The sequence below is a fragment of the Diospyros lotus genome, chromosome 12 (assembly GCF_014633365.1).
Source record: "Diospyros lotus cultivar Yz01 chromosome 12, ASM1463336v1, whole genome shotgun sequence".
Taxonomy (NCBI): domain Eukaryota; kingdom Viridiplantae; phylum Streptophyta; class Magnoliopsida; order Ericales; family Ebenaceae; genus Diospyros; species Diospyros lotus.
Genome location: NC_068349.1, coordinates 21,728,947 through 21,800,619, shown reverse-complemented (window position 1 = coordinate 21,800,619; position 71,673 = coordinate 21,728,947). Strand labels below are relative to the sequence as shown.

Below are 71,673 nucleotides of genomic sequence, written 5' to 3'. Positions count from 1 at the left end.
AATCCACTAAAAACCTCATATCTCTCAAAATAATCCCTCTAGCAATAAGTTAGAAAATACAAGAATTTTATAATAATAGAGAATCTAAGAGATGAATCTCTTAATTATAAGCTCTCAAAATGACAAGGCTTGAAACAAATAAATACAAATGAAAATCAAAGCATTTAAGAGAAAATTATGAAAGCAAAAATACAATTGAGAAGTATGAAATAATTTGTAAGTTCACTTCACTTCATTTCTATCCATTAGTCTTTTTAAATTCATCATTGATTTGTATTTATAGACATCCCAAGAGTTTTAAGAGAAAACTAGCCGTTTTGATCCGTTGAAATTTGAAAAACTAATTGTTTGAAGCTTTTTGTGAATTACTCGATCGACAGATGATTTAAATTGGTCAACAAATGCAATACAAGTATTCTGCCTGTCGACAAAAAGAAAAAAATCGATCAACAGTTGGAGAACAATCGATCGACAGATTACTATATATATTAGTTTGCGCACATAAAAAAAACAAGGGAAGGTGTAGGAGGACTAGCATAGCATGCACCTTTAGGTGTTGTGTTTGCTATTGGCCAGGGTTTGATTCCTTAGGGCTGTAGTGTTGGGATTAAAAATTTTTTGCTCTTTGAAAATATTTTTAATACAATATTTTTAACCAAATAAAAATATAATCTTTCAAATATCATCAAGAAATTTATCATAAGATTTTTGGTATTAGATTGCTGAAACTAATTTTCACTCAAAAATTTTAATTAATTAAAAACATAATATTCTAAATGCCATAAGAAATTTTTCACAAGATATTTTGACATTGGATTTAATTTTCATTCAACAATTTTGATCAAATAGAAATATAATATTTCAAATGTCATCAAGAAATCTATAACAAGATTTTTGATATTTAATTGTATGATGAAATTAATTATTTTTATTTTGATATTTAATAAATTATATAAAAGAATTAGAGCACCAAGTAAATAAAAATTAATAAAATAATTCCACCATTAAATACAATTGAATTTCATCATTTAAATCATATCAAAGACAAAAACATTAATCTATAAAGAGCATGCATGGATTTTTGCTTTCGAAAATATTTTGTTTCATTTATCTAATGGTTCAAAATCAATTTATAAAAATCATTCGGGAAAGTCTTTTAAATTTTAATATTTATTTTTATAAATCTTCTTACATATAATTCATTTTATTTTTATTTTTTCAAAGATACTTAAAATTGATTTTTTTTTAAAAAAAATCTAAAAATTATATATTTAACTTAAGATATAAATTATTTATTTTTCATCATCAAAAATAAAATGTCAACTAATACAATATTTTAATTTATTTATATATTATAATTAACCCTAACTTTTATGCAACACTACTTCAGGAGTATGAACAAATATATATATATATATATAATTGATTTAGAATTGAGAAGGAATCAAACCCAATTAGTTGTGGAATTATAAAAGTGTTAAATAAAGAACAATTATTGAGATTCATCTATAATATGGAAAAATAGTGATTGACAAAGACGTTTTTGAGAGGGTGAAAGAGAGAGCGATGTAAAGGGGAAAGAGAAGCTTTATACAGGGACAAGGGACAAAATGATCACTTTAAAATACGGATCAAACGGTCAATTTATTTCTAAATTGATGGGCCCCTAAATTGACAGAATTTTTAGACCTGAGACAACCGCCTCTTGGGCTCACTGTAGGGCCAGGCCTGAGTAGAAGACTTATTGGATGACTTTTATATTATCTTTTTTCAGTTCCCAACTCCCAGTTTCATCCCCTTGAGACCGATATCACTTATCCCTCCTTCTCTCTTTACAACTATCTTCTAACTCTTCATTTTGTGTTTGAGGTGCCTTTTTAAGTTTTCATTCAAACGCCTCCGCTCTTTTTAATTGATTAGTAACTTAACAACACTCATGCATGTTCTTAGTATTTGTTTATCAACTTAAACAATAGAGGATATTTCAAAGTCTGTCAGTCAGTCAGTCAGGAGAAATCTTAAAGGTACTGTTTTACAAGCGCAAGTCATATCAAATTCAAGAACTTATATAAAGAACAATCCATAACTATAAATTCACGTTCTAACAATTGTCCAAAGTCACACAAATTCAATTGGTTCTTTGCAGCAGCATAATTAGAAACGGATTAGTTGCTCAATTGATTTGATGAAGGAATTGGTAGTTTTTAAAAAAGAAAAAGAATATGAATACTAAAGCATTATTTTAGTAGTGTTTCTTTTTCTATATGATGCTAAAAATTATATTCACCATTTTAGAATTAAAAACAATTGATAACCAACCCACCATATATATCCTAACACATCATGACGGATTATATTACACAAGGCCGACTTAAGAGTTGGCTAGGCCCTTGGCAATAGACAATCGACGATAAGCAATAGCAACATAAATGATCGTAGCTTGCTCTCTCTCTCTTCCTCTCTCTCTCGTCGTTTTACATTAACACTGAGTAACATTGTTGTCGCTTGATCAGCAACCACACACATTTACCATCTTTTGCTCTTGATCTCAACCACGTCACCTAATCTCTCAACTCCCATCGGCGTCTGTTGTCTCCTTCCGTAAACCATCTCCTTCAGTTAGCATTCGTAGTTTCCTTTCTCTGACATCTCTCCCAACCTCCACCGTCTCCTCCCTTTAGTATCTTTTTCGATGTCTCTCAACCTTCTATTCCATTTTTTTTTAGGCCCCTCTTTCGGGCGCTAGGCATAAGCCGGTCCTGATATTACATTACTAGAACATGGTAGTAATTTTGAACATTTTCTTGAAAAAGTAGAGCATTTGGAGAAGGAATTAAAATTGACAAGTGGCAGTGTTTCTTTTCTTTTATTTTTTATTTAGGTCAAGGTGTAATGAATAAATGAAGGGGAAGGTTGGCTTAGATTCCAAATCATCCAAAGGAAGAACAAAGAACAAACATAAATCGCCCAAACGAAGAAGAAGAAGAAGAAGAAAGCGTTAAAATTGCTTAGATTTCAAGTATTGGATTGACGTGAATCCAGCAGTTGGCTTCTTGAAATGTCTAACATTTTTAAAATTCTAGTAAGAATCCTTAATCTCTTCCGTCGATCGGCTCGGATGGGATAATGACAAGGCGATCGATAAACATCCAACAAAGTAAACAACGCCGCTTGCACTGGGAAGATGAACTCAAAGCGCTTGGATTGGATTGGATGGATGGCCCCTAGGGCTCGATACCGTACGAATCAAAAAATACAGCAATTAGAGATGAGGAAAATAGACCGAGAGTCATATGGTTACAAAAACGATCGACATAGATACAAAAATCCAAGAGAAGAAACAGAAAGTCGCAAGAAAAGCCAAAATCAAATCAAATCAAATCTGCTGATGATTACGGAGAAGAGAAGGGGAGATTACGGAGTATGAGGAAGCGAACGCGGCGAGGGAAGGGCAGCGGTACCTCGTGGAACAGGTGAGCCAGCACCCTCGCCACCAACGCCGTGTACTCCTCCAGCATCTCCGCCACCGTCGCCACCAATATCATCTTCGAGCTCCTAGGCTTTGTACGTTTCCGGCAATAGGAACGGAATTGTCGCTCGCTCTCTCGCTGGCTGATCGGTGCAACGCTGAGGTTGAGATGGATGGATGGATGGATTGGGGACTTGGCTCTCACTCTTTCTTGGAATTGATTAATATGAGCGGCAGAGTAGTTTTCTCTCGGGGTGGGCTGTGGATTGAAACCCGGGGGCGAGCTGTTGATGGTTCCAGAATGCTGCTGCGTCCACGCGGCTGCGGCCGCCTTTTGCCATGTCACGACAGTTTAACACACTCTCTTCCAATCTTCTCCCATTTGGATCAATTTGATATGGATAATGGTTTTTGATCCGAAATTATTTTCCATTAGTGGGGCAAATCAAATTCTCGGTTCAATTTTCGGGTCTAAATTTAGAATTTGTCACTCGATACGTAATTAAATTTGAAAAAAAAAAAATATTTCTCATCCACGTTTTAAATTATTGTAGAGTTGATATAAGTTAAAAGTTAAAATATAAAGTTAATAAGTGTTACTAGTATTTTTCGAATTACTTCTTATGGATTGGGCTTGACCTACTAGACCGGCCCAATCACCTAAAGTCCAGTAGGCCCAATCGAGCTCGTCAGGGCAAGTTTATACATCGCTAAAATTCGAGCTCAGATCGCGGAACCAAGCGAGCTTCCAATGAGCTCTCAACAACATATCCAATAAGCTGCAAACAATGCTTCAAGCTCGCTGGCCTAACCAGCCAGCTCGTCAGTCAAATTATTCAATTTGCACAACAATATTGCTGTTGAATAACCGGAGACAAGGACCCATCTACTTTATCTGATGCAAACTAGATCTCTGGTAATACGAAGTGCCACTCCCGATTTTATGGAGATGATAAAAGCATCTGTCCCTCATGATATTATCTCTATATTTTTGTATTTTATATAATTGTAAACACCCCTCACTATAAATAGGGGTCAAGAACACTATTGAAAATAAGAGAACAACAAGAGTAATTATATACTGTTACTCTACTAGAATATCCAGAGAACAGTTATGGAGTAGGCATCGGTTTGCCCGAATCACGTAAAATTCTCTTATCTTTGTTTCTACTTAGTTCTTTCTCTTTATATTTCGGTTCATTTTTTCATTACGGACTTATGAATCATGGTCAGCTGATTTTGAACCTCGATAATAAATTTAGTAATAATTTCTATTAATTAACCCTAAAAATAAATAAATATATAATAGATTATTTATTCATAATGAAGAACATCTTATCGCATTTAAGATAGATCCGATGATGATTTGATATTTAATGATTTATGTGAAACAATAATCTAATAAAGTTTTATGTTGGATGTAATATAGTTTTTATATATATTAAAAAGTTTTGTAAGATAGTAATTATTGAGAATGATTAATATAATATTTAATTACATAATAATTAATATTGTGAAATCAATGCAAACATGAGTAATGAAGTTACTAATAATATAAAATTATAATAATTAGTTTTGTTTTTACGACATTGCAGTGAGAATATTCGGAGCGCGTCATTTTCACATAAAAAGAGCGATATTTTGATATCGTGTCTGTACGTCAGTCAGGGGGCAGTGGGAGGAGAGTGGGTTCCAGAGACTGCTGGCGGGTTCTGGTTCCTCTCCCTCTCTCTCTCATCCTTATCCACTTCCGTCTGCCCCCTTTATTTGCATTTATTTAAGAGTAGGAAATTATTAAAACTGAATTATCAAAAGAGTTATTAATTACTTGTTTTTGTCACTGACAAGGACTAGCCCATCATCACACCGTAGTCGCCCGCACCCAGATTTTGCTTTTGCATAAATTATTATATATTTAAAAACATATCAAAGTTAGAATCTGGTAAATCACGCTAAAGATTATTCAACTTTACTCAATTTTAGTGTTTTTTTTTTTAATTTACTTACTCAATTTTAATTTTTTATTTTATAATCACAAAAATTGAAATATGTTACTGTCGATGTTCAGAATTAGTCGACCGTGATTCATTGGTCTGCACTAATATAATGAATCCGAGAAGAAAAAAAAGAAGGTTATATGGTCTGATCTATTGATTTGTCGGCCAATCCCTGCAAAAATACTCCGATGCTCAAGTAAATAAACGAGTTCGAAAATGCAGAGTATCAATAAGTTGGCAAAAAAAGCATACCATGGCTCTAAGGAGAACTGGCCGAAATATAGGAAGAGGATATGTCCTCTTGCATGTGTTGTACGTCTGCAGGTGATGAGACATAATATTCGGTGCCCGCAAAAGCGCCCATGCAGTGGCAAGGTGCCGACGGGACCCTTATTAATGTGGATGTGATCCGTCATTAATAAGAATGAGATCTAAAGCGGGCATACAGAAATCTAGAAATGACCGTAATAAAGTTGTTGCTAAGGGCCAGGATGGGACCGACATAGGCCGATCAAATGAGCTGAGATGATGGGGTCAGGTTGGCCTAGCTGGGATGGCTCCTAGCCCATTTAACATTCTCTGGCATTTGACATTCTCGTTATGCGAGTTGATCGATTAGGTTAGCGAGTAGTAAGAGTCGTTGGAAGTTCGCTCGAAGCGTAGTTGGGAGTTTTCTTGTATAAAGCCTACTTGGTCCCGTGATCTGAGCTCGGGCTCTAGTAATGTGTGAGCTAGTTTAGACAAACTCAGTTCAGGGTCTACTAAGCTTCAGGCGATTGGGCCGGCTTACTGGGTTGAGCCCAGCCCATAAAGGGTAGAGCGAGAAATACCTATAACATTAAGGCCCCCCCATCTCGTAGTGCTATCTTCGAACTAGGAGTTGATGCGTACCAGTTATTCTAGCTATCAATCCATCTTTCAGCTTTCTACCCAATCTCTTCAAATCACGCCGTTTCTAGCAACATGTCTTGTCTGCGGCACATTTATTGTGCACGTTTCCCCAATATTGTTGCGCATAATTGTGCCTGTGGGAACCATAGGCTATCGTGCAGCCGACGGATGCAGAGCACTCCATAAGTCGCAATGATCAGATAGCAGAGATTGATCGAGCCAAGAGATATAAATGATAGGGAAACCCTTACTATTTCCCTCTTCACGCTATTTTGAATTTTCTCGCTTTTGCTCTCACTTTGCGTGTCTTCCTTCTGCTCTCGAGATATTAACGGTGACTAGGTCTTCCATTTGCAACTGTTCAGGTGCCGACCATTTCTACCTAAGGCTTGCATCAAGTCCACGCCGGCGTGAGACTCGGCGATTGGTAAGTTTCTCGTGACTCTCGTCTCATTCTTTTGTTTAGTCCTTCTGGTTCTTCTGATTCTGTCGGTGTCGCTTCCATTTTCTGGGGGATCAATTTGAATCGGTTGGTTAGGCGTTTATCGAGCTCGTAGTTGCAGCCCCTCTGCCTTAGGTGACACCCTGTTGCAAAGTGCATGGCCTATGAAATAGGGGAAACTTTTATAGCTTTCCCAGTCCCTTGGGGTCTAGTTCGCAACCTGTGACTTGAATGTCATTTCTTTCTCTTTGTAGATGTTCGATTATGTCCGAGAGAACTCAGGTCAAAAGCACTGCAACCATATCATAGGGGAAGACGATACCTCGACCTCCGAAGATTGCCTTGTGATGGAGACGCAAAACTTAGAGGGGACGAGCTCACAATCTAGGGAGGTTGTTGATGTGACTTCTTTCGAAGCCGACCTGGAGATCCATGAGCAGGTCGCTGAAGAAAGAATGGGGCACAAGGTTTTTAAAAGACTTCCCTCTAAAGCCAAGTTTCCTGAGAAGGGGACTTGTGCTCGGGAGTTTCGTTTTCCGGTGAACTATCGTGTGTACATCCCCGCCTCAACCTCTCATGCAGCCTATCCACCATCTGGCTACATAGCCATTAGCCCCTAGCACCTCGAGTCTGGTTTTAGGTTTCCTATAGCTCCATACCTTCTTGACCTTTTGAACGATGTTAAACTCGCACCCTTTCAATTGACACCAAATTCGTATACCCAATTTACTTCCCTGACTATCTTACTTTTTAGGAATAAACTCCCCTATTCGTCACCAAAATTGATTAGATTCCTCTTTTCTTTTAAGAATGCCAAGGACGGGCTGTACTACTTGGCAGCTCGCCCTTCTCAATGCAAAGCCGCTCTTCCCCAAGGTAAGGCAAAAGGAAAATCCAACGTGGGCGATTACAAGTCCAGTTGGTTCTTCGTCTCCTGCCCCTCGCTTTTGTCACTCAAGAACTCCTGCTTTGTGCTCACTCCAGGTAAACGTACACTTGCTGGCTTAGATCGCTTCATTTTGCCTTATGTTTCTAACATTTTCTTTTGGTCATGCAGACCTTGGGGGCGAAAAATCGAGCTTATCGGCCGAAAAGATCGAGATTTTGGACAAGCTTGTTGCTGCGGGGTTAGGCTCGGAAGAATTTGAAGTAATTGATGAGCTACTCAGGGAACACGAGCTCGCACCTCCTCTTAACTCTGAGATTATCAAGGGAAATCACATCGGGGTCCTAGGCTTAAAAGTCCTCTCGTCCACCTTCCAAGTCCTTGAGTCGAGTAGCAACAGAGGGGAAGACAGCCAAGCCGAAGATATGGTGGATCTTGACCTCGTCGTTTTGAAAAGATCTGGGACCAAATCGGGTGCTACCTCGTCTGTAGCTCCGAGGTCTAGCTCGAGGGGCGAGAGGTCGAAGCAGCTGCAACTGCGGTTGCATTCTCAACAGCAACAACAACCACCTCAGCAGCCAAAGCATCACCATCAGCAGCAAGAACAAAGACAACGACCCACTCTCAGCAAACACATTAACAACAATGCACCCATCGGCAAACAGGATAGCGAGCTCCTACTTCTCATGATCGCAAGGGAAGCTTCTAACGTTCTCGTTGTCGGGTCAAAAAGAAGACCGGACCAGCAGCGGGAGAATGACAAAGGAAAAAAGGCCAGAGTCCCCGAAGAAGAGGCGACCCAAGGGTTCATCTAAGAGTCGATGCTAGGATCAGTCTACTTTCACGCCTTCCTAGATGGGATGCCCGAAATCCTAGGTACGTCTTCCAGGACCCTGGACTAGGATAAGGTGACGAGGATCGCTCTATATCGCTACATATCTCGCCACGACTTTCTGGTAAGTTCTTCTTCTTTTTTTTTTTTTTGTTTGTGTGTGTGTGTGTGTGTGTGTGTCAAGTTAACCCTGTGTGTCATGCAGACATCTCTTGCTGCCATGAAGGCCAAGAAGATGGAGCAAGATTTCGAGGGGCGGCTCCAGGCAGCATCCGCCTCCTTCAAGGGCGAGATGGAAAAGCTTGAGAAGGAAATGGGGTCCCGCACCGTCGAACTACTGGAGGCCTAGAAGATGATCGATGGCCTCAACTTGAAGCTGAGAGAGGTGCATCAGAACAAGACAGACCTTGTAACGCCCCACTTTTCTGAGCTCGTTATAAATTGGGACAATTTCGGGACAATAAATTTTTTTTTTTCTTTCAAACACTAAAGCTAAACCACATCATTCCTCGGTCCCAGAATTCCCATACATTAATCTCGAAAGAGAATCACTATACACATCAAATGCGGAAGCAATGATCGAAACCTGATATCTTATATTAAATAAATTCTTACATCTTCAACATTACTCAAAACGTTCAGAATCTAAAGTAGCAGAACTTAAATACAGGGGCTACGTTACATACATTTCATTTCTCATGCACTCTGTTAAGTGCCATTTCATGCCTCATTTATCCTCGTATCTGCCACAATCTCCACCTGGAATGTTTGAATATTCCAGGGGCAAAGCACAAGTTAGATGGTGAATCATCTAAGTAAGGGTACAAAAAACATATTTCATACATGAATGCAATGTCTTTCATCGTAGGTGTCAACTACACCCCTTATGCTACCTACCATTTTTGCGGCCCCCTCTTTCGAAATCGAGGTGTATGGGTGCACCCTTGGTAAAGCAGCGGTGCCAGTTCGTACTCCCTACAGCCTCAAATGCGAGTGATCAATGATATCAACGTGTATTTATGCATTTCATAGTCATGTCATGTATGTAGTCTACGTGATGGATTCATATCAGGGCATGTCAATATGATGAAAACATTTTCGAGAAACATAAACCACTTACTAACCAAGTATTTTCCATAAAATTAACTTTAATTGGGGAGTATCACTTACCTTCTAGAGCTTATCGGGCTACCTCGATAACCGTGCTTTGCCTCGTGTATCGCCTCGATTTGCGTGCCATCCTCAAAATTTGCACAAGTCACTTCAACTTAAACCTCAAAGCATCCTAATCACCACATTTATTTAAATAAATATTAAAACCTATTTTTCCATAATTTATGGGATTTTCTTTAATTTTCTTTCTATTTCTTCCTAATTTCCTCAATAAATCCAAACTAAATATTCCTAAAATATTTTCTCAAATATTTTACTACAAAAATTCATAAAATAATATTTCTAAATTTCTAGAATTTTCTAGAAAATTTTACTTACCTTAGCCTAGCTTCTTCAGCTTCCTCGATATGCGTGCCAAAATCTTGAAACGCGTGCCCGAACAATTTTTCTTTGCCAAAATCTCTGGAATAATAATAAATCACCAAATCCTATTTTTTGGGATTTTCCCTAGAATTTTTTTCATATTTTTTCTTCTTTTTCTTTCTTTTTCTTTTTCTTTTTTCTTTTCTTTTCTTTTCATCTTTTTCTTTTTCTCTTTCTCTTCTTCCCCACTTCATCTTCTTCGCGCCTCTGCTTCTTCTCCAGCAACCATGCCACCATTTCTTCTTTATTTCTTTTTCTTCTCTTTTTTCTTCTTCTCCTTTCTTCCTTCCTTTCTTCTTCTTCTTCTTCTTCTTCTTCTTCTTTCTCTGCAACTTCCGCCCCTGCCATGTGCGCACAGTGCACCTCCTACGCACAGCTGCCTCGCGGCCAACACCGCCTACCGGCCTCGCCGCCGTGCACCGTGATCGGTGCTGTCAAACAACGATAGATTAGATGAAATATAGATTCGGATTTGCAATAAGAGTGCAACCCAAAGTCATCTCCCAACAAACCTCAAATGGATCTGTCAAAACAAGACTAAACAAGGGGGGTTGTGGTGAAAACTGAAATATAAACGTTCAAGAATGAAACAACGATGAAGTAAAATGTAACCCGCTACAAATCCTACCTCCTTACCACAGTAATCCTCGTCTCATTTATGAAAACAATCTGTTTTGGTTTGATTTTCTTTTGATTTGAAAAACTCTTCTACAACCGTAAAAGATTAAATCCAATCGAGCAATCGCTCATACAAATATACCGTTTCTTTCTAATCAAAGCCTCAACCGAGTACGTCAATTAAAACCATCCAAAGATCATGCATGCATTCACACAATCGCATAAAAGAAACATACATAAACTTAGAGAAGGAAAAGAAACAGAATCATCAATTAAAACATGAAAATCGAGTTCCAAACCGGATTCAACAATATGACCGAGACTCAAACCGGGCAAGGGGTACGAGAATGTAGCGAATCACAAGCCAATTATCCTTCCATCTTCTTGGTTGAAATTGTGAGAATTCTCCCAAAATCGGCCACTTAATGTGCTTAAATAGAGCTTAGGGAGGAAACCCTAGATTACCGCAAATTCACAACCGATTTCTAATAGGATAAAGTGCTCTCTAGGCTTCGTCCCCTTCATAAAAATTGTATATCAGGAAGATTAGATGAATTTGGGATTTTAAATCACTTGATTTGGATATCGGACGCCCAAGTTATGGCTTTTTAAAGATTCAGCATCTGTGCAGCTTTCCTAATTTGACCCAACTTTCTGGTCCCGACTTTGAAGCGCTGTTTGGAGGCCCAAACGAACTTGGATTTGGACAAACTATACCATTCCAGAAATCCCAAGAAATCCTATACAATATCTCTGAAGACATCATTCACGTTCTGGGATTGTAACTTGGCCAAAAACTTGAAAGAAGCATAGAAGGTCAAATCTGATAGCACATTGGTTGCTTCTTTGTCTCCAATCTCCTTGTTTCCCTTCTTGCCATCAAAATTTCTCATGACCCAGGAAGCCCTAATCTGTCCAAAATAAGATAAAATAGTGTGAAGCCCAATTCCTATAAAATAAAATCAAGATGAATAAAATGATACAACTAACGTGCAAAAAGACTAAATATGAGGGCTAAATAATATGAAAATATGCGCTCTATCAAATTCCCCCACACTTAGACTTTTTCACTCCTGGGCAAAACACTAGACACTAACACTCAATAGCAAAATGGATGTGAAAAATGCAAAATGAGAGGCATGGCAAGTTTTATAGGAATTCAACACTCAAAGATCATCTTTCTTACACTTCCCAGACAAACAAGTAGCATGGCAATTTTACTTGGCAAGACAAGTCAAAATAAGCAGACCCTCATAGAATAAGAATATGCTCTCAAGTTCCTCAAATGCTATGCCTCACTCCACTCAATCACAATTCCACTACCAGATATGCTCATCTTCTAAATCTCCACTCTCAATGCTTTTTGCATGCAAATTGAAAGGACTTTTATTCATGGCTCTGAAAAGGATAAGAAGATAACAATGAAAAGTAAAGTAAACCTTAGGAAGAAAACATTCAAGACAACCTAAGATCAATGAAGAACTATTAAGCAAGCAGAAAATAGACACAATTTTTTTTTTTTTTGAAAGGTGGGTGCGTTTTACGCTCCATCCCAACCTTTGTGAGTGCGTTTTACGCTCTATCTCACATTGGCGAGTGCGTTTTACGCTCCATCTCACCTTGGCCTTTGGCCTTTCTATCTATTTTTTTTTTTTATTCCAAAGGACTTGCTTAATATGTTGCCATAATCAAAGGATGCAATGAATGTTCTTCAACCTAAAGAAGGGGAAAGATTTTTTTTTTTTTTGTTTTTGTTTTGTAAAATGAAAGAGTGCCTTAATCATCTTTTCACATGCACGAGCACTGATAGCTTCAATAAAGATTCAAAACAAGCTCTGGAGTGATACCCATAATTAGTGAATGCACGCATATCATAAGAAAGAACAAGCACAAATATCCTCACAAAGACTACCTCAATCAACCCACTAAGCCAAACTCATTGCCAATTTACTTGAGAGCCCAAAAAGATAAGATCAACTTTCTAATCATGCCAAATTCTTTCAAACTCAATTTGCCCCATTTTGTCAAAAATCTTTTTTTTTTGAAAAGAAACTTCTATTCTAAAACTCCCCCCCACACTCAAACATTACATTGTCCTCAATGTAAGCATGCAGCAAGAATCAGGTATAGGATAAGTAAGAAAAGTAAGGAGAGAGAAACAGCCTGATTTTGTCAATTGTAGGCGGCGTTGAGGAGATGCAGCTCCTCCACAGTATGCTCCTGAAAGCTCTCATAGAATGACTTAAGCCGCTGCCCGTTCACTGTGAATTTCGTCGTAGTCGACCCGTCCATGATCTCAACTGCGCCATAGGGAAAAACATGAGTAACCACGAAAGGACCAACCCATCTAGAATGCAACTTACCAGGCATCAGCTTTAGGCGTGAATTGTAGAGGAGGACTTTATTGCCAACGTTGAACTCCTTCTTGGCAATCAATTTGTCGTGTGCAGCTTTGGCCTTTTCCTTGTAGATCCTAGAGTTCTCATATGCCTCTAACCTCAATTCCTCAAGTTCTTGCAATTGAAGCTTCCGCTGGGAACCAGCTTTTTTCATGTCCATGTTGTATTGCTTCACCGCCAAATAGGCCTTATGCTCGATCTCTACCGGCAGATGACATACTTTTCCAAAGACCAGTCGATATGGGGACATGCCGATCGGGGTCTTGTAGGCCGTGCGGTAGGCCCAAAGTACATCTTCCAACCTTTGGCTCCAGTCTTTCCTGTTGGGATGGACTGTCTTCTCTAGAATCTGCCACAAGGAAAAATCACATAAACACACCAAGAAAACACAAAATGGCCCAAAAAATGATCTAAACGTTGGATTTTGGCCAAAATACGCCCTCCACATTGAATAATAGTGACTATTTCTCCCCCACACCCCCATTCCTTTAAACACCAAAAATCAGGGCATTCCGAGATAGTCGTCGGCAGTGAACAGTGTTGTTTATGGCAAAAAAAAAAAAACAGAAAACAAGCAAACCGAAAAGAAAAACACAAAGAATGAACAAAGAAAACACAAAGAATGAACAAAGAAAACACAAAGAATCAACAAGGAAATAAAAGAAAAGAGAAACCAAAGAGCAAGATACGAAGAGGCAACAAAAGAAAGCAACAAAGAATGAAAGAGAACTAAAAAGAAAAAGAAAGACAGAAAACAAATCTTGTTATGGCAGAACAGTTTAACGGTTCCCCGGCAATGGCGCTAAAATCTGATCGGTGCTGTCGAACAACGATAGATTAGATGAAATATAGATTCGGATTTGAAATAAGGGTGCAACCCAAAGTCGTCTCCCAACGAACCTCAAATGGATCTGTCAAAACAAGACTAAACGATGGGGGTTGTGGTGAAAACTGAAATATAAACGTTCAAGAATGAAACAACGATGAAGTAAAATGTAACCCGCTACAAACCCTACCTCCTTACCACAGTAATCCTCGTCTCATTTATGAAAACAATCTGTTTTGGTTTGATTTTCTTTTGATTTGAAAAACTCTTCTACAACCGTAAAAGATTAAATCCAATCGAGCAATCGCTCATACAAATATACCGTTTCTTTCTAATCAAAGCCTCAACTGAGTATGTCAATTAAAACCATCCAAAGATCATGCATGCATTCACACAATCGCATAAAAGAAACATACATAAACTTAGAGAAGGAAAAGAAACAAAATCATCAATTAAAACATGAAAATCGAGTTCCAAACCGGATTCAACAATATGACCGAGACTCAAACCGGGCAAGGGGTACGAGAATGTAGCGAATCACAAGCGAATTAGCCTTCCATCTTCTTGGTTGAAATTTTGAGAATTCTCCCAAAATCGGCCACTTAATGTGCTTAAATAGAGCTTAGGAAGGAAACCCTAGGTTACCGCAACTTCATAGCCGATTTAAAATAGGATAAAGTGCGTTTTGGGCTTCGGCCCCTTCATCAAAATTGTATATCAGGAAGATTAGATGAATTTGAGCTTTTAAATTACTTGATTTGGATATCGGACGCCCAAGTTATGGCTTTTTAAAGATTCAGCATCTCTGCAGCTTTCCTAATTTGACCCAACTTTTTGGTCCCGACTTTGAAGCGCTGTTTGGAGGCCCAAACGAACTTGGATTTGGAAAAACCCTACCATTCCAGAAATCCCAAGAAGTCCTCTACAATATCCCTGAAGACATCATTCATGTTCTGGGATTATAACTTGGCCAAAAACTTGAAAGAAACATAGAAGGTCAAATCTGTTAGCACATTGGTTGCTTCTTTGTCTCCAATCTCCTTGTTTCCCTTCTTGCCATCAAAATTTCTCATGACGCAGGAAGCCCTAATCTGTCCAAAATAAGATAAAATAGTGTGAAGCCGAATTCTTATAAAATAAAATAAAACAAAATCAAGATGAATAAAATGATACAACTAACGTGCAAAAAGACTAAATATGAGGGCTAAATAATATGAAAATATGCGCTCTATCACACCGCCGTCTCCACCGCGCACCCACCGTTGCCCAGCTCCACCGCGCACAGGTACCCCGTGAGCCGTTGGCCGTGGCTGGTTGCTCCTTGCTGGTTGCGGCCATGGCTGCCATGGCCGCACCCGCTTTCCTCGATTGCCTCCCAGGCCTCCCATGACCGTACCGACCTCGCTGGAAGATGCCTTGGCTACTGCTGACCCCCCTTTTGCTGACCAGTGGTTGGAGCTTACGCTGCCCAGCTCGATGCCGCGACTGCCATGGCCGCGGCCCACCTTCTTTCCAGCTTTCTCTCTCTCTCTCTCTCTCAGATTGCTCGGCCCAAGCTCGATCTCTCCCTCTCAATCTCCCTCCTTCTCCTTCTCTCTCTCGGCCAAGCCCGAGATCCCTGCCCTTTCACTCTCATTCTGGCTGTTATTTATAAGCTCCCCACCGCTCTCACTGCCATCGCGTCTGACACTCAACTTGCTGCCACAATCTGCTCTTTCTAGCGTAAATCTCGGCTAATTTTGTAGAAGCATGGCTGGAATGTATGGGTTGCAGGGTGTGGGATGATTTGGTAGGGCCTCACGCGCACTGATATGCGCACACATCACTCATACATATATATAATTATATACTACATATATATATAGAAAATTGCATAATTAATTTAAAAATTACACATTAAACCCCAAATTTTATCCCTATTACACTAGTGCAATTCCCTAATTGCAACTACCGCCTTAAACCTCAAATTAATTTACATTACAATACCGAAAATCCCTGATTAATAATTCAAATCTTAGTTGTAAAGGACGATTTCGCGCCAGTGTCCTCACCGGGCTATTGTTTCCTCCCAAAACCACTGAAGGGTTGCTCGATACGCAAAACCAGAACCCCCTAGGGTTCCGTTAATTTTTTGAGAGCCTCCTACAACGATTCGGTTTTTCAGCCTAAATGGCAGGTGTATTTTAGCTATACCGAAAACTGTTCCCGATCCGATTTCTTTCGATACCATAAATCCTATCTCGATATGCTCGTCGAGACCATATAAGTTTCCTTAGACAATTTCACTCTGAGGTATTCCCTACAGTTGATTCGATACGTATAACTGCTATCAAGCTAAATTTTTCGGTATTCTAAACTTATTAAAATTATGTGGCAACCTTATCTAAACATGGGGTATTACAGACCTTGACGATGAGCTCCACCGGGCAAAGAATATGTGGGAAACTGCCAACTCTAAACTTACTAGCGAACTGAATAAGGCCAGGGAGGAGCTGTAGAGGACCCAAGACAGGCTGAAATTGGCTGAGACGAAGCTGCAAACGGCTAAGGACAAGCGAAAGAAAGCCGATGACCGAGCTGACCAGTGCGATCAGATCGCAAAAAGGACCATTGATGACATTAGGGTAGAAGTGGGAGCTCGGATGGACTCAGTACGAAGGAAACCAGGTCTGACACCTGCTCGGCGTTCCTGTACACCCTCAGGCTGAACCATCTTGAGATGGATTTCTCATTCTTCAGTGTGCAGGCCATCGAGGAGGTGAAATGGTACGCAGCCAAAGTTGCTGAGGACGTCGAAGCTACTGAGGACACCGAAGCTACCACTCTGCTAGTTTCATTAGAGGTCGCCATGCCATCTGCTTGCGACGAGGTCGAGCCATTCAGGGCTGTCGAGGTTCAGCCTGCTGAAACAGCCAAGGCCCCTCCTGTGGAAGCTATCGAGGTCCAGCCTGCAGAAGCTGCCGAGGCCCAACCTGCCGAGGCTACTGCCCCTCCTAGCTAGGCTTCTTTTTAGTTTTCTCTCTTCATTTCTTTCTTTTGTAACACAAGCACCTTTTCCAGGCTCTATAATACAAATACTCGTTCAATGAAAAGCAACATTTTCTGAACATGTGCCTTTTTCTTTGAGTTTCTTCATGAGCTCAAGTGTAGTGACCCGTGTCAGGGCTTAAAATATTTTAATAAATTATTTATTTTAAGACTTGGAGTTTTGGGAGCTAAAGTAATTTTATCTATTTATTTATTCAATTATTTATTTTGACCAAGGAAATTATTTCATGTGAATTATGATTCAAATGAGACTATTATTAGTATTATTCAGAATTATATGAAAGAGGCAAATAAGGAAAACAATAAGGATAGGCGTTGATTTAAAAAGAAAATTTGGGAAAATCTGATTTAGGCTAAGTTTAAGGGGTTTAAGCTTATATATATATATATGCTACAGTGCCTTACGGAGCTGCGCTGAGTTGCATTCTGGGTAAGTTAGGAGGCAGAGAGAAGAGAGGAAAGGCATAGGCGCATATCATTGAGGTAACTCTTGGTTTCTATTCCTTCTTTTCATTTCAGAGATCTCTAACCCATTAAGAGTAAAGCCTTGAACTGGTCACGTTGGTTTCATTCACATATAGGCTTGCATTATATATAACAAAGGCGAGTGTAGAGACTTGGGATTTCAGTTCATAGCATTAAGGCAAGTGCTTCTTCTTCTTGATTTTTGTTGGATATTCAAGTTCCAGCCATAAGATAACCTTTCAAACAATTTTTAGTAATATTTTAGTTTCCCTATTCGTTCGTATGTATATATATATACGCTCATATATAATGTATTATAGTGAGTTATTTTTTGTGATCTATCTTTGATTTTCCAAGTTTAATTCCATTTCAATGGGAATTTGATCTTCCCATGCTTTCTTGCAGAATGGTTTAGCCTTAGGATGATTTGATTGGGTTATCTATCTATCTATCTATCTATATATATATATAGTTAAGTTGCAGAGAGTATATATATATATACGTATATCACGTTGCAGAGGATGGAGGGACCTTGAATTCGAGTTCTTAATTCAATTTGATCCCTTTTTAGTTGAGATGTATCATGTTTCCAATGATTCTTCTTTGAATCAACTAGTTTAAGAGTTGATTTCTTAATTAAATTGCATAAGCATTGCAAAGGCTCTCGTAAGTATCAGATTATAAGCAGGAAGATTACTGTAGCAATGCACTATAGCGATTTACTATAGTGATTTTACTGTAGCAAATGCACTGTAGAGTCGAATTTGATTTCAACTAATTTATTTTATTTTTTTTAGTTTAATTATTCCTTCTTAGTAAGTTTTAAAAATTAGATTTAAAATTTTTATTAATGAAGTTTAATGAGTTTTAATGAACACTTATACCTCATAAATCATTCTTAAGCATGTTTTATACATCTAGCTTAGCCTTAATGTCATAAGACTTGAGATGTATTATTTATCATTGAGTTTTAATTAAAATAAATATTATTGTATCCATTACTCCATATTAATTCTTAAGAGATTTAATATTGGTTGCCTCAACATAACTTATCAAACATTCAAAGTTTTAATGTTCTAAAATCCTTAAGACTTTTAATTGGAGTTTAATAATGATTTCCAAGTTCAATGAGTGCTAAGCTAATTACCTTGGTTGAAGAGTAGCAATTAAATTGAGTTAAGAGTTAGAGACTCAATATTCTTATAATCATTCCAAGGTATCAAGTCTCTAATACATTGAAAATTAAGACACATGCATTGCATGAGATTATATGAGTTTATGTGCATTCATGATTGACTGAGCATTGAGCATGAGATTACTTAGAGCACTTCATATTGTGTGCTAGCACGTACTTGATGCATCATGCATTGATAGGCGGCTTAGTCCGTAATGGGATCCCTTGAGCTTGTTTTTGAGATTATCAACTACCGGTAGTTAGGGGCACGTACGGCCCTAACGAGTTATTTTATTTTTGCTCCCAGCTTATGGAGCCGGGGTTTCGACCCTAGTGTATTTATATGTTCTTATTATTTATTGTTGTAGGTTCCAGCCACAGGTAGGTATGAGATTTGTTTCTCAGCCTTGTGCCATGAGATGTGTTGCATTGAGCTATGTGGGCCTTAGTGCCAATATTTGCATTCCTGCATGAGTTATATGTTTAATTAAACCTGCATGTCAATCAAGGAATTGAGCTTATTTCAATATGTCCCTCAATTAAGTATTTATATCATTCGGTCCACAACCAACCAACCTCTATATTGAGTGAGTCAGTTATTCCTCATTTTGAGATGAGTCGGTCGAGTCAAGTTCAAGACTTTCCTCGATTCCGTATTAATGTTTCTTCATTGCTTATTACTTGTTGAGTCTTGCGACTCACCTTGTATTCCTCACCATTCCAGGTACTAGAGATAAAGCACCTGAGGTTGGTCCTAGTAGTAGCAGTGCCTGCTCACACCGTGAGATTCTAGGGTTTTGGTTTTTAGTTTGTAGTTGACTTTCTTTCTTTATGTTGAGGGATATGTTATTCAGTTGCCAGTATTGGCCAAGTTGTTATGTTGAGCTTATAGACTCAGGGAGACTCACTATAAGAAAAAGGGGTATTGTAGAAGAACTTTTCCCGGGGGTTTAAAGAACTGTCGGGAATACACCAAAATCCCTGACGATTTTGACAACCGTCGAGTATGGCATAAACATCCTCGGCTGTTTTGACAATCGCCGGGTATGGCATATACATCCCTGGCAGTTTTTATAAAACCGCTGGCTATAAATACAGATCCCCGGCAATTTTTATAAATCGTCGGCTATAAATACACATCACCGACGATTTCTATAAATTGGCGGTGATGTTGGCCCATCCCCGGCGGTTTCAAAAACCGTCGGGGATATGATTTAATATAACAAGAACCCCCCCCCCTCGCGCCCCCGCCCAAATTTTCTATTATATGATTTAATATAACAGAAAATCCCCCCTGCAAACCCTAGCACCCTCCCTCGCTCGCTCACTCTCCCTCGCTCTCGCTCGCTCACAAGTCGCCCTCGCTTTTCGGCTGCCCACACAGATTTACTGGCTAGATTTTGGAGTTTATCGGATATGATTTGGATAGCCCGACACTAATCTGCGATTGGAATCGTAATTTGGGGAGATTTGTGGAGTCGATCGACGATGCTGGAGCACAGGAGAGACATGGTAGGGTATGTCCATAAGGTCGTTAGGAAGAAGAAGTTCAAGCGAAAGACGAAGCGCCGGACGCCGGATGGTTCGGTGACGCTGCAACGGTTGTACATGTCGTGCCGAGAGGTGTTTAAAGGCCCCGGCACTATTCCTTCCCCCGCTGATGTGCAGAAGCTGTGCCACATTCTTGGTAATTAAGTCTTCAAGATTTGCATTTCTAATGTTTCCTTTCTAGTTCCTTATCATTCTCTGCAAATTTATAAGATCTAAATTTATGCACCACACCAAGGCTTTGGTCGGGTACATGAATTCTAGGGAGAAACCAAAGTTTCCTTGTCCCTTAGTGAAGTGGAATTTGATGTTTGAATCTTACTTAGCAAAATAAAAAAAGTGTAATATTCTGCCAGAAGATTTCAGGCTAAGCAGGGATTTGTAGTTCTTCCAGACCAAAGCTGCTGTGAAAGGGCCTCCAAGAGTCGCAGAAGCAACCATATACTCTTGCAAGAACTTTTAGGTAAGATTCAACTGTTCATATCACTCCCAGTTTTATTGTAATATTCTGACCAGTTAGTGAATGCTGAAGCTGAACATCTTATTTCAAGCTTCTTGCTCTCCCTCATTATGCATTCCACTGAATTTGAGCAACGCCGTTTGTTATTTAACATGTTGAATTCGCTGTTATTCCTCTTCTCATGCATATTTGATTTATACTCAGAATTAGGGTAAAGATAATTAAGGTCGATTCAGTTTTATAGGTAGCTTCCATGATCAAGGCATGTACGGTTGCTTGCTTCAAATTTTATTTTCTGACAGTGTGCTCAAACTTAAGAATGTAAATGGCTGAGTTTCATCAATCTTGTGATTAGGAGAGGCTGTCAGGGTCCCTTCTTGGATATTAAAAAAACATGCAACTTGTATTCTTTTCTTTCTTCTGTTTTTTAATCTTTTTTCTACTACTGTTATGCCTTAGCTATTCACTCTTCTAATATGATATGCTAAATTGTTCTTTGCTTGTTGGTTGTCATAGTTTAACTATTGTTGGGTCTCATTGGCATCTTTCTAACTTTGGCATTTGACATGACACAGGTGGACAGACAAGTATTAGGTACATTTATATCACCTTTAACTTCTTACCTTAACATCAATTAGTTTCCTTGACGTCTTTTTGTCTTCAGAATGGATGGATATTGAGTATCCACTTCTTTTATCGCTCCTTTCTTAGCATAGATGTGTATAAACCTTGTGCATGCTCCTTGATAAACCATCCCTGGCTTCTTTTACCTTAATTTTTTCAATTCCTGTGCATGAGCATTTGGGTTGGTGGGAATATTTTATATTTACTGTTTAGCTATGTGATATGTATAGTCTCTTTGCCTTACACACCACGTTTGAAAGATTACTCTATGTGCTCTTCTTCTGTATTTGTATTGACTTGAAAAGAACTTTCCAATGTTAAGTTGAAGACATAATAATAGAGTGTTGCAATGCTGGGACTGTTACTAGTGATAGATTATTTATATATAGCTGATCTTTCCAGGATGGTTGGTTGCTTTTGATAAATGGCCTAAGCTCATGATGGTTCTTTCGATTACTGCAGGCTATATTGGAGATGCTATTTTCCTAATACTCAAGCTGTAATCTATGTTATTGATTCAAGTGATACTGACAGGCTTGCAATTGCTAAAAAAGAATTTCAAGAGATCTTGGAGGTATCTTGCGGCGCAGTTTCATGTGATACTGATAGGTTTGGTCTTTTGATTGGCTAGAAGCTCAGCAATATTATTGCTTTAATTCTGTTTTGGGACATTTGCCCCCTGTTTGTGTTCTGTTTTGGGGCTGGTCTTGTTCCTTGTTTCTTGTTGGCTCCAAAATTGCTCCATCTCTCTCTCTCTCTCTCTCTCTCTCTCTCTCTCTCTCTGAACTGGTGTCTCTCATGCTAATATTGTAATTGTGAATATTATTAAAGCCATTACCGGCGGTTTTGAATCGCCGGTAATAATATCATTACTGGCGGTTTAAAACTGCCGGTAATGATGTTTTACTGGCGGTTTAAAACCGCCGACAAAGGAAAAACTTTGCCGGCGGAATTCAGTAACCACCGAAAATTTCAAAACCGCCGGGAATTCTTATTTTTACCGACGGTTCAACAAAACCGTCAGTAAATTTTTTTTCCCGGCGGTTAAAAACCGCCAGTAATATTTTCCGACGGAGGTATTTCCGGCAGATAAAATTACCGCCGGTAAAAATTTTACCGGCAGTTTTTTTACTTTTTCCGGCAGTTTTTTAACCGCCGGAAAAAATCAAACCTCTTGTAGTGACTTATGTTATTTCTCAGTTATGAGAGTTTATTTCTAATTCTTCAGTTTTATTATTTGTTTTAGTTTCTAATTCAGTTGATGGTGTGGCACTTTCCCCTCAGTTTTTGTGAGAGTGGGGGCAATGCAGCATTTTAATTTCATCAACGTAGCATCTTTTCCTTGGCTATAAGGGAGGGTGCTACATCAAGTTAGTCAAACTTGAAACCCAAATGAAACTTCAAGAGATAACACTCGAACCACTCTCTAAAACGAGTTCTGGGAAGCTTTTGTATACCATGATTAACTCAAGAGTATAACTTTAAAAGGTCTTTAAGAATATTACTTGAAACTGATAAATCCAGATAGATCCAAAGAATTCCCAGTTCGCAGATTTTGCGAACTTAAAAATAGGTCATCGACGATAGACGTAATAACCATCAACGCGTGTCTAGTAAGGTGTGGTCTTCCATACTTTAGGCAAATCAGGACAGCGTTTAGATGACATTTTCCAACGAAATACTATACAAGTCATAGTGAAAAGCTTGCCAACATATATGTCCAGGTAGACCGTCATGCGACTTCGGCTGACATATCATGGCTCGTTATAAGTTTAAAAAGCTAAGAGGGAACACCCAGGAAAGTCGCAGACCGTGACTTGAGTTAAGATGAAAGGACCCTAGCTAATGAACCCTCAGCTTAAATAATGGAAGTAGTTGCTCAGTAGATACCAAACCATGACTTTAAGTCAAGAGGAATGATTCTCATCTCACAACTTTAGAGATATTCAATCGAACATCAATAAAAATAATGTATTCGAGAGGGAACACCCAGGTAGGTCACAGACCATAACTTGGGTCAAGATGAAAGGACCCCAGCTAGTGAACTCTTGACTTGAAATAATTTAATGCAGGTGAATGCTTGGTAAATTCCAAACTATGACAATAGGCCAAGATGAATGGATTCTATTTTTTCAAAGCTTGGTCTAAGGTGAGGACTATGGTGAATGCCCAGGTGATCCTCAAACCATGGCGCGTAAGCCAAGCTGAATGGGACCCAGCTCATAGACCATAGCCCCTATACCCCAGACTATTTTTTTATTCTTATTTTTAACAACCAAAATGTGGATGCAATAAGATTTGGTAGAAAGAGACACATCAATATCGTATAAATCGAACGCTTAATTCATCAAAGCAATATTAGCGAAAATGAGATGTCAATTGATAGCTAATACTATGAGAAAGAGAAATGTTTGCTTATCGAAAATATTGCCTTAGATGCTCTGCATTCCAAGCCCGTGGGAGAACGGCTCCATCCATGTCGGCCAAATGATACGCTCCATTACTGAGGTTTTCTTTTATAATATAGGGGCCTTCCCAGTTTGGGGCTAACACCTCATCGCTGCTCTTGCGAGCTTTGAGGAGAACAAGGCATAGCACGAGGTCGCCGACATTGTAGTATTGGACTCAAACCTTCTGATTATAGTATCTTGCCACGCGCTGTTGCTAAGCTGTTACTCTCATGCGACCTAGCACCCTTGCTTCTTCAAGCAAATCTAGATTCGTAGCCAGTAGTTGGTCGTTGTTCTCTGTATTGAAGGTGGCTTTACATTGATTGATCATTTCATTTTCCACCGGGATCATCGCCTGAGACCCATATACCATAGAGAGGGGAGTTTCTTTCATGGTGGTGCGAGCTATGGTTCGGTAGGCCCAAAGCACTGTTTGCAGCTCGTCCACCCAGGCTCCTTTTCTGGCTTCCAACTTGGTCTTTAATGTCTGCTTTATTATTTTGTTGATAGATTCGACTTGTCCGTTGGCTTATGGGTGGTCCACAACCGTGAATCTCTTCTCGATCCCTAGTGCTTCGCAAAATTGGATGAACTACTTGCTAGTAAACTGGGTTCCATTGTCCATAACTATTTGTTGAGGAACTCTGAATTCTGCAAATGATATTGTTCCATACAAACTTTTCTACTTTTGTAGTGGATATCTATGCGAGCTCCTTCGCTTCTGACCACTTAGTGAAGTAATCAACTGCCACAATAGCATGCTTGCATCCACCGCGAGCTGTCGGAAGTGGCCCGGTCAGGTCGATGCCCCATATGGTGAAGGGTCATGGGCTACTCATTTGTTGCAGGTAGGTGAGGGGAGCTCGCGGTATCTTTGCAAACCTCTGGCATGTGTCACACTTCTTCACCAGGTTTATAGCATCTTACTTCATGGTAGGCCAGTAGAAACCCTAGCGAAGTGCCTTTTGAGCCAAAGATACTCCCCCAGCATGATTGTCGCAGTAACCGGCATGGATCTCTGTGAGAATTAACTGGCAATCAGGCTCATCGATGCATCTTAGTAACGGGGCTGAAACTCTCATTTTGTACAGCATATCATTGTGAATATAATATCTGGCTACCCAAGCTCGCGTACACCATGCTTTTAACTTGTCACTTGGCAACTTTTCTTCTTGCAAATATTCAATGATGGGCCTCATCCATGAATCTGGCCTCAGCTCGATCGCTAACGTCTCTTTTTGTCCTTCCGTGCTCGGTGTTACTAGGAACTCCATGGGAATGGCCCCCAATGAGTCCGTGTCTCCTACTGATGCCAAGTGAGCGAGGGCATCAGTGTGAGAGTTTTGGCTCCTTGGCACTTGATTTAACTTGTACTCCTTGAAGAGGCAAATTAGTTCCTGAACTTTCTAGAGGTATGCTATCATCTTTGGGCCTTTTGCTTGATACTCTCCTTGTATTTGGCAGACTATGAGCTGGCAGTCATTGAAAATTGCTAACCGCTCTGCCTTGACTTCTCTTGCCAAGCATAGACATGCCAGCAGCGCTTCGTACTTGGCTTCATTGTTGGTAGATCTGAACCCAAACCTCAACGCATAGGGAATCTTGTGTCCCTCCAGGTTTATCAAGAGCACACCAGCTCCGAATCCATGCTCGCTGGAAGAACCATCCACAAGCAGCTCCCAGATAGGAAATACTGAAGAGATAGGATCCTCCACTGGGCCTGTGAATTCTGCAACGAAGTCTACCAGCACCTTCCCTTTGATGGCCGACCTTAGTTTATATTCTATGTTGAATTGGGTGAGCTCAATGGCCCACTTGAGTAGACATCTGGATAAGTCAAGCTTTTGTGGAATCTGCTTCAGTGGGTGTTTGGTCAATACGCTAATCTGATGGGCTTGAAAATAGGGACATAGCTTCCTTGGTGCGACCACTAAGGAATAGACGAGTTTCTCCATAGGGTTTCAGCATCAAGTAGTATGTGGCTCACATAATACACCGGGTACTGCACCTGGTCTTCTTCTCGTACTAGTGTTGCGCTGATAGAATATTTGGACACCCCCAAGTAGATGATGAACTCTTCTCCATCCTTCGGTTTTGGCATTAAGGGAGCCTGTCCCATATATTCCTTCAATTACTGGAAAGCGTTTTCACACTACTTTGTCCACACGAAGCTCTTTGCTTACTTTAAGATATTAAAGAATGGAATGGACTTATCAAATGCTTTAAAGACAAACCTGCCGAGGGTAGCGATTTGGCCATTAAGGCTTTGCACTTCTTTCATCTTGGTTGGTGATCGCATGTCAAGCAGAGCTTGAATTTTCTCGAGGTTGGACTCGATCCCTCTTTCGTTCACCATGAATCCCAAAAATTTTCCAGAAGCCACACCGAATGAGCATTTGAGCGGATTCAATTTCATCTAGTACTTACTTAGAACCTGGAATGCTTCTTCTAGGTCACTGATGTGGTTAGCGACCTGCCTGGACTTTACCAGCATGTCATCAACATATACCTTCAATATTTTTCCGATCATATCTCCGAACATCATGTTAACTAGCCGCTGGTATGTAGCTCCTGCATTCCTTAGTCCAAAAGGCATTACCTTATAGTAGTATAGCCCCCAATTCGTGACAAATGATGTATGCTCCTCCTCGTCAAGGTTCATAGGAATCTGGTTATACCCTGAATAGGCATCCATAAAGCTGAGAAGTTGGTGGCCAGCTGTTGCATCCACAAGCTGGTCAATTCTAGGTAGAGAAAAACTGTCTTTCGGGCAGACTTTGTTTAGATTCGTGAAGTTAACGTAGGTTCGCCACTTTCCATTCTTTTTCTTCACTAGGACCGGGTTCGCCACCCAGGTCAAGTAATGGGCCTCCCTGATAAATTTGTTGGCCAAGAGTTTATCTACCTCTTCTTTCAAGGCCGCGTAACGCTCAACCATCATGGGTCTCCTCTTCTGGCGAACTAGCTTATGGTTGGGATCGATATTGAGTCGATGTAGCATCACGCTCGAGTTTATTCCTACCATATCTTCATGGTTCCATGCGAATACATCCAAATTTGCTTTAAGGAAATCAGTCAGTTGGGACTTTACCTTGAAGGAGAGGCCTTTGCCCCCTTTGAGGCACCTTTTAGCATTGAGGTCGTTGACCACAATATCTTTTAGTTCGTCTGCTGGACTGGTAGCTTGGTTGCAATCCACCTCGCGAGGGTCCAGATCGTAGTTGACTCCTTTGCTACTGATGACTCGCGCTTCCCCTCCAAAGACCATATTGACCTTTTTTCCTTTAAGCCCTATTTTCAGTGCTTCCTAGTAGCAGAATCTCACCGAATACTGCTCGCCTTTTATGCATTTGGTCCCATTTGGAGTCGGGAACTTGATTGCCAGGGCTTTGGTTGAGATAACTAGATTCAGGTCATTCATGACAGGCCTCCCTATGACGACGTTATACGTAGAGGGGCTATCGATGACAAGGAAATTTGCCATTACTGTGGCTTAAAGGTCTGATTCCCCAACCGTGAGCGGGAGTCTTATGCGTCATTTTGAAATTACTGCGTCACCGGTGAACCCATATAGAGGTTCTAGGAATGCTATCAGTTGGTCTGACCCTAGTCCCATCTGGTCAAAGCACCATCTATACATGACATTTATCGAACTGCCCGTATCTACCATGATCCTTCACACTTCCATATTGCCAATTTGGGCTCGGACCACAAGGGCATCGTTAAGCGATATCGTTTGAAGCCATTCTAGCTTTCTTGAAGGGCCCTTCTTGGCTGCTATTCCCAACAAGTAAAAGGTGACTAGCTTCCCGAACATACTGTTCCTGGGATCTGTTAGAAGTCCCAGTAATATGAGGCCCTCTATGAATGGTAAAAATGGTTCTTATTGTAGGTGTTTAGTCAAGCTCCAGAGCTTAACGAGGACTTGGTTGGGCTGGTTGTTGGGACTGTTGATCTCTTGGGCACACCACATAATCACGCAGGGGACCCCTCTTGATTAACTCTTCAATCGCATCCTTTAGTGCCCAACATTTGGAGGTGATGTTTCCTGCCTCATTGTGATAGGCACAAAACTTGTTTTTGTTTCTATATTTGTCAGGAGTCCTTACGGGGTTAGGCCTTCCAAAGTCTTCCTTGTTACGTTTTGTGGAAAAGATCCTGTCTCGAGAGTCAGACAGGGTATTGTAACTTTCATACCGACCTCGGCGTGGAGGTCGTTCCTGAAGGATCATAAACGAGGAAACAAAGCATGCAACGGAAGCGTTTTAAAATCAAAATCGTTCCTCGTATTGAATAGAATCTAAGAGACTTACTTTTGCGGCGGATTACCGGACGGAATGGAGCGATCAGAGCTTTTTCGCGTGGTGGAGACGACGGCTGTCCTGCTAGCCTTCGGCTCCGTCGCATTAGAACTCAAACGCACTCTTTCGATCTTCCAGAGTATGACTCGAACTCGTGGCCTCTCTTCGGTGAAGAAGAATGAAAACGACTTGGATGAAAAAACAACCAAAGAGAGATATATATAGGGAGAACCCTAGGGTTAAAACCCTAGTGGGCCAAACCCTAATGGGCCAAGATCATTTAATTAATATCTAATTGGGTTAGCCCAATTAATTAATTAAAAAACCCTAATGAACTATTATTTTATTCTAGCCCAATTAATTATGGACCATTCTGAATAAAATAATTCTCTCTCAATGTAATTCATCCAACAAGCCAAATGTATTAAAAAATACATGAGTTACATCGAGCTACCCCGGGGACCAAAAGACAAATTATTCACGGCTACTAAAATGACCAAAATATCCCTGCTACCTAGTAGCTATATTTTGTCATTCTAAGTGTTCCAACTATCACCATATGGTAACACTGACCCCACGAATAATTTTGCATATGCCATGTCTTTGACCTACTAGTGTAATGACGAAAATACCCCTCTGCGTAACACCCATCATTTAGAAAGGAATAATGTACTAACACCTTTCTAAATGACTTCTACCATCCTTAGATCACTAGTCCAATAATCCGTGACTACTCGAATGTACTTGCTTATCACTAGGAGCTACCCAGAAGCACACACTCTTAAGTCACGTTCCCAGGGCCCTGGATTATTCGATTATTCTTGGACAATCACAAGGGGGTGAATCACAGAAACTATCTTGTATTAGTCTGTCTTAGCTAATTAGAAACCATACTCCCAACTCAAAAGGATATTGATCTTTGATAGACCTCACCTACAATGAATCTAAGAATATAGCTCTAGGTTCACTAGACCACCAACTAATACTCAAGTATTAGAGTACTCGTCCACGTAGTAGCAGTGATAGACTAGCTCCATGATAATTAGTACTTTGTCATTAGCTTCTATCACAGGTCCACTCTACGCATTCCAAATGCGCTTGTACAATTAGAGTAAACGAACTGTTTACTAGCTAAGGCAAGCCATCCTCCATTAGGATCTATTGCACAATGATCTTATCATGATAGAATGCCCAGTTCTATCAAAAGATCAAGAGTAATATTTTCTTGCTTATTAAGTACCCATGATTCATGCCTAATTGTGAAGAACGACCCATCACATGAATCACTTACTTAATAGCATGGACACCTTTCCAACAATTAAATGCAAATAATATATGTGCCATAAACTGAATAAAAGAAACATCATTACCATAAATTAAACAAAACGTGTCTTTAGGGCATACATTTCCAACAATCTCCCACTTGCACTCAAAGACTATGAAAATCCATAAGTTCAAAATCCATAAGTTCCCACCCCTATGACATCTAAGTGTCTTCGAAAGACCTTCTTTGCCAAAGGCTTGGTGAAAGGATCCGCTAGATTGTTTGATGTAGATATCTGGTCCACCACTATCTCATTCTTCTGGATGAACTCCCGAATGAGGTGGTACCTCCTCTCAATATGCTTGCCCTTTCTGTGGTTCCTTGGTTCTTTGCATTGTGACACTGCTCCGGTGTTGTCACAATAGAGTATAATAGGCTTTTCCACATGTGGTACAACTCCTAGTTCCATAAGGAACTTTCGGAGCCAAACTGCTTCCTTGGACGCCTCTGATGCTGCTACATACTCAGCTTCCATGGTGGAATCAGCAATACAAGATTGCTTGATACTCCGCCATGAAATAGCTCCTCCAGACAAGGTGAAAACATATCCACTAGTGGATTTTCTTTCATCCTTATCAGCCTAGAAATCTGAGTCTGTGTAGCCTACTGGAACTAAGTCATCAGCTCTGTAGACTAGCATATAATCCTTAGTAGCCTTAAGGTACTTGAGTATATGCTTTACAGCCTGCCAATGTGCTTCCCCTGGATTTGACTGAAATCTGCTTATCATGCCTACAGCAAAGCAAATATCTGGCCTGGTACACAGCATGGCATACATGAGACTTCCTACAGCTGAAGCATAAGGAATCCTACTCATGCGCGCCTTTTCTTCCTCTGTCTTGGGACAGTCCCTGGAAGATAAGCCCAATCCATGTCTAAAAGGAATTAATGCCCCTTTACACTGATCCATACTAAACTTGACCAATATCTTGTCAATATAAGAAGACTGGGATAAACCTAACATTCTCTGCTTCCTATCTCTAAGAAGCTTTATACCGAGAATGTAACTAGCTTCTCCCATATCTTTCATGCTAAATTGACTTGATAGCCAAATCTTTATTGATGACAACATCCCTACATCATTTCCTATGATGAGAATGTCATCAACATATAACACCAGAAAAGACACCTTTTCACCATTTGTTTTCTTATACACGCATGGTTCATCTACGTTTGGAATAAATCCATAAGATTTTATAGACTCATCAAAACGTTTGTTCCATGCCCTTGATGCCTGCTTAAGTCCATAAATGGACTTCTTAAGCTTGCAGACCATGTGATCTTGGCCTTTCACAACATAGCCTTCTGGTTGGGACATATAGATGTCTTCACTAAGATGGCCATTAAGAAAGGCCGTCTTAGCATCCATTTTCCATATCTCATAGTCATAATGACATGCTATGGCAAGGAGTATGCGAATGGATTTAAGCATGGCTACCGGTGAAAAGGTTTCCTCATAGTCGATCCCTTCTTTCTGATTAAATCCTTTTGCAACCAACCTTGCTTTAAAGGTTTGCACCTTTCCATCCGCTCCCCTTTTCCTCTTGTATACCCACTTACACCCTATGGGTTTTACCCCTTCAGGTGTAGCTACAAGATCCCAAACCTGATTGAGATGCATAGACTCAATCTCGGCATCCATTGCAAGGTGCCACTTGTCTACATCGACATCAAGGACAGCCTCCTCGTATCTAGTAGGATCTTGTTCCTGATTGTCAGAGACTAGCTCGAAAGCTTCTCCTGTCCATCTATCAAGAACTTTAGTTTCCCTCCCACTACGACGAGGCTCCATGTGTATAGAAACACTTGGTTGTGTCTCTTTTGGTTCCTCAATTGGGACACTAGATGTACCTGAAGTTTGTTCAAAAGACAACTTCTCATCTAGTTCTACTCTGCTTGAACCCTTAGTGGACATACTCTGATCATCCTCCAAGTATCTAGCATGAGTACTAATTAGTACTTTCTGCTCCTTAGGATAATAGAAATATCCACCACGAGTGCCTTTTGGATATCCTATGAAGTAGCATAATTCTGACCTTGGTTCCAACTTACTCCCCTTAGTCAATACATAAGCTGGACAACCCCATATCTTGAGATGGTTTAGACTGGGCTTTCGTCCCGTCCACATCTCATAGGGTGTCCTAGGTACAGACTTGGAAGGTACCAAGTTCAGAATGTATGCCGTCGTTTCTAAGGCATATCCCCAAAAGGAAATAGGAAGAGATGCATGGCTCATCATGCTTCTGACCATCTCCATTAGAGTCCTATTCCTTCTCTCACTGACTCCGTTCTGCTGGGGGGTCCCAGGCGCAGTCAATTGAGAAACTATACCGTGATGTACTAAGTAGTCCTTAAACTCTCCAAGAAGGTACTCTCCACCACGGTCTGACCTCAAAATTTTGATCAATTTACCTGTTTGACGCTCCACTTCGGCCTTAAACTCTTTGAATTTATCAAAAGAATCAGACTTACGCCTCATCAGATAAATATAACCAAAACGAGTGTGGTCATCCGTAAATGTGATGAAGTACTCGTAACCTCCTCTAGCAGGTGTAGTCATTGGACCACAAACATCACTATGAACTAACTCTAATATGTCTTTGGCTCTACCTGCCTTCTGAGTAAATGGCCTTTTGGTCATTTTGCCCATTAGGCATGATTCACACTGAGGCCATTCTTCCAATCTCAATGAGCCCAAGGGCCCATCATGGATTAGCCTCTGAATCCGATTAGGATTGATGTGCCCTAATCTTAAGTGCCATAGATAAGAGTCATTAGATGATAATGTTCTCTTCTTATTAACTGGTTCAGTCTCAGAGTTGTTTATTTGACTTTTAATAGGATTAATATAATAAAGATTCCCAAATACGTTGCCTGAACAAATAACCTGTCCATTTCTACTGATAGTGACACCAGAATGGAACGAAACAGAATAACCATAAGAAATCAATTTAGAAACTGAAATTAAATTCTGTCTCAAAGCAGGAACGTATAAAACATCTTTCAAAATTAAAATCCTATTAGAATCAAAAAACAAATGCAAAACTCCCACTGCTTCAGCCCATACTCGAGCTCCACTAGCTACCAGCATTCCATGCTCTCCTTCAAGTAGAGTCCTTGTCTTTCTGAACCCCTGCAAAGAGTTACAGAAATGATCAGTGGATCCTGAATCAACTATCCAAGAGGATGAAGATCCTACCAAACTGATGGATTCTAAGTAAAGAGCAATACCTGGTGCTTTCACCTTGAGGGCAGGATAATCCTTTTTCCAGTGTCCTTTCTGCCCACATTTGAAGCACTTGCCTTTGGGCTTGGCATCGGCCTGACTAGCTCCGGGCGGTTTGGGCTTGCCCTCTGCTTTGTTCCGACCCTTCTTCTTCTTGCAGTTCTTGGCTTTAGGGCCAACTCTAGGAGAAGATGCAGAATGAATAGCTAGAGCCTTTGAGGTAGGCTTCATGATCTTTTCTGCCGCCTGAAACTCTTTCATAAGCTCCACTAGATTCATCTCTAATTTATTCATGTTATAGTTCAATTTGAACTGCGAGTATGAATCTGGAAAAGTCTCCAAGACCATGTCTACCTGACTCTCAGCATCTATCGTCGCTCCCAAGACCTCAGCTTCCTCGAAGTAAGCAATCATCTTGAGCATGTGCTCTCGAACTGATGCCCCCTCAGCCATCCTGGTAGTCATGATCGCCTTAAGAGCTTCCTGCCTTGCGGGCCGGCTCTTATCAGCGAACATGGTGCGCAATGACAGATCAATATCATAAGCAGTGGGCGTATGCTCATGCTTCGATTGAAGCACATCGGACATGGAAGCCAACATGAAGCATCGTGCCATCTCGTCGGCATTCTTCCATTCCGCCTCTGCCTGGCGCTCCTCGTCAGTGGAGTTTCTCCCAATTACAGGACAGGGGTCAGTCAGAACATACTTGTACCCCTCAGCTGTGAGTACTATGTTCAACTTCCTCTTCCAGTCAACATAATTACCCCCATCCAGCTTAGAATCCTTGAGGATCATAGCAAGGGGACTGAAAGAACCTCCACCAGACATTCCTGTACAATTTATGGAAAAATAAGACGTTTAGACAAGGCACATATAAAACAAATATTTTTTGCACATAAGCTCATATTATGTCTTGAAAATAGATTTCCCTTAAACTATTATCAATAATATGTCATTTGGCTCTTAGAAGAACTAACAGAGCTCCGATAGGGAGGTTGATAATTCTCTAAGTTAAGTGTATAACCACCACAAACTAAACTTCCTGAATAGGAAATGATCTAGAGAATAGTTCCGTCGATAGGGCGGCCACTATCTCACATTCCCTACGGATAATCTTGCATTATTACCTCCAACGATAGGCCGACCGATAACAACACATATCCTAGGTTTTAGTTATACCTTTACCATTAGATCTAGATCCTTATGGAATACCCATCCTATAGGGGGTCATGCTCAGAATGACACGAGGGCATCCACGATCTCTAATTAAAGGTGTGGAGGAAGCCATGGGGTCGTTGGAACCCCTCTCCCACTTAATCTTTTAAAATAAGGGTTTTGATCTTTTAAAATAAGGGTTCCAATGACCCCATGGCTTCCTCCACACCTTTAATTAGAGATCGTGGATGCCCTCGTGTCATTCTGAGCATGACCCCCTATAGGATGGGTATTCCATAAGGATCTAGATCTAATGGTAAAGGTATAACTAAAACCTAGGATATGTGTTGTTATCGGCCGGCCTATCGTTGGAGGTAATAATGCAAGATTATCCGTAGGGAATGTGAGATAGTGGCCGCCCTATCGACGAAACTATTCTCTAGATCATTTCCTATTCAGGAAGTTTAGTTTGTGGTGGTTATACACTTAACTTAGAGAATTATCAACCTCCCTATCGGAGCTCTGTTAGTTCTTCTAAGAGCCAAATGACATATTATTGATAATAGTTTAAGGGAAATCTATTTTCAAGACATAATATGAGCTTATGTGCAAAAAATATTTGTTTTATATGTGCCTTGTCTAAACGTCTTATTTTTCCATAAATTGAATAGGAATGTCTGGTGGAGGTTCTTTCAGTCCCCTTGCTATGATCCTCAAGGATTCTAAGCTGGATGGGGGTAATTATGTTGACTGGAAGAGGAAGTTGAACATAGTACTCACAGCTGAGGGGTACAAGTATGTTCTGACTGACCCCTGTCCTGTAATTGGGAGAAACTCCACTGACGAGGAGCGCCAGGCAGAGGCGGAATGGAAGAATGCCGACGAGATGGCACGATGCTACATGTTGGCTTCCATGTTCGATGTGCTTCAATCGAAGCATGAGCATACGCCCACTGCTTATGATATTGATCTGTCATTGCGCACCATGTTCGCTGATAAGAGCCGGCCCGCAAGGCAGGAAGCTCTTAAGGCGATCATGACTACCAGGATGGCTGAGGGGGCATCAGTTCGAGAGCACATGCTCAAGATGATTGCTTACTTCGAGGAAGCTGAGGTCTTGGGAGCGACGATAGATGCTGAGAGTCAGGTAGACATGGTCTTGGAGACTTTGCCAGATTCATACTCGCAGTTTAAATTGAACTATAACATGAATAAATTAGAGATGAATCTAGTGGAGCTTATGAAAGAGCTCCAGGCGGCAGAGAAGATCATGAAGCCTACCTCAAAGGCTCTAGCTATTCATTCTGCATCTTCTCCTAGAGTTGGCCCTAAAGCCAAGAACTTCAAGAAGAAGAAGGGTCAGAACAAAGCAGGGGGCAAGCCCAAACCGCCCGGAGCTAGTCAGGCCGATGCCAAGCCCAAAGGCAAGTGCTTCAAATGTGGGCAGAAAGGACACTGGAAAAAGGATTGTCCTGCCCTCAAGGTGAAAGCACCAGGTATTGCTCTTTACTTAGAATCCATCAGTTTGGTAGGATCTTCATCCTCTTGGATAGTTGATTCAGGATCCACTGATCATGTCTGTAACTCTTTGCAGGGGTTCAGAAAGACAAGGACTCTACTTGAAGGAGAGCATGGAATGCTGGTAGCTAGTGGAGCTCGAGTATGGGCTGAAGCAGTGGGAGTTTTGCATTTGTTTTTTGATTCTAATAGGATTTTAATTTTGAAAGATGTTTTATACGTTCCTGCTTTGAGACAGAATTTAATTTCAGTTTCTAAATTGATTTCTTATGGTTATTCTGTTTCGTTCCATTCTGGTGTCACTATCAGTAGAAATGGACAGGTTATTTGTTCAGGCAACGTATTTGGGAATCTTTATTATATTAATCCTATTAAAAGTCAAATAAACAACTCTGAGACTGAACCAGTTAATAAGAAGAGAACATTATCATCTAATGACTCTTATCTATGGCACTTAAGATTAGGGCACATCAATCCTAATCGGATTCAGAGGCTAATCCATGATGGGCCCTTGGGCTCATTGAGATTGGAAGAATGGCCTCAGTGTGAATCATGCCTAATGGGCAAAATGACCAAAAGGCCATTTACTCAGAAGGCAGGTAGAGCCAAAGACATATTAGAGTTAGTTCATAGTGATGTTTGTGGTCCAATGACTACACCTGCTAGAGGAGGTTACGAGTACTTCATCACATTTACGGATGACCACACTCGTTTTGGTTATATTTATCTGATGAGGCGCAAGTCTGATTCTTTTGATAAATTCAAAGAGTTTAAGGCCGAAGTGGAGCGTCAAACAGGTAAATTGATCAAAATTTTGAGGTCAGACCGTGGTGGAGAGTACCTTCTTGGAGAGTTTAAGGACTACTTAGTACATCACGGTATAGTTTCTCAATTGACTGCGCCTGGGACCCCCCAGCAGAACGGAGTCAGTGAGAGAAGGAACAGGACTCTAATGGAGATGGTCAGAAGCATGATGAGCCATGCATCTCTTCCTATTTCCTTTTGGGGATATGCCTTAGAAACGGCGGCATACATTCTGAACTTGGTACCTTCCAAGTCTGTACCTAGGACACCCTATGAGATGTGGACGGGACGAAAGCCCAGTCTAAACCATCTCAAGATATGGGGTTGTCCAGCTTATGTATTGACTAAGGGGAGTAAGTTGGAACCAAGGTCAGAATTATGCTACTTCATAGGATATCCAAAAGGCACTCGTGGTGGATATTTCTATTATCCTAAGGAGCAGAAAGTACTAATTAGTACTCATGCTAGATATTCCAACAGTTCCACTCCTTACTCATACCTTGCCTTTTTGGCAGTCTGATCACTAGTACTCCGCCCTTGGTCTTCTTTTCGAGTGTCACCATCACCTCTCTTCTTGTTTTGGTTGGAGCCGTCTCCTCCTTTTTTCTGATCGCTTGGTTTTTTCAAGCCAAAAGCTTCCTCCCATCAGAACTCCTTTGCAGCTCGCTCATAGAATTCGCCTAGGTCTCTTACAGGGGACTTGTAGATGCTTTCTTAAAGCTTCCCATCCTTTCTAAGTCCGGGAAAGATTGCAGTCAAGATACTCTCGTCCGAGGGGCTTTCCACATTATTCACCTTGCGCCTAAACCTCTTTATATAATCTTTCAAAGATTTGTCGGATTGTTGGAACATCGTAGCAAGGTGACATGTCAGGGCGAGCTGCCTTCAGAGCAACCTGTACTGGTCAATAAATTTATCTAGCACTCCTCCCAACTGTAGATACTGTGAGGATGAAGCCTTTTTAACCATGTCCAAGGTATGTCTCCCAAGGTTGTAGGGAAAGCTCGGCATTTTGCTAATGGGTTGGAAGTCTGCATGTCCATTTGAACATTGAAAGCATCTAGGTGGTCATATAAGTCGTTATCCCCATTATACTGAGGGATACTGGGGACCTTGAATTTGCGGGGGAGAGGCTCCATCTCGATTTTCCTGGAGAATGGGGTCATCTTTTCATGGCCTTCCCTTCAGTTATATGCCCCATGTCTTTCCTCCAGCTGTTGGATCCTCAGCAGTAGTTCCCCTACTACGGGGTCCTGATTTGCAGATCGCCCCATGAGAGGTTGCTTTTCCTACGTGGGGTCTTGCTCTGGGGAATGACGATCCCGTGGAAGAAGTCGCCTCCTCAGTTCACGATCAGGGGAGTTGCAAGTAGGGTTGACTCCGACTGAGCTATCCCCCTAGAGTGGATCTCCACGTCGTTAACTTCCTTCATAAGCGTTTTCACGGCGATCTCTGCAAGGACTCACACCTGCCCTTCGTTTAGTGGGATGCACCTCTGGTTCATCATCATGGCGTCGCCGTTCTTCTGTCCTTCAAGAGTGCAAGTTTGAGGAATGGACTTATCCAGCTCACTGCAAGTCTCTTCTGGCTTCTCTTTCATCTAGATAAAGCCTCTTTCTTGGAAGTTAAGGGGTTCCCACAGGCAGCATGACCTCCGCCTGCATCTGTGTTGTCTGGACCTACGTTTGGGCCAGCGCCCTAACCGTGTCAGCGAGATGCATGACGGTATTATTCAATGCTTCTTGAGGCTGTTGTCAGGCATGTGTCGCCTCTATCCTAGAGGTAGGGGCTACAGGCGGGCAGGGACACCATTTGGGGACGCCAGGGATGGATCCAGCCAGATGAGGCATAAAAGCGGATGCAACCGTGCCCCCAACTCGTGGAATTTCTAGCAACTGGTTAGCATGATTTGTAGGTTGGTTGGTCATCACTTTGGAACCTCTTGTATTTCTCGTTTTCAACATTGATATTAACCAGAGTGGGCCCTTCTTCTAGCACCAAAATGTTGACATTCGAAATTGGAGGGAAAAAATGGAGGTTATATGGTTTGATTTGTTGATCCACCAGCCGGTCCTTACAAAAATACTCTGATGCTCAAGTAATTAAGTGAGTTCGAAAATGCAGAGTATCAGCAAGTTGGCAAAAAAAGCATATCATGGCTCTGAGGAGAGCTAGCCGATATATAGGAGGATGAGATGTCCTCCTGCATGTGTTGTACGTCTGCAGGTGATGGGACATAATATCCGACATCGGCGGAGGCGCCCATGCAGTGGCAAGGTGCAGATGGGACCCTCATTAATGTGGATGGGATCCATCATTAATGAGGATGAGATCTAAGGTGGGCGTGCAAAAATCCAGAAGTGGTAGTACTGATGTTGTTGCTAGGGGCCAGGATGGGACCGACATGGGCCGATCAAATGGGACGAGAGGATGGGGCCAGGTTGGCCCAACTAGGACGACTCCTAGCCCATTTAACATTCTCTGGAATTTGACCTTCTTGTTATGAGAGCTGATCGGTTAGGTTAGCAAGCTGTAAGAGTCACTAGAAGCTCGCTCGAAGAGTAGTTGGGAGTTCGCTTGTAAAAAGCCCACTTAGTCCCGCAATCTAAGCTCGGGCTCTAGCAATGTGCGAGCTAGTTTAGATGAACTCAGTTCGGGGTCTATTGGGCTTTAGATGATTGGGCCGGCCTGTTGGGTTGAGCCCAGCCCATAAGGGGTAGAGTGGGAAATACCCATAACAGTTACAATGTGATCACTCATCAAATTTTTCAACAAGCCCCTCATTGAATTGAATAATATGGCGATGATGTGACACTAATATGTTAAAAAAATAATAATGATATGTTGATTGTGTAATAAATTTCAATCAAAACATGTCATGTGTCATAACCTAAAACCCATTCTCCTTTCCTCTCTCCCTTTCTCCTCTTTCTCTCTAACTTGGGCCCTCACTGTTGGAGCCGTCGTCGGAAGACTCAATGCAATGGCCGCCACCTCTATCAACCTGTTCTCCTTCCCCCTCTCTCCTCATTCTCGTTTATGCCTGTACCCTCACCGTTGCAACCTTCGCTGTTGTAACCACCGCTGGTAACCTCGACACAGTCGTTGTCACTTCCATCTACCATTCCTCCTTCCCCTCTCTTTCCCCTTCTCTTCGTTCTCACCCGCCCCTGTGCCCGTACCGTTGCTGCAATCATTTGCCTCCGTTACCTCTGACTTCTTCACCACCTGATTCTTCGCCGTCACCTTCGCCTCCAATCACCTGTTGTTTCACCACTGCCACCTCCGACTAGTTCACATTTGGTCTCCCATGCTACAAACAAATAGGTACATTTTTTGGATCTGTTAATTTTTTGTTTAGGATTAATTGTTATTTTTTGTTATGTAAAATATTATTGTTGGTATCAATTTGTGGTTTTATTTAATCAAACCCAAAAGCTAGGGTTTATTAGGGGTGTTCAAAAAAATCGGTGGACAGCGAAAATCGCCTGCACCGAACTGGATTGCACCGAACCACGTGATTTTTTTAAAGAGGCGATTCGGTGTGGTTTGAAAAACCTTCAAACCGCGATTTCTGCGGTTTGAAGGTTGGCGGTTTGGTTTGAAACCGAACTGCCTAATTATATTTTAATTATATTAAAAATATATATATATAATATAAAATATAAAATGAAAAATGGAAACGCGACCACGAGGAGGGGTGTTTAACCCACTAACCCTAAATCCCCAAATAACTTCTCTCTCCCCCTCTTTGTCTGTTGGCGTCGGCGACGCACCCCCCGTTGCACCAGGTCTCTCACTGATAGAGCCATGCCCCCACCGGCCGCCGCTGCCACGCACCTGGCTCTGACTCACCCACTGCGCCCAGACACCTACCGAGGCAAGAGCGCTGAAGCTTACGATGAACCGACCCATCCCCCTGCCAGCTGTCGTTGCCACGCAAATGGACTTAACCCACCCGTCGCACCCAGACACCAATTGAAGCGAGAGCGATGAAGCTTACGACGAACTGACCCATCCCCCCGCCAGTTGTTGTTGCCACGCACATGGACCTAACCCACCTGTTGCACCCAAACACTGATCGAAGCGAGAGCGACAAAGCTTGTGATGAATCGACCCCCACCGCCCGCCTCACCAAACCGGCTCATGATGCCATTTCAATCAAGGTATTGCAATATCCGAACTAAAATAAGATGGGTTCGAAGATTTTATTATTCAGAGTAAATCTTAGTCGATGAGTGTGTGTGGAAGCTTGGTGATGGTGAACTAGATTGAGAGTTGTTGCATTTCCAACAAACTGCAGAAACTAAACCACATGCGGTGCAGTTCGGTGCATTTTCTCCTCACCAAGTCAGACCAGTCGGTTTGCTTATAGGTGCAAATCGCATGTGTGGTTCGGTGAATTTTCTGGCCCAAAATCAGGCAGACCGAATTGTGTATACCCCTAGGGTTTATATTGAAACAAATTGCGAATCAAAATAGGGTCTAGAAGAAAGCGGATACTGCAACATTAGGCATGGATTTGGTACGTAGAGATTCAGATAGAGTGGAACCAAAATATGGTAAGCTTAAATTTTTGTTTCCTTCTTCATGGTTTGAAGCTATTTTATATACATGAAATTGTTTGTTGAGTGGTTGGTGTAATACACATGATAAATGAGGGAAGGTAGTAAGTAGAAAGTGTATAAAGTGATTAAATATGCTATTCAATCAAACTAATGACATTGTTAGTTTTATAATTTGAGTGAAATTTGACATATTTGATTATTTTATATCGTAGATACATACTGAGAGTACTTCAAAATTATCATGCATCATGGTGGAAAGCATTGCACCATGGGGTTTTGAGGGAGTCGGGGAAGTTGATTATTTTGACTTTTATTGTGCTGATAAACTATCAATATTAGAAATTGAAAGAATGGTTAAGGATAATGGTATCAATGGGGAAGTAGAAACTTTTTGGCAAATGCCAAACAACATATATAGTGAGGGTTTGTGTAAATTAGTCATTTAAGTAAATGCAAATATCCTATAAATCCTTTAAATAAATCCTTTTTATATAAATACATCATTCTCCTCCTTTCCATTTCTCATATAATATCCCACAAACATACCTTACATAGTCGTGGGTCCCATTTTCATCAAAGTAAAATCCTTGACTTTTCCACCATTTTACCTTGTGTGCCAAACCGACTTACAATATCACATATAATCCTTTAAAAATAATGGCTCAAACGAAGCAAATATTTTATTCCCACAATTAACACCGGAATCCACTAACGGGTTGTTACATTGATGGTTCCAGATTACTCTTTCAAAATAACAATTTGAAATTAGGAAGGATAACTACTCAGACATAAGGTATGACGACTGGATATTGTAGTGTTTCTTAATCTCGCAACCATGATAGAGTGATGCCCCAAAATTTATTCTTCTGAAATGGCCTCTCAGTACTCTTTAAGTCACAATAGAAATCCAAGCAATTAAAGGCTCCTAAATGCATGAGGTCAATGTTGAGTTTTATGTTATGAATATTTTAATGATGACTGCTGTTGTTGCCAAAATACAACAATCTATTTTTAATTGAGGAGAGACGCAAGAGTCTTGGGAGTCGTGCCTTCACTGACGAGAATCTTGACGAGTAACTGGATCTGGTAGAGGTCCAGATCTAGTGATCTTACAGAGTTGAGGGTCTGATAGATTTGATGGTCTGGTGGATCTGGTAGATCTGGTGGGCTGATGATCAGGTGGCCCAAGATGAACGAGTGACCTGAGGATGACGAGTGGCCTCGGATGAACGAGTGACCTGAGGATGACGAGTGGCCTCGGATGACGAGTGGCCTGAGGGTGACGAGTGGCCGTGACCGAGTGACCTGAGGATGACGAGTGGCCTCGGATGAACGAGTGACCTGAGGATGACGAGTGGCCTTGGATGACGAGTGACCTGAGGGTGACGAGTGGCCGTGACCGAGTGACCTGAGGGCGACGAGTGGCCGTGACCGAGTGACCTGAGGGCGACGAGTGCCCTTGATGACCGAGTGGCCTACAAAACGAGAGCACCGTTAGGACGCGAGTGGGGGTCCTCGCGGAAACCCTTCGATGCTTAAGTCAGAATCTCGAGAGAAAATGAGAAAAGTATACTTTGATTACTTAAAATTGCGTACCTCGGAGTGAATGTGGGGTCTCATATTTATAGTGGAGGAGAGAGAGAGAGGCTTCGCGATTTTCTTGATGGAAATCTCGCGGCCCATTACGGAAATTTCGTAATGCTGATCGTCTGGCGAGAGAGGGGGGATTCGGCTGGATTGACAATCCCGAAGGGTCACTCGGTCATGCCGGGTGACTTCCACTCGGTTAGGCCGAGTTTGGGGAGGAATCACTCGGTATGACCGAGTGACCCTCTCCACTCGGTCATACCGAGTGGGCCCCCACTCGGTTGGGCCGAGTGAGGGGGAAACCACTCGGCAACCGAGTGGGCTCCCACTCGGCCTGGCCGAGCGGGTCTTCCTTGGCCATTGACTTTGATTTATCTCTTATTGGGGCCCACACTTGATCATAGATCCATTTCGCCCTCCCGGGTACATTAATTGCTCCCTGCTTTTTTAGCCGAGGAGTCGGGTAAAAGAGCATACGATCCTGGGAAATATTGGCGTCGCTTTTGCCGCATTTGCTTATCTCTCAGGAGATCATTTTTGCGCATTTGCTCTTCATTTTCTGTATTTTCTCCACAGTTTTCGACTTTTTTGCCTTTTGAGCTCCTATAAATAGGGCTTTCGCTCTTCATTTAATTCTCTCAAGGATCAGCCGAGGTGCTCCAAAACTCAAATTCTCTCAAGTCTCGGCGCATTTTCTGGGTCACGTCTTCATTTTTAGCATTTGGGGGAGCTCCCACTGGGCCACTCGGTTATGACCGAGTGGTCATGACGTGTGACTAGTGCCACTCGGTTATGACTGAGTGGCCATGATTTTGGCTAAGGCCACTCGGTCATGACCGAGTGGTCCTGGTGCCCTTAAACGGCTTAAAATGCTTATCTCGGCCTTCGGTTGCTCCTTCTTTGCCTTGTACTGATTTTCTTTGTGTTTATGTGCAGGTACTTTGCTCGTTGTGATCGTCCGCTTTTCCTAACGTAACAAGGTAACGGCGTTGAACCTTTTAACATGTCGAGGAGAAGACTGGCATCACCTCCCGGCCCCGCGCACATTCCTACCACTTCGAGCTCCCGGCTTCGATACGGGGCCTTTGAGCAAGTTTATGATGCCACGCCTTCTGGATTTATGGTGAGGTACCCTCACCTCGATGAGCCGGACCCCTCTCGGGTAGACGAGGGCTCCCTTGGTCTTCACTTTGCTTCATTTGAGGTGGGACTCCGCTTTCCTCTTCCGCCCTTTTCCATGGCGTGGTTGCGTCACTACAAGATCGTTCCCGCTCAACTTCATCCTAATGGTTGGGCTTAGATGGTCGGCTTCTCTATACTTTGTCGTTTGAGGGACGTCGTCCCTTCCTTGAAACTCTTCAGTTGTTTCTATCGATTGCGAAAAGCCAACAAGGATCGTGCCCTTTACACTCTCCAGAAGGTGTCGGGTTTAAAGCTGTTCATCGCTCTTCTAAACAAGATTAATCGATTTGAGGAACGGTGGGTAGTGATAGAACCTCCACCTAATTGGGATGCTCCTTTATACTGGAACCATCAAGACGCCAGCCAAGGGTTTCCTCCCTGCAAGGAAGTTCGGGGCGTGTATCGTCATCTAGTAGAAATGTTAACGACGCAGGGCCCCGTCGAGTTGAGGAGCCTCCTGACTTTGGAAAATTTCAGAATCGCGAGTTGGGGGGTCATGATACCAACTGTTCCTCCTCACTCTTCCACGCTATCCAACGAAGAAATAGAAGGAGTCGAGGAGGAAGAGATGGAAATGCCTAGATCATCTTCCCTTCCTCCTTTTAATCCTCAGGAGGAAAACACTCCTGGGGGTAGAATATCTTTCGCCATTATCTTTCTTTTTTCCATTGTCGCATTATTTCTCCATGCAAAATGTTTTGTATTGATTTTTGCAGAAATGGCTGGATTGGGTAGACTGATGGAGTTGCGTAGACGCCACCGCGAGGAGGAGGCACGTGCTGCGACAGCGGCCAGGGTTTCTACTCATGGAGCTGAGGGATCTACAAGCTCCCGCCCTCCTCGGTCGCGTATACCTGCCGGCGTTTCTCCCACTGGGGTGGAAAGGCGGCGGCGTCCGAGAAGCGACCACTCTAGTGCTGAAGCTCCTACTCATACGGAAAGTCCATCAATTCCTCTTTCTCATGAAGAGGCTGCAGACATCCCCTCTCCTGCTCCCAATTCTCAAGGGGGGCGAAGCTCGTCTTCTCGGTTTGTTGGTGACATGGCACGGGTGAAAGAAGAATGTCGGCATCCTGTAGTTCCAAATAGGAAGGATCGTCGCCGTCTTGAAGGCGAGAAAGCATTGAGGCCCCCTCCTATACTTCCCATTCCAGGCAATGTGAGACATACCATGATTCTTGGAGACGGCACGAAACTTAGTGGTTGGGACTTTGAAGTTTCCCCAGGGGTATTAGAGACAGACTCGATTACTAAACCAGGGATTGGTGCTCACCTCATTTATTCCACCATTCTCCCTCAAGAGGAACGATGATTTATTAGTGGTAATTATGCCCAGACTAGAGACGAGGCAGAGCAGCTCCTGGTGCATGGTATCCAAGGAATCGTTGCTTCCAACGCTAGGGACAGGGCCTATCGTGAACAAGTAGAGACCCAAATGTCAGACTGGAGGAAACGCTAATCTTCCTGGAATGAGGATCATCAAGAGTTAAAGGGTCATGCTCGTCGGGTGGAGCTCGGGAAGAAGAATGCAGAGGCAGAGATTGGGCGCATGCAGGATCGACTGTCCGAGGCTTCTGTTGGTACCTCGGGTCTTCACGGGGAAATTACAGACTTACGCTCTTAGCTAGAAGCTGAAGAGCACAAGAATGTTGGTTTGATGGCGCAACACAAGGCACTTTTGTAGGAACATTCTCTACGCCTGTCAGAATTGAAGATAAGTCGAAAAGATGCTCGGGCTATTCGGGCTGAAGCAGTGAAAGAATATCGTCTCTCAACCGACTGTCAAGATAGGAAGGGAAAGTATGCTTCTGGCTTCCTGAAATATGGATTTTATCTGGCCCATGCACATTTAGAATCTCAGCGTCTGGGAGAGACTTTTCCTGAACTTTTTCTTACTCGCGAAGTTGAGGAGTCTCATCAAGTAGATTGGCGTCAATATGAGCCGAATGAGCCTACGAGTCCTTCTTCTTATCTGGACTCTTATTTAGTGGATGATTTGGAAAATTTGACTGGCCCTTGGAATCCGTTTCCTTTCAATCATGGGGAAGAAGGCATGATGGTCGATCCCGGAGCCGTTGGAGAAGATCCTGGCGCGGCCGATGAAGATATCCCTCACACGGTCAAGGTTGAGGAAGGGGAATTCCCGACGGGGCCTCCTGAGATTCCTGTTGTGTCGTTGGGATCTTCTAAGCGTTCCTCTCGCAAGTCCCGCTCCCACGAGTAGACCCTTATTGTAGTTTTCTTTCCGCTATTGCCGAGCCCATGTGCTCCTCTCATTGTAGTTTGCTTGTTTTATCAATGAACGTTTTTTCTTTGTTCTACCCAATGCGCTTTGCTCTTTATTGCTTGATTTATTCTTTTATTGCTGTCTTTAGTGATATAAGACCAAGACTTTTCTTTGGCTATTGAATCGTGCATGATGTGGCGAGCTTGAGCGTATTTTTTCTCGTTACCGGGCTGTGAGCAAGGCCACGGGTTCGATCTTAGTTTTACCTCGTTGTCGGGCCATAAGCGGGACAACGGGCTCGATCTCAGTTTTACCTCGTTGCCGGGCCATAGGCGGGACAACGGGCTCGATCGTAGTTTACCTCGTTGCCGAGCCATAGGCGAGACAACGGGCTCAATCGTAGCTTACCTCGTTGCCGAGCCGTAGGCAGGACAACGGGCTCGATCGTAGCTTACCTCGTTGCCGGTGAAGGATCATAAAAGAGGAAATATAGCATGCAACGGAAGCGGTTTAAAATCAAAACCGTTCCTCGTATTGATTAGAATCTAAGAGACTTACTTTTGCGGCGGATTACCGGACGGAATGGAGCGATAGGAGGAGGATGAGCGGGAGCTTCTTCGCGTGGCGGAGACGACGGTTGTCCTGCAATCCTTCGGCTCCTTCACATCAGAACTTGAAGGCACTCTTTCCGATCTTCCGAAGTATGACTCGAACTCGTGGCCTCTCTTTCCGGTGAAGAAGAGTAAAAAACGACCTTGGATGAAAAACAACCAAATGAGAGAAAATATATAGGGAGAACCCTAGGGTTAAAACCCTAGTGGGCCAAACCCTAATGGGCCAAGTCCATTTAATTAATTTTCTAATTGGGTTAGCCCAATTAATTAATTAAAACTAATGAACTATTATTTTATTCTAGCCCAATTAATTATGGACCATTCTGAATAAAATAATTCTCTCTCAATGTAATTCATCCAACAAGCCAAATGTATTAAATAATACATGAGTTATATCGAGCTACCCCGGGGACCAAAAGACAAATTATTCACGGCTACTAAAATGACCAAAATATCCTTGCTACCTAGTAGCTATATTTTGTCATTCTAAGTGTTCCAACTATCACCATATGGTAACACTGACCCCACGAATAATTTTGCATATGCCATGTCTTTGACCTACTAGTGTAATGACGAAAATACCCCTCTGCGTAACACCCATCATTTAGAAAGGAATAATGTACTAACACCTCTCTAAATGATTTCTACCATCCTTAGATCACTAGTCCAATAATCCGTGACTACTCGAATGTACTTGCTTATCACTGGGAGCTACCCAGAAGCACACACTCTTAAGTCACGTTCCCAGGGCCCTGGATTATTTGATTATTCTTGGACAATCACAAGGGGGTGAATCACAGAAACTATCTTGTATTAGTCTGTCTTAGCTAATTAGAAACCATACTCCCAACTCAAAAGGTTATTGATCTTTGATAGACCTCACCTACAGTGAATCTAAGAATATAGCTCTAGGTTCACTAGACCACCAACTAATACTCAAGTATTAGAGTACTCGTCCACGTAGTAGCAGTGATAGACTAGCTCCATGATAATTAGTACTTTGTCATTAGCTTCTATCACAGGTCCACTCTACGCATTCCGAATGCGCTTGTACAATTAGAGTAAACGGACTGTTTACTGGCTAAGGCAAGCCATCCTCCATTAGGATCTATTGCACAATGATCTTATCATGATGGAATGCCCAGTTCTATCAAAAGATCAAGAGTAATATTTTCTTGCTTATTAAGTACCCATGATTCATGCCTAACTATGAAGAACGACCCATCACACGAATCACTTACTTAATAGCATGGACACTTTTCCAACAATTAAATGCAAATAATATATGTGCCATAAACTGAATAAAAGAAACATCATTACCATAAATTAAACAAAACGTGTCTTTAGGGCATACATTTCCAACAGCCGGGCCGTAGGCGGGACAACGGGCTCGATCGTAGCTTACCTCGTTGCCGGGCCGTAGGCGGGACAACGAGCTCGATTGTAGTTTACCTCGTTGTCGGGCCGTAGGCGGGACAACGGGCTCGATCGTAGTTTACCTCGTTGCCGGGCCATAGGCGGGACAACGGGCTCGATCTTAGTTTACCTCGTTGCCGGGTCGTAGGCAGGACAACGGGCTCGATCCTAGTTTACCTCGTTGCCGAGCCGTAGGCGGGACAACGGGCTCGATCGTAGTTTACCTCGTTGCCGGGCTATAGGCAGGACAACGGGCTCGATCGCAGTTTTACCTCGTTGCCGGGCCGTAGGCGGGACAACGGGCTCGATCGCAGTTTACCTCGTTGTCGGGCCGTAGGCGGGACAACGGGCTAGATCGTAGTTTACCTCGTTGCCGGGCCGTAGGCGGGATAATGGGCTCGATCTTAGTTTACCTCGTTGCGGGGCCGTAGGCGGGACAACGGGCTCGATCGTAGTTTTACCTTGTTGCCGGGCCATAGGCGGGACAACAGGCTCGATCATAGTTTACCTCGTTGCCGGGCCGTAGGCGGGACAACGAGCTCGATCGTAGTTTACCTCGTTGCCGAGCCATAGGCGGGACAACGGGCTCGATCTTAGTTTACCTCGTTGCCGAGCCGTAGGCGGGACAATGGGCTAGATCGTAGTTTACCTCGTGGCCGGGCCATAGGCGGGACAACGGGCTCAATCGGAGTTTACCTCGTTGCTGGGCCGTAGGCGAGACAACGGGCTCGATCTTTTCCTTTCCGAAAATAAAATGACAACCATGTGTACACAAGCATTTTTACGTTGTTCGGCCAAATGCGCCTATGTCCACGGTCCCATTTAGGAGTTATGTTATTACAGATGTTTTCTCAGATACATTGTTCGTATACAACTTTAGATAGTTCAAATTCCATGTTTTCCCCATAGTGTCTCCTGAAAGAGTCTGTAAAATGCAAGTGTTGGGGCTAATCAGTTTTAGAATGCGGTACGGCCCTTCCCAATTTGCTTGTAACTTTCCATCATCCCTTAGCGCGTTGGTTACAACAGATCTTCGAAGTACTAAATCTCCTTCTTTCATGGGTCTGTTCTTCACCCCAGAATTGAAATAACTGGCTACTCTTCTTTGATATGCAGCTATCTTCATGGCAGTGTTATCCCTCTACTCTTCAATCAGATCCAAATTTTCTCGCAACGCTTTAGAATTCCTTGCGCCGTCCTCTTCCTCATATGCCATCAGTCTTGGGGACTTAGCTGAAATTTCAATGGGAAATAAAGCCTCCGTTCCATATACTAGATTGAATGGAGTTTCTCCCGTAGCGACCCGACTAGTTGTTCGATAAGCCCACAAAATGGTGGGTAGCTCGTCGGCCCATGTGCCTCTGGCTCCTTCAAGTCGGGTTTTTAGGCCATGTAATATGGTTCGGTTACTGACCTCAGCTTGTCCATTAGCTTGAGGATACGCCATTGAAGCGAATCTTAATTGAATTCCTAGGTTGTCACAGAATTTTCTAAAGGAGTCACAGTCAAATTGCTTCCCATGATTTGTGACGATAATTCTTGGTATCCCAAACCGGCACACAATGTCTTTCCACACCATTGCCTCCACTTTTCGTGCCGTAATAGTAGCCAATGCCTCAACTTCAATCCATTTGGTGAAATAGTCAGTGGCCACTATTAAAAATTTTCTTTGCCCGGGCGCTTGAGGAAAAGGTCCCAAAATATCCAAACCCCACTGAGCGAATGGTATAGGCTGGAACGCAGGTTGTAACTGAGATATCGGGGCAGATTGGACTGGAGCGTGTCGTTGACATTTGTCACATGATTTGACTTTCTTTAAGGCGTCTGACCTTAATGTGGGCCAAAAGAAACCGGCTCTCAAGATTTTGGTTGCTAGGGCTCTTGCTCCCAAGTGCTCTCCACATACTCCACTATGAGCTTCTACCAAGACATATTCGGCCTCTTGAGGGCCTAAACATTTGAGAAAAGGTGTAGTGTAAGCTCGCTTATATAATATCCCGTCTATGATGGTAAACCTTGAAGCCCGCATCTTAAGTCTTCTTGCTTCTTGTGGATCATCTGGTAATTCATTGTTAGTGAGATAACGATAGAAGGATGATCTCCAATCCATTCCTATCTCCACACACAATACCTCTTTTTCTTCAATGCTCGGCTGATGAAGCATTTCAACAAATACTGCTCTTTCGGTTGTTTCTTTAGTGGACGCTAGTTTAGATAAGGCATCAGCATGTCCATTGAGTGATCTGTTTATTTGTGTTAACTGAAAACTCTGAAATGTCTGTGCTAGGTCTTTTACTTTGCGCAAGTATTGGGCCATTATCTGCTCTCTGGTTTCATATTGTCCCTGAAACTGCTGCACAATCAACTGAGAATCACTATGAGCAACCAGTTGTGCTACTTCCAATTTTCTTGCTATCCTCATTCCAGCGATTAATGCTTCATATTCAGATACGTTGTTGGTACTTGGAAAAGCGAATCGTAGGGAATACTCAAACGTTTCTCCCTCCGGGGATACGAGTACTATCCCAGTGCCGCTCCCCTGTGAACCAGATGCTCCGTCAACAAACAACAACCATTCTACCTGCCTATTTTCTGTTGCCTTATCGGAGTGTGTACATTCCACAATAAAGTCAACCAGCTCTTGTCCCTTTATAGCTTGTCGAGGTTGATACTGGATATCATATTCACTTAACTCAATGGACCATTTGGTAAGGCGACCGAAACATTCGGGCTTTTGTAAAATACTTCGCAAGGGCTGATCTGTAAGTACGATGATCGAATGAGCTTGGAAGTATGGCCTCAACTTTCTGGATGCATTTACCAGTGCTAATGCCATTTTTTCTGCCACTGGATAACGTGTCTCGGGGCTCTGTAATACTTTACTGACATAATATATTGGTCGACCCACCTGTCCTTCTTTCCTGATTAATACTGCACTTATGGCTTCATCACTTATCCCCAAGTATAAGTACAATGTTTCTCCAGTTTCTGGTCGTGTTAATAGGGGAACTTCTTTCAAATACTCCTTTAACGCTTCAAATGGCTTTTGGCATTGCTCTGTCCACTCAAACTTTTTTCCTGCTCTTAATGTTCGCAAGAAAGGTAACTCTCTTTCGGCTGACTTGGAGAGAAAATGTCCAAGAGCTACCATCCGCCCTGTCAATCACTGAACTTCCTTAGTTGATGCTGGTGGTTCCATGTCCAATATTGCTTGTATTTTTTCAGGGTTTGCCTCGATTCCTCTTTGCGTGATCATGTATCCCAAGAATTTTCCAGACTGTACGCCAAAGGCACACTTTGTTGGATTTAACCGCATCTTGTATTGTCTAAAGACTCCCAACACTTGAGCTAGTTTTTCTACATGGGATTCGTCCTTTCGACTTTTCACAATCATGTCGTCAACATATGCTTCCATTGTGTCGCCCAATAGTTTTTTAAAGACTTTATTCACCATGCGCTGATAAGTGGCTCCGACGTTCTTAAGTCCAAAAGGCATGACTTGGTAGCAATATGTCCCCTTTTCAATGATGAATGACGTCTTCTCCTGGTCTGGGGGTACATCGTTATTTGGTGGTACCCTAAGAAAGCATCCAGAAAGCTTAGAAACTGGTATCCAGATGTTTCGTCCACAAGACGGTCGATCCGTGGTAGCGGGTATGAGTCTTTGGGGCATGCCTTATTAAGATTGGTGAAATCCACACAGACACGCCATTTTCCATTAGGTTTTGGGACCATAACAACATTGGCCAACCACTCTGGATATAATACCTCTCGAATGAAGCCCGCTTTTAGCAATTTGTCAACTTCATCCTCTAACGCGTGTAGTCTATCAGGGGCAATGTTTCGCTTCTTTTATCGGACTGGCTTGAATTGGGGGTCCACATTCAAGTGGTGACATATTACTTCTGGACTGATTCCCGGCATATCTTTTGGTTTCCAAGCAAATACGTCTGAATTTTCTCGCAGGCATCTTGCAATTTCTTCTTTCGTATGCTCCGGAAGCTGGGACCCCACATACGCTACTTTCTCTGAATCTGATTCACTTAGATGTACTATTTCCAATTCCTCAACAAGTTGAGGTTTATGTGCGGCTCCTTCTTCCAAGGATTTATGTATGGCTTTCTCGGCTATGGATAAGGTTTCTTCAGCTCTTTTCCCTTTTGTAGACGACACATAGCAAGTTCGGGCTTTCTTCTGATCTCCTCGAATTTGTCCTACTCCTGCAGGTGTGGGGAATTTCATCAATAAATAGCATGAGGATACCACGGCCTTTAGGTCATTGAGTAACGGGCGTCCCAAGATCATATTATATGCCGCCGAGGAGGTTTTAACCACCATGAAATTGCTTGTCGAGTTACGAGTTGGGGGTCCACACCTAATGTGATAGGCAGCTGAACTGATCCTGCAACTGGAACTGCTTCTCCAATGAAGCTATATAGAGGTGAGGATACTTTCTTCAGCCGATCGTGAGATAAATGCATTTGCTCAAACAGTTCCAATAGATCAAGTTGACAGAACTGCCACTATCTACCAAAATTCTGCTGATGGGGTGCTTGGCCACGACTGCTGAAATAACCATGGGATCATCATGTGGGAGTATTATATCACCCCGATCGGTTGGGGCGAAAGTGATTGGCTCTTCATCATCTCTTACCTCCATTACCAAGTTAACTTGGTAGGCTTGGCGGGCGTATGCTTTTCGGGAGGCTGATGTGTCCTCACCTAGGGTTTCCCCACCTGAAATAACGTGAATGGCCTGTTGAGTCGACTCATTATCTACATGAGTATCTTGTCGACGATCTCCTCCTCTCTCTTGTTGTCTCGGGTTCGGCCTTTCATGCCCATCACGCCTATCTATCCTTTGTCGGGGTTCCCTGTTTTCTTCTTCCTCGCATCTCACATATCTTTGCAAGTGTCCCTCACGAATGAGCATCTCAATCTAATTCTTCAATTCTCTACAATGATCAGTGGAATGCCCTCTAGTTCGATGGTGTCTGCAATACTCTCCCTGATTTTTTCCCATGGGGCGGTCAACTCTGTGGGGTAGTTTAAGAAGTCCTTCTCCCTCTACTGTGGCTAATATAGTTGATCGGGGTTGTAAGAGCCGAGTATAATGATTAAAATGAGGTTTTGGTACATACAGTCTTCTATTCCTTTCCTGTCATCGAATAAACTCTTTTTCCCCTTCACGTTCTTTTCTTTTCCTTTCTTTATCCTCTTTCCCCTCCACGTTCCTCATAATCTCAGTGTGAAGGATATATCGGTTTGCTCTGACAAATAGATCGGCTAAGGATGCTGGAGGGTCTAAAGAAAGTGATTCTTGAAGAGAGGCGAGACATGTCCCTTGGAGCATAGCAGATACTGCTACTTGAGCCGGCAAGTCCGGGACTTCAAGAGTAGCATTGCGAAATCTGTCCACAAATTGACGTAAGGATTCCTTATTTCCTTGTCGTATGCTGAGCAAATATGTGGCATCCTTCTTTCTTCGACTGCTTATCACAAAAGCCTTGGTAAATTATGTTCTAAGCTGCCCAAATGATGAAATAGAGGCTTCTGGAAAGCTGTTGAACCATGTTAGAGCATGTCCTGATAGTGTTAAGGAAAATGCTAGGCACATGACGTCGTCGTCCCATCCGTGCAACATTATCAGCGACTAGTAATTCTTAACATGATCATATGGGTCATCCTTGCCGGAATAGGGGTGATTTGAGGCATCTTGAATTTTCGAGGCAGAGGTCTTTCCAATATATCTGCAGTAAAAGGGCATTTTCTATGCTGGTGTTCTTCTATTGTCGGGATTAATTTTTTCTTCTCAAGCACCTCTTCTACTACTCTTTTCATGTCATCACGCATACTAGCTGTCTTCTGGTTGTCATGTCCTGTTGGTGTACTGGCCACTGTTTCATGATACCTCCGCCTTTGAGGGCTTCTGGTCCTGTTTTCCATTCTTGGGTTTTCATTTTTTCGAGGCACGGAATGAGGGATCCTTCTTGGTGGTGGAGATCTGGGTCTACCCCCGCGTGGAGGCGTAGATCGTGAATGTGAATTGAGAGTAGCCTCTTGATAGGAATCAGCTCCCGCCTCGGGTTGAGGTTCAGGAGGTGGCATAAACTTTTTTAGAATATCCGACAGCGTTCCTCCAGGTATCATACTTTGGAGTACACCAGCCATGTCTCGTAGTGCTTGCATGCCTTCAACGTGTTGTTGTCTCAATGCTTCATACTCTTCCCATGGGACCGTACGTGGTGGCTGTCATGAGGTCCCAGCTTGATCAGTAGGGAGTGATCCTGAGCCCATGTTAAGTGGAGGTGGGATTGATTGATCCCCCATCTGTCAGTTTGGAGAAATAGAGCGATCACCTCATTGCGTTTGAGCGTTATGAGGGGGAGGAGGATTGATCGGGGCTGTCGAACACCAATAGATTAGTTGAGTAAGAATTTTGATTTGCAGCAAGGGTGCAACCCTAAGTCGTCTCCCAACGAACCTCAAGCGTATCTGTCAAAACAAGGCTAAACGGGGGGGGAAGTTTTTGATAAAAAACAGAAAACTAAACAAGCAAGAACACAAGAAATCAAGATGCAATCAATTGCAAACCAACCTTCTATCCCAGTTTTCATCGCCTTCTCAATAAACCATTTGTTTAGTTTCAATTCTCAAATCAAAAATCAGAATAATCCTTTAACAACCGCCAAAGATTGGAAAGAAAACCAATAAACAGATTTCAGAAACCTCTTAGTTCGATTTATCAGTTTTGATTCCCCTTATTGCACAGATTCGAGACTGATTGTTCTTGCTTCTAGTTAAAGCCTCAACCGAGCACAAAAACCTTGGATTCTCAAACAAAGACAATGCATGCATTCATCCAACCGGCATCAACACATACACAGATTTAAGAGAGAACAGAAACAAGAGAACAACAAAGTTAAAACTAAAAAAATGATTTCCATTAAAACCAAAGACTCAAACCGGGAACAAGGATGGTATTGCAACTGATTACATAACCTTAGCCTTCCATCTTGACAAGAACAATGGAGAGCAGGAAAGTTGGCTACTATTCACGTCCTTCTCCAGAATCCTCCAAAATTGGCCACTTAAGGTGCTTAAGTAGGGCTTAAGGAGGAAACCTTAGGTTACTGCCACTTCACAGCCGATTTCGGATAGGTTAGCGCGCGGACTGGGCTTCGGCCTCTTCACAAGAATTGTAGATCAGGAAGATTAGATAAATTTGGGCTTTTGAATCACTTGATTTGGATATCCGACGCCCAAGATATGGCCTTTTAAAGAATCAGCATCTGTGCAGCTTTCCTAATTTGACCCAACTTCCTAACCCCGACTTTGAAGTGCTGTTTGAAGGCCCAAACGAACTCGGATTTGGACAAACCATACCTTTACAGAAAGCCCTAGAAGTCCTCTACAATATATCTGAAGACATCATCTTCATTCTGGAACTTTATCTTGGCCAAAATACTGAAGGAAGTGCAGGAGGTTAAATCTGCTAAAAATTACCCTCACTTCTCTATCTCCAATTTCCAAGATATCTCATTGCCATCAAGACGTTTCATGCCCCATATCATGCTCCCATAGCCCTAAACCTGGAAAAATAAAGTAAAATAGTGTGAAGCCCAATTTTTATAAAATAAAACCAAGATGAATAAAAAGGACACAACTAATGTGCAAAAAAGACTAAATTTGAGGGCTAAATAATATGAGAATATGTGTTCTATCAAGGATGTTGCTGAGAATTGTGAATAGTGGGGGGCGCTCCCAGTTGTTGAGAGTTTCGTGGTGGCAGGCGTGTCTCTACGGCTTGAGAGAGAGTCCGTCGGTGTCCTCGAGTGTTTGCCATTCTTAAGTAAACTTTTTATCTTGCGTTTCCCACAGACGGCGCCAATTGTTGTTGCCAAAATACAACAATCTATTTTTAATTAAGGAGAGATGCAAGAGTCTTGGGAGTCATGCCTTCACTGATGAGAATCTTGACGAGTAACTAGATCTGGTAGAGGTCCAGATCTGGTGATCTTATAGAGTTGAGGGTCTGATAGATCTGATGGTCTGGTGGATCTGGTAGATCTGGTGGGCTGATGATCAGGTGGCCCAAGATGAACGAGTGGCCTCGGATGAACGAGTGACCTGAGGATGACGAGTGGCCTCGGATGACGAGTGACCTGAGGGTGACGAGTGACCGTAACCGAGTGACCTGAGGATGACGAGTGGCCTCGGATGAACGAGTGACCTGAGGATGACGAGTGGCCTCGGATGACGAGTGACCTGAGGAGAGTGGTCGTGACCGAGTGACCTGAGGGCGACGAGTGGCCGTGATTGAGTGACCTGAGGGCGACGAGTGCCCTTGATGACCGAGTGGCCTACAAAACGAGAGCACCGTTAGGATGCGGGTGGGGGTCCTCGCGCAAACCCTCCGATGCTTAAGTCAGAATCTCGAGAGAAAATGAGAAAAGTATACTTTGATTACTCAAAATTACGTCCCTCGGAGTGAAGGTGGGGTCTCATATTTATAGTGGAGGAGAGAGAAAGGCTTCGAGGTTTTCTAGGCGGAAATCTCGCGGCCCATTACGAAAATTTCGCAATGCTGATCGTCTGGCGAGAGAGGGGGGATTCGGCTGGATTGACAATCCCGAAGGGTCACTCAGTCATGCCGGGTGACTTCCACTCAGTTAGGCCGAGTTTGGGGAGGGATCACTCGGTATGACCGAGTGACCCTCTCCACTCGGTCATGCCGAGTGGGCCCCTACTCGATTGGGCCGAGTGAGGGGGAAACCACTCGGCAACCGAGTGGTCTTAGCCACTCGGTTGTGCCGAGTGGTCTCAGCCACTCGGACCGACCGAATGGTCTTTACCACTCGGTTGCGCCGAGTGGGCTCCCACCTGGCCTGGCCGAGCGGGTCTTCCTTGGCCATTGACTTTGATTTATCTCCTATTGGGGCCCACACTTGATCATAGATCCATTTCGCCCTCCCGGGTACATCAACTGCATTATGTCAAAACCTTAATATCTTTTTATGGTATATCCTCATGGGCTTATTAATATATTTTTTATATATAGATATAGGTTAATGATTTGTTAAGGTTGCCTTGAGAATATATAAGGAACATTGATAGATTTATTTTATCTATTAATGTTCTCATATGTGCTAAATGTGTTTTAGCCATATGTTGTATTTTCATATCTTTTATAATTGTCCTTATGATCATTCTAAAGATAATGCATGAGTGCTTTGTGGAGGCTCGTGATATTTTATATATGTAGCAGGATATTACTCAAAGTTCAAGAGTAATGTGGTCTAGTAAGTGATCAATCATATACTCAAGTGATGGTACTTGAGTTTTAATTATCTTTCATGTTAAAGTTATAACCTTAATATATTTATGATTGTTGTTGCCAAAATACAACAATCTATTTTTAATCTTGGGAGAATACAACGTGTGCGGTCGATCACGGGAGTCTCGAGAGTGAAGGGTCTTATGAGTATCCAGGATCTTGAGAGTCCTCAGAACTTTGATGGTCTTGAGAGTCTCGTCACCAAAGTGTTTTGAGAGTTTCGTCACCAAGTGTCCTGAGAGTCTCATCACCAAAGTATCCTGAGAGTCTTGGGTACGCCAAGTGATGGGAGACTCTCGTGATCTTTTGAACGAGAGACCTGATGAATGAGAGAGTCTTGATGACCGAGTGAGTCTTGATAACTAAGAGACCTGTAAGATGAACACATGGTTAGGGGTGTGGATGGGTGTCCCCGCGCAAACCCTCCTATTTATAGAGAAGGGGGAGAGGGGACACGTGGTGGCTGCACCGAGAGTCTCGCAGCCCATCCCGTGGGTCTTGTGACCCATCCAAGAGTTTTGCAGCCGTGATGGTGTATCCAAGGGTTGAGATGTGAGTGAGTGACACCTACTCGGTCATTTAACTGAGTGACTTCGTTTCTGCATGCATTTGGAGGGTAAAAGAGAAAGAGAGGGATGAGACCCCTACCCACTCAGTTATATGACCGAGTAGGTCACACTTACTCGGTCATATGACCGAGTGAGTCTTCACTTGCTCAGTCTTGAGCAGTTCCCATGCCTTAACGTCAATAGTGCAGGTGTATCAATTTTAAGCCCGATTTCTGCCTTGATGCAACCAATATCTCTCAAAACATTAAAGTTGTATATATTTCTCTTGGATTTTCATAGGATTTTGAATCACCTTAATTGGAGATCGGATGGGAGAGTTATGCCCAAAAAACCAAAGTAGTGCCGAAGCCACACCCACTCGATTTTATGACCGAGTGGGTGTTCCTGCATCAACTTCAAGCCCGATTTCAACTTTGATGAAGCCATTATCTCTCAAAACTCAAAACAGTAAAATTGTATATCTTTTTCTTGGATTTCCATAGGATTTTGAATCACCTCAATTGGAGTTCAGACGACAGATTTATGGCCAAAAAACCAAAGTAGTGTCGAAGCCACACCCACTCGGTTTTATGACCGAGTGGGTCTTCCCTACTCAGTCTCAACTTGACCTCTTGCTCCTTCGGCTTGTTTCCTTGATCTCTTGCATCTCGTTTTACCTTTAGGCTTCATGTCCATGTTTCACAATTTTTTTAGGTCCCATAACTCTCGTCATCCTTTCAAGTCTCATGACACTTTTGTAGCTTTTTCTCTCTCCAAGTTTGTAGGACATATTAGTGATTAATCTTGCTCTTGCTTATATACTCGATATATTGATTAGTTATTTTGGGATCTCAAAAGATATTTTAAGTATCCTAATGCATTAGTGTCATGGATAAATACCATATATCCTTATAACTTAGAGTAAGTTTAAGGTTGGAAAAAATCTTATGTGCTCTAATATATGAAAGAATCTCTTAAATTTAGGAGCAATGAGGTGTTAAATATCTATTATTTTTGTTCAGAAGTAAATGCATATATATATATATATATATATGCTTAGGCAAGTGATTCTACGTTCTAAATCATAAAGTCTAAATTATCTATTGGATATCTTTTTCTTAAGGCTCTTAATGTTCTAAAGTTTTATGGAAGAACATTTGAGATTTTATTAGTTGAATATAGGATTGTTAATTTCAAGCAACATTTGGTTAAGGTGTTGAACATCCATCTTCTTAGACTCGTAGCCGAGTCATGATTAGTCACTCGAGTAAGAATGTCGATGCATTTAAGTGGTGCTATCTTAAAGATCTAGATATAGTCAGTATATTTCTTGTAATACTATATGTGTTCCAAGCAATTCGTCCTAGTGTTGCTCATATTTAAGTTGAATGCACTTGAGTAATAGAATTCTAAAATTTCTATCATTCAAGAATTACTCAAAGTATGCATTAATAGTATGTGTGTATGATGGCTTAGAACTTATAGGATAGAAGTCATATATGTTTTGTTAAGCTTATATGTGTTCTAGTTTTAGTAAGAATGATTGAAAAATTAGGATGCTTGAGAGCTTATAGAATATATCATAGATATAATTTGTGTGAGAGATCATAATTCTCAAGTTAGAGTATCTTTATGCTAAATGATGTGTCTTGTTATTGAGAGACATATTTTGTGCTCAACATATTTGAAATGTTCTCTGTGTTGTGTTTTGAAGTGTGCTCAATAATTTTTTGTAATGTTTGATATGTTTCAATCAAGTAAAAATGAGTTATTTGATTTATGTGTGCTTCATGTATATATATTTGTTATGTGAATGAATAGTTATTTGGATATTTGAATTTCTATGAAATATGTCATGTTGTATATTGATGCATCTTTATGTTGATGTATGAGTCTAGAAGAATGGCTTTTACTTGATTCTAGAAAAAGAAAGTCTTTTAATTGAGTAACTTATATTGTTCTCAACATCAAAGCCATGTGATTTAGAATATTCTTATTTATCTTCTAAGCCTTTCTATGTAACCAAATGAATGTATTTGGAAAGTTAGTTTTAACCAATTTTCACAAACGACACTTGTGTTTTTTTATTTTGAGCTTAGGTTTATGAGAAAATTGAGTTTTATATTTAAACTCAATGTGTTAGATGTTGTTTTGGTGATATTCAAAATAATATATGTTGATAGTCGATTAACACATTGAGTATAGTCGAGTATGTTTGGATATCACTCAAGTAAATGCTCTCATTAATCAAGTATGTATTGCAAGGTTTCGACTATATCAAATGCAATCGAGTAATCAAAGTAATAGCCGAGTGATTATATCTTGTTAATCAACTAAGAGATAAGCATAATCGAGTATATTCTTGTATCAATCGAGTAATTATGTTTATGAAGATTTAATTGAGTATTTTTTGTGAGCAATTGAGTGTATGATGATGTATAGTCGTCTATTAATGAGTAATAGTCGAGTATTTTATGCAAGTTCTCTGTATCTCGAGTTCAATCGAGTAATTGATGGGTTCAATTGAGTAACTGTTGAGTATAATCGAGTATCTGTTGAGTCTAATCAAGTGGAGAAAATGCTTACTCTAGTGGAAAGCAATGTTAGTTGAGTAAAGGCTAAAATTACTCGAGTGAAAAGTGTGTTGAAGCCTAAAAACTAACTATTACAAATGCTTTTAATGCACAAATTGGACCGTTCAGACTTCAAAAGGGCTTTAAATTTTCCTTCAATCTTTTATTTTGATATTTGAATATTCTAATAATTATTTTATGGAAAAAAGAAGGTTGTTCGTGCAGATATCACTCTCATTTCAACAACTATAAAAGGAGATGAAGATAAAGAACAAGTTTATTATTCTCGAATTCTTTCAACTGCGTTGAGTCAAGAAAGCTTCTCAAGTTTTCATGTAAAAAGTAGAGGTTATAGTTGCACTTGTGAAAAACTGAAGTTATAGTTGAATCTATAAAAGTTACAATGGATTGTTAAAGTCCTTGATTAAATGGAGTGGATTAAGTTGGTTGAGCAGAACCACTATAAAATTCCTTATGTGTTGCATTATTTTTTCACTTTTATTTCATCGCTTTCATTTCACTTACGGAAAAGTTCAAAATTTCTTCTTTTAGCAATTATTTTCTTTCAACAAACTTATTATTAGATTTATTACTCATTCTAGCAACTTTCTGAATCTTTAAAAGAATCAATCTTTTTATATTGAATTGATTTTACACTCATTACATATCTTTTTCTATCAAATTTAAATTTAAAGCATCAATTTTTATTATTTGAAAAATCTACACTGTTTTATTCAAATACTCTCTAAAACATAGAAAAAGTTTTTAAAAATCCAATTCACTGAGAAATGATGAAAGTTATTTGAGAGGCTTACTCTCCCCCAACCTATGTATTAAGACTAAGGATGCCTCTTAATAAAAGATTGCCGCTCTTTCTCACTTAGTTATTGATGTTAAATGAGCCCCGTAATCTTTGGGCCATGTTATTAAAGGGCTGACCCTTACAAAGGGTTTGGTCCCACACAAACCCCTAGGCTCTGGGTAAGCAAAGCCGTGCTGAGCCAGCCCACCATGTTTGCACGCGCCTATTTCTCAATTCTTTTTATTTTGTTTGAAATATGGCTGCACATCTATGTAGCAGTGAACTGAAGGGGGAACAGTGGGCTTGGCCTGTGTCAACAGATAGTGCCGGGCAATCCCATGTTTTTAGTCCAGTTGGCATCTCTTCTTAGCCATCATATTGAAGAAATAACAAGCTGGTACCATGGCTTTTTTCTTGCCAAGTTCCCGCACCACACCACGGTTTCACTTATATTCAAAACATCAAATTTAGAATCAAACCAAACTTGGAATGGAACTGCACTAGATCAGTTCAATTGTCAACTTGATTGGTTCAATTCTAAATGGACAGAGCAAATCAATAAAAAATATATACAACTAGTACAATTAATATAATTAATCAAAATCGTCCATTAATCGAAGGCCTTGATCCAAACTCAGGCTACATAGTTAAACAAGCAGGTGTCCTATTTACATTGCACCCTTAAGCTACATGACATACCTATTTCACCCGGCTCAGTACTATGGTAGGGCACCTCCACATCCCAATAGATACTATGAACAGGATGGCAATCAAACATATACCAACTGCATGAAGAATGGAGAAATTCCGGCGACTAAGCCGGGGTTGTATTCCTGAGAATGCACGTGACATGATCTGGCAACAGCCTGTCTCTCCGTCCTGTTTAGTTCTAACCCTGTGTCTTGCATTCAATACTTGAGAGGTTTCCCTGTTTACTTGAGACCCCGTTTTGCAGTTATGGTCAACAATGGATGGATGACTTGAATCCGCCTCATCAGAAACTATGCCAACTTCTCTGGCCTGCATTCCACCAAATTAACAGTATCAGAGAGGACTAATCCTTTGATATAGATGTTTGAAATTTATTGGCAAATCAAGCTTAGCCGTGTACTGTTGGTAACAAGTCTGTTTACACTTCACTGTTTAAGCAGTCTAATAAAGGAACTCACCTCAGAAGTTGACTCTGCGCCATGCCCTTCATCATCGACACAGCTGCTTGAATCTACCAATTTACAACTGGAAGCTGATACAAGAGAGAGTTTTGTTTCCAGACGGATTCTTCTTGGGGCATTTCCCTGTATAAAAACATCCTTGGGATGTGATCGGTTTCCAGGCTGGCGGGTCCTGATCTTGATTCCCGTCTCACCAACTTCACACCCACAGTTAGCAACACTAGACTGACCATTTGATGCTTCCAGGATTTTGAGTGACCCGTAGAATGGAGCAATAATAGAATCAGCAGATGACACATTTTGTCTCATAGAGTTATCATAAAGGGCACCAATGTCTTCCATTCCATGTTTAGGGGCATCGCTTGACGATTGACCTTGGCAATATGTGAGAAATGTTTGCTTCTGCAAGGGACCATGAAACTAACATGAGCATGGACCAACAGAGAGCTCCAAACTTGTGCATATTGATGTCCTAATAAAAATCAGGACTTGGTTCTCATGCAAATTAACTATCAATCACCTATGACTAATGGTGTCTTGAAAGAGAAATTGAGAAATCACTACTTCTAAACCCAACAAGAGATGCAAAATCAAAACATAGAACGGCTCCATAAATTGGTATTTAAACAAGAATGCGATTACCAGAGAGTGCCCAACAAACTACCAGAAGGTTAGTCATTTACCTGTTCTAGGGCCATATTATGATAAATTTCACTGGGCTCCATGTAAGAGTTTCCAGGCAGCCCATGAGTTAACAAAGGAGTGTGCCCAAACATTTTGGTGTCATTGCAAACAGCAGAGGTTGTGAAAATGGTAGACTCTTCACATGGATACTCAACATTGTTTTGATGTAATTCCAACAGGTCAAAAGAAACATCCTGTTCACCAGTGCCATCCTGGAATTGTGTTCCATTATGATCGATGCCAAAGTCATTGTATAATAGTGCATCAATGGATATACCCATCTCTGTTTCCATCTGCATTTGCAATGGGGAGAAAACCTTACAATCAACTTGTTCACATGTAGACTCTTCAAAAACCAAGTCCCCTGCCAGCTGTGGATGCACCTAAAGTAATAGAAGAAAACAAAATCCTAGCATTGAGTTTGTTGGAATGATTAAGCCAAAATACACCTGAAATGGCAATGAAAAAATTAAAACATGATCGGTTCTTCTCACCTCTGTAGCTGCTTCTTCTGCAGAGTGGTTATCTGCATCTGAAGAACAGCCTCCCGGACAAAAATGGCCATTCGAGGTTATGTCATCAGATCTCCAAGTAACTTCTTGTTGCCTTCTGACTTGGACACACGTTGTTGTTGTTCCCTGAAGAGCATCTGAGGACATGTTGTCATCAGGAGAAGATTTGCTTGTGGAAGAAGACAACCCAGTTTGTTCAACTTCATCATACTTGGAATGGTTAGCCTTCTCATCTTGCTTCCTAAACAAGCGGCACAGAACAAAGGCTCCCTGTTCCATGCAAAACAGGCAACATAAATAAGAACACTTACAATGGAATCAAGGAAGTGTCATGGAGGAAGTCAATGTTGATCAGTTACTTATAGGTCTAAATGCAATGAAGCTAAATCACCACTTACTTACGCATTAAGAAAGCTCTGAATGGAAAGTGAACAACTCTAATACTAAATAGTAGGTCACAATTCCTATACAGTCATCTCAAAATCAAGTGTTGAGACTCTTTAGCAAATGAGTAGCCAAGAGTATTGCAAGTTTGTGGAAAGCAAGGAAGAAAGAGAAGCATATTCATTGAAGATAATTTTCATCCCATAAAAGCGCATAAAAGATTATGACTTGTGATGAGAGTTAACATGTGGGAGACAATTTCCAAGAAATGTGACTCAACAAATAACTTTGTTCAAAACTTTAATGTTAAATTACTAAGCAATCAAGAAACAGCCTCTGATCCCACACACAAGCGTGCCCATTTATATGAATGCTCGGTAAGGAAATAGAAATAAAGTAGGGCTAAAGCAATACCAACACAAAAAGTAACAACACAACATTGATGAGTAATCAAAATTAGAAAAGATTTGTGAAACCTGTCCAGGGCTGCTGCCATCAAGGTCCTCTTCAGTGGCTCGATATTCATGCATGATCCAGTTGGTGCGCTCTCCCTTGGGAGCACGGCCTCGGTGGAAAACCAGAGTCTTCTTCATACCAATCACTCCGGGTTTGGAGGTACCATTCTTGCGAGACTTTATCATGCGGTCTTTGCCTGTGGCCTTCCAGTAGCCAGCATCAGTGGCTCTGTTAGACCTATGTCCATTTGGATACTTCCTATCGCGCGGACAGAAGAAGAACCACTCCGGGTCATCCCCCTTTATCACAGACAAATCTGTATTCCAAAAACATTACTAACATCTATGCAAATGCGCAAGCTTTTGTTTGTGTGTGTGGGTGTTACAAGCGACCTCCTTTATCAGCCAATAATTCCCCAATTTTATTTTTTTACTCCAAAAACTTTAATATAGTCGGGAAGGATATATCAAATATTCAGAGAGATTCCATGAGTAAAAGAAAAAAATGAATTGACAACAAGATTAGTGCGTGGGAATATATAGGTATCACAGGCTGCATCCGCTGTGGATAACAACCATAAATCGCAATTTCCCCAATTACTTTCTTTTTCTTTATTTCAAAAATTATAATACAATTGGAGAGGGTATTGTTCCATATTCAGAGAGAAATTCCATCCAGAATATAAATTAAATAAAACAGAACCTTCAACGAACCAATTCTCTGGTCACCACTTTCCTTCTAAAAGAAGTCCTAAAAAATGGAATTGTAGATAACAGAGGAAGTTGGAAAGAATCGAATCACTGACAAAGAACGCAAAGACGCATACGTAAGCATACCAAGCGCAGATATAAAGAGAGAGCGAGAGAGAGAGATAGATAACAATAGAGGGTTGGGGACGAACCAGGTAAATCCCAGGGCTCACACTTACAGACATCGACTTCCTTGATAACCTGCACGGCAGAATCGTTACCGTTGATCTTATTCCTAAGGTAATGACGGATGAGCTCCTCGTCCGTCGGCCTGAACCTGAACCCTAGCGGCAACGATTGCAACGATACTCCCCGCATTTTTCCCCGATCGGAACGGCCTTCTCGTCGATTGATTCCACGCCCCCTTCTTCAAACGCCCACAAATCCTAGAAGAGCTCCCCTATCACCTTCAATTTACAAAGAAAAACCCTAATTCCTCTTCACCCGCAGCTCAACAGCTAGTGCAAATCCCTTTACTGGAGGACTAAAACAGGTAAATATAATAAAGAAAGAGATACGACAAGAGGAGAAGAGGCAAGCAAGGTCTTGATCACTTTCCACGATTCTTATTTCTGCACAGTAGTTTCTACTTTTCTACCAGCCATGCGTGCCACTGCTGTGTTCCCAAAAAGCAAGTAATAAGCAAAGGTAAAGATGAACAGAGCGCGTTAAAGAACGAAGTTGCTACGGAAAGAACAGGGCCCATTGGATAAAGACGTTTGTATCGGCCCCGTATTGTTCTTCTGAGGGGCGGGAGATGGACTACCTTCCAGTCACTCTGTTTTATTGATTTATTTATTTATTTTTTTAAAATTAAGATATCGAGGCCTTTGGTTTTTCCTCCCAATCATAAATTACTGTTTAATCCCATTAATTAATTAACTCTGGTCGTTTATTGATGATGTTGGGGGCTGACGTGGAATTTCCAGAAACGATCGAGGCGGTAGCAAAATAAACTGAGGTGAAAGAATGAGGTGACTCCCCCACGTGGACTGCTTCTTTTCCACCACCTTTTTTTTTCACATCAATGTGCTACATCATCATCAATCAATGATAAATTTAATAAAAATAAAATGATAGTCTAAAATTGAATCTAAATGAAAAATTGGATGTACCTATTGAAAAATTAAAAAAGTTAAAAGTCTAAATTTGAGAACCAGGTAAAAATTGTATATAATGATGCACGAAATTGATTACCAATATGTTTATATAAAAAAAAAATGTATTGATTGCCAAAAAAAATTACGAATTTCAGTTATTTGGACTGATCTTTTAAAAAAAAAGAAAACTAGTGAGACTACCTTGAGGCTAATCGAGATAGTCATTTTAATATCTAAGTTAAACATGAAACAATAGTTTAAAAGTAAAAGAATTGAAGATAGTTTGAGATCGTAAATAAGAATATTTATCCTCAAAGAGATATTATTTATTTATTTATAATAATTTAGAGATAATTCTTAAATTATAATTAGGTCTCCTTATTAGAGTATTTTTAGAAATAGTTATCCTAAATAATTTCAGAAGGATTAAGATTATTCCTCCATATCCCCTTTCTAAAATTTAAAAGAATCAGTTTATCTTTTTAACTTTTCAAGATTTGAATTAACTATTAGATTTGATGAAGTAATCTCAAATCATGATTGAGTTTATTACTTAATTCTATGACATAATCTTATTTGAAATATGTGGTTTAATCATGAGTTTGTGAAATACCCCTTTTAGGCCAAGCTAACCTTAGGTAAAATATTGAGACAATTGATGGTTTGGTTTGGTAATTGAAGGCTGAGAGTGGCTTAAGACCAACACATGTTAACTAAGATAAATTTGTTAGTGTTGTATGCTCTAATGTTAGATTTAAATAGCATCTAATATGTAATTGTTAGTGTTGTATGCTCTAATGTTAAATTTAAATGACATCTAATATGTAATTGATGCACGCCAAATGTACCAAATAATAAAATTATTCTACTTACAATTAATAGTAATGGCAAGTAAAGGTCAATCCACAAGTTTAGTCAATCAAATTTAATATTACAATAAATCAATGAAAATAAAAGGAAATATGGGAGGGGGGATTTAATGTTATAAATTAATTGACAATAGAATAATTTAAAAGAAACAGAATTGAGTAACTAAATTTAATTGGAGACAATATCAATTCAAAAAAAATTATTCACGACTGCAAATTGATCACTGATTTCTAATAGATATATTTTTCTATAATCAAATATTTAATCAAAGATTGTTAACAAGCGAGACAAGATTTACTTTCTCTAATTTAATTAATCTCTTCCTAACACCCAAATTAATCCTTATCAATAAACCAATTGGTATTAAACAATCCTCATGAATTTATTAGTAGCATTACGAACTAAGAAAGGGTTAAAGATGAATAATAATCGACAAGCATCAAATTATTTAATTCATTCTACGTTTTCCTTAAGCAAGCAACAAAAATTGAGATTAAATTGTTTTGCTTAATTGTTATTTTAACTGAACATTATAACAATTATGCATTTATTTTAATTATTAACCATGCAATTCAATTAATTAATAAGTTTTTTTAATTAATCAAATCATGCAATCATTAACATGTCAAACGACCAAACATAGATATTTGAATGGAAAAATAAATAAAGTTAAGAATAAGATCTCACAATTTTACTAACTGTTTTTAAATTTTTTGAATCGTTTAAAAATTTTAGTTGAACATAATAAAATAAAATAAAATAAAAAACTAAACCATCTTCCTTGGAGTTCTTCAATTCCACCGCTTGCAGTTCCTTGCGCCCTTTTGCGTGAATCCGTTCTCTGCGTGCGTCTCTGCCTTGCGCTGCTTCCCCATTCCTCAATTCCGTGCGCCTCCTTGTCTCTCTCCATTCCATCCCTTCTTAATTTTCCATATATATATATATATATATATATTATGAGTGCAGCGCACCCTAGCCCATCTCCAATTTCCATGGGCCCATTCAATTTTCCAAGTGCACACGGCTTCTTCTGGGCCTTCAAATTCTTGCTTCCAATTAGCCTTCCTACTTTATGTTATAATATATATATGGGCCACCACATTTGTATATGTATGCACATATGTGGGCCTCCAAATATAAATCAATTGCAATGGTCTTCACGGCTTCTTCCTTATAATTGAATTTATTCGCTTGAATATATATATTATTATATATATATATATATAAAGCAAACATGTGCATTAATTTCATTTTAATTTAATAATAAGCGGGCCACGTCCTTTAGCCTTCAAATTCCATTTTGCAATCGCAACTGTCAAATCATCTCAAATTGTGCTGATTTATTTCCTTTGTATTTCCTACAAAAAGATATTCAATATATAAATATATATTTTAAGTAGGAGAATAAAAACAAAGAAAATTAAATAAAAATATGTGTAATAATACGGACAAAAATTATTTATTTATTTATTTTTATTTTTTTAAACATAATTTATTAAACTTTGCCACTAATGTCTTATACATAAAAAATGATCACAAATGAATACTTTAAGAAACAAAACATGCTAAATAAATTAAATGTTATGAGAATAAAAATATAAAATTATGACTTTATCAAATTCTCCAACACTTAGCTTTTGCATGTCCTTGGGGGCGAAACTACTAAACATGACACGTCCATACTAATTCCCCCAATGACAAAAAAATCACATATCATAATCTAAGACAACCAAAAGAATCAAACACTATAACATGTTATGAATTAAAAACACTCAACAAACTCAAACTAAAATAAATAAGAGATTTTCATTCAAAAAGAAATCAACAAGTATGATAAACTCTCACACGTCACTCATAATTCACTCAAGTGTTTAAAGGTTGGAAAAATTCACTCAAAATTCAATTCATGCTCAATTACTACCATAAATTTGCTTGTTCATCCAATTGTTGTTGCTGGTATCACATGCTATACACAAATCAAATGGTCTTTAACAAGATGGTAATGGGGCTAAGGTAATGGTAGGATATAAAAGAGAAAAAAAAAGTTAAGACCTAAGAAACTAGTAGAGCATTTAGAAATAACTTGGGTTAATTAAGCATTAAAGACCCAAAACCACAATCAATAACCAAACACTTTTCGTTTCTTCCTTTCTTATTCCATCCTTTAGTCAATTCAAAAGTCCAATATTATGTCTTTGCACTTCTTTTCTTCTTTTTTTCAACACATTTTTTTTGTATATATATTTTTCTTTTCTTTTCACAACGACATAATATCAAATCATTCCCAAATACATTTCACTTCATCAATAACACAGCCATAACAAATCAACAATAGCATCTTCAGACTCATTCAATTCATCTTCATTTTCAAAACCCATCAAATGATTCCAAATGCTCTACTAGCTCAAAGATGGGTAAAACAAAATATGGATAAAAAATGAAAACGGTTTACGACTCATAAATAAGGGTTGTTGAATAAAGAAAATGACAATAAGCTCAAAATAGGTTTACTAAAGTCAATTATGTAAGGTTAGCTTTTTAAGTCAAGTGGCTATCAATCCTATATGCCATTTTCATCTTTATGCATGCACATGAATATGCAATCTTGACTTGTAACATCCCGGTAATTCGAGAATAATTAATAACTATTAATCTAATCGGGAATAGCTAAAAATTATTAATTTAATTGGGAATAATTAATAATTATTAATTATTATAATTAATTGTTGTTGCCAAAATACAACAATCTATTTTTAATTGTGGGTAGATGTAAAAGTCTTGGGAGTCGTGCCTTCACTGATGAGAGTCTTAACGAGTAACTGAGTCTGGCAATCAAGCAGATCTGGAGATCCAATAGAACTGATGGTCTGATAAGGCTGATGATCTGGTGGGCTGATGATTAGGTGGCCCAAGATAACCGAATGACCTGAGGCAACCGAGTGACCTGAAGCAACCGAGTGGCCTTGGACAACCGAGTGACCTAAGGCAACCGAGTGGCTTTGGATAACCAAGTAACCTGAGGCAGCCGAGTGACCTACAAAACGAGAGCATCGTTAGGACGCGGGTGGGGGTCCCCACGCAAACCTTCTGATGCTTAAGTCAGATCTCGAGAGAAAATGCAAAATTGTACTTCAATAACTCAAGAGTGCATACCGTGTGAAGGAGACGGGACCTTGTATTTATAGCGGAGGGTGAGGGAGGCCTCGCGATAATCTCGGCGAGAATCTCGCGGCCCATTCCAAGGATTTCAAAGCCCATTTGGCTGGGCATCTGATGATGAGAGGGGGTCCACTCAGTTGCAAACGAGTGAACCGTGAAAATGGCTGAGCTGAAGGGTCACTCGGCATAGCCGAGTGACCCCCCACTCAGCGTAGCCGGCGGGTGCCCACTCGGCATAATCGAGTAGCCCTCCACTCGGTTATGCCTAGCAGGGGCCAGCCACTTAGCTAACCGAGTGGCCCCCCACTCGGTTATGTCGAGTGGGTCTTCTTTTTCCTCACGGCGCTTGCCTTTGCTTTCTTCAACCGTATTGGGGCCCACATTTGCTCAGGTATCAGCTTGACTTTCCTGGGTACATCAATTGCTCCTTGTTTTTTTAGCCGAGAAGTCAGGTAGAAGAGCATAAAGTACCGGAAAATTTTAGTGCGCTTCTTGCCGTATTTTACTTATCTTCGGAAGATCATTTGTGCGTGTTTGCTCTTTATTTTCTACATTCGTCCGACAGCTTCGACGCTTTTTCGTCTTTTGAGCCTCTATAAATAGGGCTCCAGGTCTTCATTTGATCCTCATGAGGATTAGCCATGGTGTCTTCAGAACTCGAATTTTCTCAGGTCTCAGCGCATTTTTAAGCCTCGTCTCATTTCTATCCCTCGGCGTGAGTTTACTGGGCCATGATGTGCGATTGGGGGCCTACTCAGTCATGACCGAGTGGCCCTATTTTGCGGCCAAGGCCATTCGGTCATGACCGAGTGGTCATGATCTTGCGACGCCTTCATGTGCTCCTGGCCGCTTGTTACCTCTTTACTGCGATCCTCCGTCTTTTCCACTTTTTCAACGTTCTTAAGTCTTTTCGATATGTCGAGGAGAAGACCGACATCACCCCCTGGCCCCGCGCACATTCTTGTCACTTCAAGCTCTCAGCTTTGGTACGGGGATTTCGAAAAGGTTTACAATGCCACCCCTTTAGGATATATGGTGAGGTATCCTCGTCTTGATGAACCAGATGCCTCCCACGTGGATGAAGGCTCTATTGGTATTCATTTTGCTTCATTTGAGATGGGACTCTATTTTCCTCTTAAGCCCTTTGCCATGGCGTGGTTGCATCATTACAAGATTGTTCCAGCTCAACTTCACCCTAATGGTTGGGCCCAATTAGTGGGTTTTTCCGTACTTTGTCATAAGCGGAATGTAGTCCCTTCCTTGATGCTCTTCAGTTGCTTCTATCGATTACGAAAGGCTAGCAAAGATTGCCACCTTTATACACTCCAAAAGGTATCGGGCTTCGAACTGTTCAGTGCCCTCCCTAACAAGATCAACCGATTTGAAGAGCGATGGTTGGTGATAGAGCCTCCACCTGGTTGGGATGCTCCCATGCATTGGAATCATCATGATGCCAGCCAAGGGTTTCCTCCCTGCAAAAATGTTTGGGGAGTATATCGTCGTCTTGTGGGGATACTAATAGTGCAGGGTCCTGTTGATTTGCTGAGTCTCTTAAATTTTGAAAATTTCAGAGTCGCGGGTTGGGGGGTTGTTACACCAACTGCTCCTCCTCAATCTTCTATGCTGTCCAACCGAGAAATGGAAGGAGTCGAGGAGGAGGAGATGGGAATGCCTGGGCAGTCTTCACATCCTCCTTTTGATCCTCAGAAAGAAATCACTCCTAGGGGTAGATTATCTTCT

At 41.2% G+C, this 71,673-nt stretch overlaps 5 protein-coding genes across 9 annotated transcripts; 2 read left to right on the top strand and 3 right to left on the bottom strand.

Moving 5' to 3' along the window:
- Positions 1-3,294: 3,294 nt before the first annotated feature.
- On the bottom strand, positions 3,295-3,814 carry LOC127787082 (uncharacterized). Its single transcript, XM_052314940.1, has one exon. It carries the CDS (start codon positions 3,543-3,545, stop codon positions 3,393-3,395), a length of 153 nt encoding a protein of 50 aa, XP_052170900.1. The 5' UTR covers positions 3,546-3,814; the 3' UTR covers positions 3,295-3,392.
- Positions 3,815-12,929: 9,115 nt separating this feature from the next.
- Positions 12,930-13,320, bottom strand: LOC127787562 (uncharacterized). Its single transcript, XM_052315623.1, has 2 exons — positions 13,015-13,320; positions 12,930-12,971 (listed from the first exon to the last, which is right to left on the bottom strand). Exons 1-2 carry the CDS (start codon positions 13,318-13,320, stop codon positions 12,930-12,932), a joined length of 348 nt encoding a protein of 115 aa, XP_052171583.1.
- A 6,598-nt stretch (positions 13,321-19,918) lies between these two features.
- On the top strand, positions 19,919-21,992 carry LOC127787174 (uncharacterized). Of its 5 annotated transcripts, none has more exons than XR_008020113.1 (4): positions 19,919-20,270; positions 20,491-20,594; positions 21,167-21,185; positions 21,678-21,992. XR_008020113.1 is itself a non-coding variant. In XM_052315080.1 (4 exons), exons 1-4 carry the CDS (start codon positions 20,072-20,074, stop codon positions 21,844-21,846), a joined length of 456 nt encoding a protein of 151 aa, XP_052171040.1. In that variant the 5' UTR covers positions 19,919-20,071; the 3' UTR covers positions 21,847-21,992. The 5 variants fall into 5 exon arrangements, 1 of the variants encoding a protein (XP_052171040.1); XM_052315080.1 differs by having other exon boundaries at positions 20,526-20,594; XR_008020112.1 differs by lacking the exon at positions 21,167-21,185 and having other exon boundaries at positions 20,498-20,594.
- Positions 21,993-34,344: 12,352 nt separating this feature from the next.
- LOC127787560 (uncharacterized) lies at positions 34,345-34,915 on the top strand. The gene is made up of 2 exons (XM_052315621.1): positions 34,345-34,818; positions 34,904-34,915. Exons 1-2 carry the CDS (start codon positions 34,345-34,347, stop codon positions 34,913-34,915), a joined length of 486 nt encoding a protein of 161 aa, XP_052171581.1.
- A 26,489-nt stretch (positions 34,916-61,404) lies between these two features.
- Positions 61,405-65,538, bottom strand: LOC127787340 (protein NTM1-like 9). Its single transcript, XM_052315329.1, has 6 exons — positions 64,957-65,538; positions 64,076-64,371; positions 63,198-63,485; positions 62,703-63,086; positions 62,017-62,421; positions 61,405-61,867 (listed from the first exon to the last, which is right to left on the bottom strand). The coding sequence occupies exons 1-6, from the start codon at positions 65,120-65,122 to the stop codon at positions 61,547-61,549; spliced, it is 1,860 nt and encodes a 619-aa protein (XP_052171289.1). The 5' UTR covers positions 65,123-65,538; the 3' UTR covers positions 61,405-61,546.
- Between the last annotated feature and the right edge of the window lie 6,135 nt (positions 65,539-71,673).

Bases quoted from the DNA above. Each gene is read 5' to 3' on its own strand.
- LOC127787340 (XM_052315329.1), bottom strand. From the start codon at position 65,122: ATGCGGGGAGTATCGTTGCAATCGTTGCCGCTAGGGTTCAGGTTCAGG. The intron at 63,486-64,075 runs GTTTCACAAATC...TGCATGGAACAG, and splicing joins ATGGCAGCAGCCCTGGACAG to GGAGCCTTTGTTCTGTGCCG. The intron at 62,422-62,702 runs GTAAATGACTAA...GGTCCCTTGCAG, and splicing joins ATAATATGGCCCTAGAACAG to AAGCAAACATTTCTCACATA.
- LOC127787174 (XM_052315080.1), top strand. From the start codon at position 20,072: ATGCTGGAGCACAGGAGAGACATGGTAGGGTATGTCCATAAGGTCGTT. The intron at 20,271-20,525 runs GTAATTAAGTCT...TAGTTCTTCCAG, and splicing joins GAAGCTGTGCCACATTCTTG to ACCAAAGCTGCTGTGAAAGG.
- LOC127787560 (XM_052315621.1), top strand. From the start codon at position 34,345: ATGTCTGGTGGAGGTTCTTTCAGTCCCCTTGCTATGATCCTCAAGGAT.
- LOC127787082 (XM_052314940.1), bottom strand. From the start codon at position 3,545: ATGATATTGGTGGCGACGGTGGCGGAGATGCTGGAGGAGTACACGGCG.
- LOC127787562 (XM_052315623.1), bottom strand. From the start codon at position 13,320: ATGTCCCCATATCGACTGGTCTTTGGAAAAGTATGTCATCTGCCGGTA. The intron at 12,972-13,014 runs GTTGGTCCTTTC...CCTATGGCGCAG, and splicing joins GTAAGTTGCATTCTAGATGG to TTGAGATCATGGACGGGTCG.